The sequence below is a fragment of the Dysidea avara genome, chromosome 3, assembly GCF_963678975.1.
Source record: "Dysidea avara chromosome 3, odDysAvar1.4, whole genome shotgun sequence".
In the NCBI taxonomy this organism is placed as follows: Eukaryota; Metazoa; Porifera; class Demospongiae; order Dictyoceratida; family Dysideidae; genus Dysidea; species Dysidea avara.
In genome coordinates, this window is record NC_089274.1 from 37176230 (window position 1) to 37248318 (window position 72089).

General features: G+C 38.8%; 2 protein-coding genes and 1 long non-coding RNA gene across 3 annotated transcripts in view; 1 reads left to right on the top strand and 2 right to left on the bottom strand.

Moving 5' to 3' along the window:
- The first annotated feature begins 13399 nt into the window (after positions 1-13399).
- On the top strand, positions 13400-14004 carry LOC136251943 (uncharacterized). The gene is made up of 3 exons (XR_010699290.1): positions 13400-13696; positions 13742-13853; positions 13902-14004. It is a non-coding gene; the product is annotated as an uncharacterized lncRNA (long non-coding RNA).
- Positions 14005-17502: 3498 nt separating this feature from the next.
- On the bottom strand, positions 17503-48946 carry LOC136248489 (P-selectin-like). The gene is made up of 6 exons (XM_066040266.1): positions 48796-48946; positions 39851-40039; positions 35543-36040; positions 30715-30918; positions 20145-20333; positions 17503-17696 (listed from the first exon to the last, which is right to left on the bottom strand). The coding sequence occupies exons 1-6, from the start codon at positions 48944-48946 to the stop codon at positions 17503-17505; spliced, it is 1425 nt and encodes a 474-aa protein (XP_065896338.1).
- A 16383-nt stretch (positions 48947-65329) lies between these two features.
- The window catches only part of LOC136248490 (hemicentin-2-like), an 18159-nt gene continuing 11399 nt past the window's right edge, over positions 65330-72089 (bottom strand). The window contains exons 5-8 of the mRNA XM_066040267.1: positions 67524-67910; positions 67177-67470; positions 66031-66381; positions 65330-65400 (exon numbers count right to left, since the gene is read on the bottom strand). Of these exons, the coding sequence (XP_065896339.1) occupies positions 65330-65400; positions 66031-66381; positions 67177-67470; positions 67524-67910 (1103 nt within the window). The remainder of the gene's footprint in view (positions 65401-66030; positions 66382-67176; positions 67471-67523; positions 67911-72089) is intronic.

Genomic DNA, 72089 nt, shown 5'->3' on the forward strand with positions numbered 1-72089 from the left:
AGAGTTCAGCTACAACGAAACCACCATGTAGAGAGTTCAGCTACAAACAAATCACCTGTAGAGAGTTCAGCTAGAAACAAGTCACCCTGTAGAGAGATCAGCTAGAACAAGTCACCTTGTAGAGAGTTAAGCTAGAAGAAGTCACATTGTAGAGAGTTCAGCTACAAAGAAACCACGATTTAGAGAGCTCAGCTGCAAACAAACCACGATTTAGAGAGCTCAGCTGCAAACAAATCACCCAGTAGAAAGTTCAGATATGAACAGATCACCCTGTTGAGAGTTCAGTTAGAAACAAGGAATCCTGTAGAGAGATCACCTAGAAGTATCGCTTTGCAGAGAGTTCAGCTACAAACAAATCACCTGTAGAGAGTTCAGCTAGAAACAAGTCACCCTGTAGAGAGATCAGCTAGAAACAAGTCACCTTGTAGAGAGTTCAGCTAGAAGAAGTCACCTTGTAGAGAGTTCAGCTATAAAGAAACCACCATGTAGAGAATTCAGCTGCAAACAAACACCCTGTAGAGAACTCAGCTACAAACAAATCGCCCTGTAGAAAGATCAGCTAGAAGAAGTTACCTTGTAGGGATTTCAGCTACAAACAAATCACCCTGTAGAGAGATCAGCTAGAAGAAATTACCTTGTAGATAGTTCAGCTACAAACAAATCACCCTGTAGAGAGATCAGCTAGAAGAAATTACCTTGTACAGAATTCAGCTACAAACAAATCACCCTGTAGAGAGATCAGCTAGAAGAAATTACCTTGTACAGAATTCAGCTACAAACAAATCACCCTGTAGAGAGATCAGCTAGAAGAAATTACCTTGTAGATAGTTCAGCTACAAACAAATCACCCTGTAGAAAGATCAGTTAGAAGAAGTTACCTTGGAGAAAGTTCAGCTACAAAGAAACCATTTTGTAAAGAGCTCAGCTGCAAACAAATCACCTGTACAGAATTCAACTACGAACAAATCACCCTGTAGAGAGATCAGCTATAAGAAGTTACCTTGTAGATAGTTCAGCTACAAACAAATCTCCCTGTAGAGAGATCAGCTAGAAGAAATTACCTTGTAGAGAGTTCAGCTACAAAGAAACCACCATGTAGAGAGTTCAGCTGCAAAGAAATCACCCTGTAGAAAATTCTGCCAGAAACAAATTGCCCTGTAGAAAGATCAGTTAGAAGAAGTTACCTTTTAGAGAGTTCAGCTACAAAGAAACCATTCTGTAAAGAGCTCAGCTGCAAACAAATCACCTGTACAGAATTCAGCTACAAACACATCACCCTGTAGAGAGATCAGCTAGAAGAAGTTACCTTGTAGATCGTTCAGCTACAAACAATTCACCCTGTAGAGAGAGCAATTAGAAGAAGTCACCTTGTAGAGTGTTCAGTTACAAAGAAACCACCATGGAGATTTCTGTAATCAATATAATATTATGTGACCGGATTTGCGAAAAGGGGTCCTCCACACACATCCAATTCCGTAACCGTTGGAGACCATAACTCAGTGTTCAAGTAACATATTAACCTGACAATTTCACCACGTATTCAGCTATTGTGGTGCTCACCACTGTCCAAAATTCAAGGCAATATCTCTTTCCAATCTGAAGTTATCAGTTGTCAAAGTTGGCAAATTTGATGTGTGTGGAAGACCCTTTTCGCAAATCCGGTCACATATGTATTATACAGTATATATAATTTGTACATTTACTGATAAAATATTTACAGTACATCTACTTCATCTTTTCTTCTTCCTGTAGTAAAGAAAAAAACATAGGTTAAAAAAGTCCAAAGCTGGCCATAGGCCGGCTTTGGGGTATACAAATACAAAAAGAAATGAAATCTAATCCAAAACAGCCAAGCTGTAAAAAAAGTGTGCGGCCCTCAGAAAGGCTATGGTGAAAAAAGATGTGAAATCCAAGGTGGCGGCCAAGAAATGGCTGTGATGGTAGGTTAATGGTAAAAATTTTAATAATGACAATTTAGGTAAATTTTGTGAAGCGGCACAAAAATTCACCTGAATTGACGTTATTAAAATTTTTACCATTAACCTACCATCACAGCCATTTCTTGGCCGCCACCTTGGATTTCACATCTTTTTTCACCATAGCCTTTCTGAGGGCCGCACACTTTTTTTACAGCTTGGCTGTTTTGGATTAGATAATAGGTATACACTAGTGTTCTGTGATACAGTGAATTTTGTGTATCTCATATCACCATCAATAAACTGTTCGATACGATACTGTATCACGATACTATAATATAGCTAGGCAGGCGTATTAGCTAATAATTGTAATAATATCCAATTTATCTGTACCTTAAGGAACTGACACTGATTCTACATTCACTGTGTATACAAATTTCTTTATTCAGTGAAACTACTGTAGCTATTATCTAATCCAAAACAGCCAAGCTGTAAAAAAAGTGTGCGGCCCTCAGAAAGGCTATGGTGAAAAAAGATGTGAAATCCAAGGTGGCGGCCAAGAAATGGCTGTGATGGTAGGTTAATGGTAAAAATTTTAATAAAGACAATTCAGGTGAATTTTTGTGCCGCTTCACTAAATTTACCTAAATTGTCATTATTAAAATTTTTACCATTAACCTACCATCACAGCCATTTCTTGGCTGCCACCTTGGATTTCACATCTTTTTTTCACCATAGCCTTTCTGAGGGCCGCACACTTTTTTTACAGCTTGGCTGTTTTGGATTAGATTTCATTTCTTTTTGTATTTGTATACCAGCTTTGGGACTTTTTTAACCTACGTTTTTATCTTTACTACAGGAAGAAGAAAAGATGAAGTAGATGTACTTTAAATATTTTATCAGTAAATGTACAAATTATATATACTGTATAATACATATTTGACCGGATTTGCGAAAAGGGGTCTTCCACACACATCCAATTTGCCAACTTTGACAATTGATAACTTCAGATTGGAAAGCGCTATTGCCTTGATATTTGGGCAGTGGTGAGTACCACTATAGCTGAATACATGGTGCAATTTTCAGGTTAATATGTTACTTGAACACTGAGTTATGGTCTCCAACGTTTAAGCAATTGGATGTGTGTGGAAGACCCCTTTTCGCAAATCCGGTCACATACGTATATTGATTACAGAAATCTCCATGGTGGTTTCTTTGTAACTGAACACTCTACAAGGTGACTTCTTCTAATTGCTCTCTCTACAGGGTGAATTGTTTGTAGCTGAACGATCTACAAGGTAACTTCTTCTAGCTGATCTCTCTACAGGGTGATGTGTTTGTAGCTGAATTTTGTATAGGTGATTTGTTTGCAGCTGAGCTCTTTACAGAATGGTTTCTTTGTAGCTGAACTCTCTAAAAGGTAACTTCTTCTAACTGACCTTTCTACAGGGCAATTTGTTTCTGGCAGAATTTTCTACAGGGTGATTTCTTTGCAGCTGAACTCTCTACATGGTGGTTTCTTTGTAGCTGAACTCTCTACAAGGTAATTTCTTCTAGCTGATCTCTCTACAGGGAGATTTGTTCGTAGTTGAATTCTGTACAGGTGATTTGTTTGCAACTGAGCTCTTTACAAAATGGTTTCTTTGTAGCTGAACTTTCTCCAAGGTAACTTCTTCTAACTGATCTTTCTACAGGGTGATTTGTTTGTAACTGAACTATATACAAGGTAATTTCTTCTTGCTGATCTCTCTACAGGGTGATTTGTTTGTAGCTGAATTCTGTACAAGTGATTTGTTTGCAGCTGAGCTCTTTACAGAATGGTTTCTTTGTAGCTGAACTCTCTACAGGGTGATTTGTTTGTAGCTGAAATCCCTACAAGGTAACTTCTTCTAGCTGATCTCTCTACAGGGTGATTTGTTTGTAGCTGAACTCTCTACAGGTGATTTGTTTGTAGCTGAACTCTCTACAAGGCGATACTTCTAGGTGATCTCTCTACAGGATTCCTTGTTTCTAACTGAACTCTCAACAGGGTGATCTGTTCATAGCTGAACTTTCTACTGGGTGATTTGTTTGCAGCTGAACTCTCTAAATGGTGGTTTCTTTGTAGCTGAACTCTCTACAGTGTGACTTCTTCTAGCTGAACTCTCTACAAGGTGACTTGTTTCTAGCTGATCTCTCTACAGGGTGACTTGTTTCTAGCTGAACTCTCTACAGGTGATATGTTTGTAGCTGAACTCTCTACATGGTGGTTTCGTTGTAGCTGAACTCTCTACAAGGTAACTTCTTCTAGCTGATCTTTTTACACTGCATATTTGTTTGCAGCTGAACTCTCTACATGGGAGTTTCATTGTAGCTGAACTCTCTACAATGTGACTTCTTCTAGCTGAACTCTCTACAGGGTGACTTGTTTCTAGCTGAACTCTCTACAGGTGATTTGTTTGCAGCTGAACTCTCTACATGGTGGTTTCTTTGTAGCTGAACTCTCTACAAGGTAACTTCTTCTAGCCGATCTTTCTACAAGGTGATTGAGTTTTTTGCAGCTGAACTCTTTACATGGTGGTTGCTTTGTAGCTGAACTCTCTAAAAGGTGACTTCTTCTAGCTGAACTCTGTACAGGATGATTTGTTTGCAGCTGAACTCTCTACGTGGTAGTTTCTTTGTAGCTGAACTCTCTACAATGTGACTTCTTCTAGCTGAACTCTCTACAGGGTGACTTGTTTTTAGCTGATCTCTCTACAGGGTGACTCGTTTCTAGCTGAACTCTCTACAGGTGATTTGTTTGCAGCTGAACTCTCTACATGGTGGTTTCTTTGTAGCTGAACTCTCTACAAGGTAACTTCTTCTAGCTGATCTTTCTACAGGGTAATTTGTTTGTAGCTGAATTCTCTACAGGGTGATTTATTTGCAGCTTAACTCTCTACAAGGTGACTTCTTCTAGCTGAACTCTCTAAAGAGTGATTGATTTATTTGCAGCTGAACTCTCTACATGGTGGTTTCTTTGTAACTTAACTCTCTACAGGGTGATTTGTTTGTAGCTGAACTCTCTACAGGGTGATCTGTTCATAGCTGAACTCCCTATAAGGTAACTTCTTCTAGCTAATCTTTCTACAGGGCGATTTGTTTGTAGCTGACTTCTCTACAGGGTGATTTGTTTGCAGCTGAACTCTACATGGTAGTATCTTTGTAGCTCTAAAATGTGACTTCTTCTAGCTGAACTCTCTACAAGGTGACTTGTTTCTAGCTGATCTCTCTACAGGGTGACTTGTTTCTAGCTGAACTCTCTACAGGTGATTTGTTTGCAGCTGAACTCTCTACATGGTTTATTTCTTTGTAACTGAACTCCCTGCAAGGTGACTTCTTCTAGCTGATCTCTCTACAGGGAGATTTGTTTGTAGCTTAACTCTCTACAGGTGATTTGTTTGCAGCTGAACTCTCTACATGATGGTTTCTTTGTAGCTGAACTCTCTACAAGGTAATTTCTTCTAGCTGATCTCTCTACAGGCCGATTTGTTTGTAGCTGAACTCTCTACATGATGGTTTCTTTGTAGCTGAACTCTCTACAAGGTGATTTCTTCTATAGCTGATCTTTCTACAGGGTGATTTGTTTGTAGTTGAACTCTCTACATGATAGATTCTTTGTAGCTAAACTCTCTACAAGGTGATTTTTTCTATAGCTGATCTTTCTACAGGGTGATTTGTTTGTAACTGAACTATCTACATGATGGTTTCTTTGTAGCTGAACTCTCTACAAGGTAACTTCTTCTAGCTGATCTCTCTACAGGACAATTTGTTTGTACCTGAACTCTCACATGATTGTTTCTTTGAAGTTGAACTCTCTACAAGGTGATTTCTTCTAGCTGATCTTTCTACAGGGTGATTTGTTTGTAGCAGAACTCTCTACAAGGAAACTTCTTCTAGCTGATCTCTCTACAGGGAGATTTGTTTGTAGCTGAACTCTCTGTACATGATTTGTTTGCAGCTGAATTCTCTACATGATGGTTTCTTTGTAGCTGAGCTCTCTACAAGGTAACTTCTTCTAGCTGATCTCTTTACAGGGTGAATTGTTTGTAGCTGAACGATCTACAAGGTAACTTCTTCTTACTTATCTCTCTACAGGGTGATTTGTTTGTAGCTGAACTTTCTACAAGGAAACCTCTTTTAACTGAGCTCTGTACAGGGTGAATTGTTTGTAGCTGAACTATCTACAAGGTAACTTCTTCTAGCTGATCTCTCTACAGGATGATTTGTTTGTAGGTGAACTATCTACAAGGTAACTTCTTCTAGCTGATCTCTCTACAGTGTGATTTGTTTGTAGCTGAATTCTGTATAGGTGATTTGTTTGCAGCTGAGCTCTTTACAGAATGGTTTCTTTGTAGCTGAACTCTCTACAAGGTAACTTCTTCTAGCTGATGTATCTACAGGGTCACTAGTTTGTAGCTGAATTCTCTACATGGTGGTTTCTTTGTAACTGAACTATCTACAAGGTGACATCTTCTAGCTGATCTTTCAACAGAGTGATTTGTTTGTAACTGAACTCTCTACAAGAAAACTTCTTCTAACTGATGTCTGAACAGGGTGAAATGTTTGTAGCTGAACTCTCTACAGGGTGATTTGTTTGTAGCTGATCTCTATACAGGTTACTTATTTCTAACTGATCTCTTGAATTCTGTTCAGGGTGACTGCTCTATTAGGATGACTGCTCTATTAGAGTATCTCGATCTCGCACTTGCTACACCAAGTTGGATTTCGTGTTATAACTCCGTGGCTTTAAGTCTGATTCTTCTACACCATTGAAGAGCCTTTCTAAGATGATAACTCCATCTGTACAGCGATTTTCAAAGCATTACCCCAAGTGGTTTATCTGGTAGGCATGGAAAGCATAATAATAATAATAATAATAATAAAAAAAATTAGCTAATCTCAATTGCGTAATTGTTACACACTGTTGATTTTTTCGCTGTATCTTCCAGGTTTTTAGCTCGATTTCTTTCAAACCACAAAAGGTTTGAGGTTCAATAGTTAACCTATTCACCCACCGATTTTCAGCTTCTTCCCATACGCGGTTTACCCTGTAGGCGTGACAACATATTGGTGTTATTTTTCGTGCATAATCGCTCATAACTCTTTGCCTGTTTATGGTATTCCAGCCAAAGTTGGTACAGAGATGCGCCTTTATACCCCCCTTCTGTGTGCCAAATTTCAAGGCAATCGGATAACGCGTTCGCATTTTATAGCAGTTTTTGTAAGTGTGCAAAAAGAGGAAGAAAAATAAGAAGAAAAAAAAATGAAGAAACTAAGCCAATTTTTGAAGTCGCATATCTCAGGAATGCCTGAAGCGATTTCGCTCAAATTTGGAATGTGTAGTGCTGAAGGTGGAGGGAATCTACACAGCAAAATTTGTCTTGTTTCATCAAGGCAGCACAGAGCTACGGAGGTGCGAAAATTGCATTTTCTTTCTTCCTGTCAATATACTCACGGGGTTGCGCGCCGCCTTCTTGGGCCACACGACACACTACCGTGTGTCTTGATACTGATGTGACATATAGCTAGTGTATTCTGATATTTGAAAAACAGAGTTGCTGTTAAAAAGTACATCTCTACCCAGATACCTGCCTCTACCAGACAATTAGCTACCACAAATATTTTAATACATGAAGGCTTGTCCAGATTACTCCACATTTTGATGAGTTGTCAAGGTGGCTACAACAGGTTGTTTACCACTTGGTGGTTCAGTTCTTTATACTTATACTCAAAGTGTAACAGCTAATGTTTTTAGAAGACCTGGGTAAGAATATTTTAGCTATAATAGCAGCATTTATACATGCATATTTGTATGGCTTCTCGTAACGTTGCATTTTTTAGCAAATGTGGGTAAATAGAGAGGCTTTTTATTTGAGTAGCTTACAGTAATAAAGCAATCAGTGACTTTTCTACTACAAACTTCGATATATCGATATTTTCTGAGTACAGTATCGTATCGTGATACTTGTTTGCAGTATCAATATATTGCCGTATCAAATTATCAATATGTATTGCAGATCCCTAGTATACTCAGTAGTACAATAATTACAGTTGTCTTTGCTTATGTAGGGCCTAATGTATCTCGCGGACTGGACTCACGAACTGGACTCATGTACTGAACTGGAAACAGTTTTTAAACAATAATCCAGACATTATCCATCTCTTATAACACTGGAGACACCACTATCGGGCCACAACTGCTGATACTGCTCTTCCTTACAAGTCAACAAACTAGCATGTGCACTAATCAGTTAGAATACACGTACGATACACAAGGTACTAGCAGTGATAAAACGTGATAGAGGCCATTGTTGCAGCTTAGATGCCTTTCTTTTGTTGCTCCAGTACTTAGCACTAGTGTTAGGGCTGTAGTGATGAGCCAGTTTATTTGCATATAGCCCCATCACCTCGCCGGGCGGTGCCATCTACAACTACCCTGCTAAGAATTGTTACTGGCTCATCTCTAAAACCCTAGCACTAGTGCGAAAACAATAAAGGAAAACATCTACGCTACAACAATAGCCTCTATCATACTTTATCACTGCCAGTACTCGTGTATCGTAAGTGTATTCTAATTAATTAGTGCATGCACTAGTTTGTTGACTTCTAAGGAAGAGCAGTATCAGCAGTTGTAGCTCAATAGTGGGGTCTCCAGTGTTACAAGAGATGGATAATGTCTGGATTATTGTTTAAAAGCTGTTTACAGCTCAGTGCGTGAGTCCAGTCCGCGAAATACATTAGGCCCTTATGTAGCTACACACAGCTCTGCTGTTTAAAATTATCTGTATCATTCCAGTGTACTTGTACGATAGACTCAAGTTCTTTAAAAGTGACATTCATTATACATGCAACATAATTACATGAATTTTAATGCATGGTTTCCATTACATTATGTGCATGCCCACAATATAATATGTAATATGGCAACTTCTGTATTGTAGGGTGCTTTGTAAGATGTTTGTATTAAAAATGATATCACCATGCAAGCTACAGGGCATGAACGGTACTGACATTTAATGTTTGGTTGTTATAATAATGTGGTCCCTGCACGTAGGGCAGGTACCAATGCTAGTACCTAATAAATGTGACCACTTGTAAACATGAATGATCACAATGTATCATTTATTATGTAAACTTGTAAGTTCTATGGTTTACTTAAAATAGCTATCATGAATAACATAGCTGAAATCCATCCAAAAACAGCTTATAGCTGTAAAAAAGTGCGCATCCAAGTAAAGCAGAGTTAACTACAATAAAAAGTAATGATATCATAATGTGCGAGATGTGCAAGTTGTAAAATTAATATTAGCTAATCAGATAATATAATATTATTGTTAAAGTGTTAATGAGAACTATGTGATGATACTAGTTTTTAAGTGTGTGAGAATCTTCATAAATGCCACACAAATTTGATTTTCAATAAAGCAAAGGAAAGGCGGCCAAACTCAAACTATTTATTGCTATCAGAGAATCTATACACATTGCTTTATTGAGAATCAAATTTGTATAGCATTTATGAAGATGCTCACACACTTAAAAACACAGTTCTCATTAACACTTTAACAATAATATTGTATTATCTGATTAGCTAATATTAAGTTTACAACTTGCACACCTCACACATGGCCACATGATGATATCATCGCAGTTAACTCTGCTTTACTTGGACACGCATTTTTTTTACACTTATAAGCTGTTTTTGGATGGGATTTCAATATTTTTTGTTAGAATAAACATACACTGTTGAAAACACTAGGTGATTTTCCATGGTTTTGACAGAAACCCCACATTACAGAGACAGAATATTGAAATACAACATTAATTTTAGTGGCATGCAACTGCAGTCAACTAACACCCATTTAACTAGTAAACCCTTAGTAACACTTTGCCTTTCATCTATGTACTACATTAAAACGATCAACACACTAATAGAGTAGTCACAAAAAGCTCTAACACAGCAATCAAAGCTACAGCATAGTTACAACTTCTGCCTAGCATTGCATTGTGTAGTTTAAATTATTAGCTACTTACAGACTTTACAATATAAAAATACAGCACTTGTAGAAACGTGACTGTTCTAAATGTGATTGTTCTATTAGAGTGATTGTCTGTTCTATTAGAGTATCTCGATCTACTTCAAGCATTGACTAATTCAAGTTAAGAAGCCATGTCCCTGCCCATATCAGTACGAGCTCTTGTGAAATGAAATGAAAATAGTAGAGAAATGGCAAGTATGTACAGAGATAATATAGGGGTGTGCAATTATGTCCTGTTGTAAATAAACACCTTTAAAACTTATATTACTAATAAATAAGCACACCAGAATAGGCTGTGGTTTTTGCAAGACTCTTAAGGCTGTTGTTTAATCGCCTGAAGGTTGTCTTTTTGTGTTGAAGGGATTTAGTGCTACTGAGACACAATTGGTGAGTTTAACTATACATGTATTTGTGTTGTAAAACTTAATTGTAAAAGGTGATTAGCGCATACCATGATAACATGTATTTGTACAGTAGAGTTTCTATCACGATTATTAGACACTGGACCAGGGTGAAAATTTTACTGCTATATTTGGAGGTTGTAGCATATGTATATCTTAGTATAGAAATCCCCCCGAAATGACATGCGCCACCAAAAATATCACCTTTTAAAAACCAGCTTAGAAACTTTTTATGCGATGAAAATCACCTTTACAGAATAGTATTAATCCACCTAGCATCAAATGTAGCATTAAAAACAGCAAAACACTTACAGATGGCAGGATATAAAATTTTTAAAAATCACCCAAAACTCCAATTTTAGTCTCACTGCCTAACTCACTGCCTGACCACAGTCGCAAGCCTAGAGCCCAAACGAAGCAGCACACAGTCACCATTTATGCCACAACAACAAACTCACTGTTGGGATGTGCCTTTTGGGGTTCCGACGAGTGTACGCCCTGTGCGCCTTGTCTTTTCTTTTATCTTCAATCAGGCTGCTTGTCACATATCGAGGCGTTAATTTTCCATATCAACACTTTCTTTAAGCAGCATATATAATCGGACATAAAAGACGCCACAAAATTATTTAAGACGCTTAGACTATGCTACTGTACAGAGGTACCGGTACTCCACAATAGGTTACAACATCACGCCCATTCTTTATTCTACGTATTATCAATCTATCCATCGAGACCACGATGACCACACCACTTTTACGCTAGCTGTATTTGTGACAACACATCTTCAAGTTGGTAGGCTGATTCAAGATACTCTAGTCTAATACTATGAATCAATCGAAACTACGATAACTACACCCCTTTTGGGGCAAGCACACAACTTCGCAGGCTGACTCGAGAGCAGGCTGACTTGAGATACTCTAATACAGCAGTCACCCTAATAGAACAGTCATATGTTTATAGCTAGCTGTATGCTTTATCAAAAAACTAAAAAAAACTAGTATATTAAAAATTATAAATGTAAAAATGAAGTAGGAATCCCAGCAATAAAAAGTAGTGAAACAAGAGATGAACAATGGTAGCTATTACAGTATAGCTCAGTGGGAAATCCCTACTTTGGCATGGTATAACAATTATTTTGTGTTCAATGCCAAAGTAGGGATTTCCCACTGAGCTATACTGTAATAGCTACCATTGTTCAACTCTTGTTTCACTACTTTTATTGCTTGGATTCCTACTTCATTTTTAAATTTATAATTTTTCATATACTAGTGTTAATAAATAGTCCTTCATGGTCACTAATGTAGGGGCAAAATTTTCTGACCTAGCTTATTAAGGAAGTAGCTGCATTTTGTGGCCTTAAGCAATTGGTAAGAAGCATGCTGTTCTAATCTAAACTTGTAAGTTCTATGGTTTACTTAAAATAGCTTTCATGAATAACATACCTGAAATACGAAGTGTGAATTCATCACTAGTATGTCTCATACCAAGAATGGTTGCAGTACAAGTAATGGTACCAGCATCTTTTGCTAGCAGATCATCTTCACTTACAATTTGTGTAGTCTGACCAGCAGGAAAGCACCTCCTCTCACCACGATTATTAACATAACATCCTTCGGTGTTCCACTGGTAGGTAACAGGGGCTGATGGTGGAGGGTACACTATACATGTCAGAGTGACACTACTTAATATGGGATAGTCATATGTGTTAGTAGATCCACTGACTCTTGTACCAGCTGGATTACTGACTATGGTGACTGTGGTCTCACCATCAACAACTGTAAAAACAATATGATCACTGTTATTAACACAAACACGCACACGTGCACACAAACACATGATAGACACTTTTAAATACCTCTTATACATATGGGTGTACTACCACTCCAGCTCTCATCACTCTGACAGGTCCTAGTGTCACTACCAGTTAGCTTATAACCAGTGTTACATGTGAAACTACAAGTGTCTTCATAGGAAGGAACTCCATCATCTCCCAGTGAACAAGTCATCACTCCATTATTAGGATCAGTTAGTGATGGACAATGAACTGCAAGTTGCAACAAAGGTTGAATATACACACATATAGGAATATCTTCATACGTACATGTAGCTTCAATTTTTATAGCCATGACAACATAGTTAAACTTGGACAATCATATGAATCATGCAGTCAAAAATATACATGCTGTCTCTTTCTACACGGGTGCTATAGTTTGTATATACTAAAGACTATGACTGGATTACTAATATGATTGTCCTTGGTAGTATAGTTTGTTCAATTTTACATATACTTGCAGGTGGATGCCGCACAGCTGATCTTTAGTGAACTGCAGGACTTGTACACACCTAGTTAATGTGATTGCTTTGGGAAAACCATGTGTGTCTGCGTCTGCGTCTTTCTGCCCACATTAGCAAAAAATTTTGTGCTAAAAGCAGCTTGTATGTGAGAAATGAGGGCTGCACAGAACTACCATTAATCTTTCAGGTAGGTAAGCTTTTGTTTTGAGATGGTTTGTTTGTGCCAGCTTGAAATATGGGTGAAGTGGGTTTCTGAATATGTTACAAATGTGAAATAAATGATCAGTAAATAAAGGACAAATAAGTACAAGTTCACCTGCCCATATGTATAATAATATTTGTTTTTAGTTATTAATATTATATGTAACACTTTCACACCTCAGATCAAAGGAGTTGCCCGGTTCGTATGTAGACCGGTCTACAACTGGGCAGTTATTATATAGACGTCAAGGCCAAAATCGATTGTGGAGATTGATTAATACTCTCACATGATTAGAATGCATGACTTGGATTTCGCCATGAAAACCACTCAGATGGAGAGCGTTTTGTTATCCTCACCATCCTACGAGTTGAAAACATTGGGCTAAGGTGAAAACTATAGTACGTTCGCGTTGAGCTGAATCCTGGGTTGTTGGTTAAGAAGCCATGCAAGATCAAAGGTTTTTAACTTAATTTTCATGACGTATTTATTCGTAAGCCCATGTTATGGGCGTGCTCTTAATTGTTGAGAATATGGCATCCAGTGCACCGTCAGCGAGTATGGAGTGAAACCCTCTTGGAAAGAAGTTAAACAGCCAAACGAAGTATCTACTTATGAAACTATGGGAGTACTTAAGCAAGAAGCGAAGAAATGTAAAATTTCTATCAACATCACAGAGAGAATCTCGAAGGCCACCGGTATTGTATGTAATGCCTTCTTTGCTGGGTTTTGGCATACATTACGCCACGCAGGGATTTCAAGGACATCCATTGTAAGAGTTAGAATGGAGCACCGCAAGAAAGGCGGTTTATCTATGCCAAGAAAAAGGTACAAATAGCACTTTGCACAAGCCTGCTCAATTGTAATCGTCAGGTACAAATGTTCACGAGTCCATGTTGATGCAGACAGTTTTGACCGAGATGCCATCAGACAAGATCCATTCATTGTACGGAAGGAAGGAAATCTATCGCTCTCAAAGATTTTGGTAAGTTAAATTTTGAACCCTGGAACTTTGTCACGTACTCCATCTTAGGCCAAACTTAAGAATGATGGTGTTTTCTCTGGGGGTAGAACATAGGTTTAAAGTGTGCTGAGTGATATGGGATTTAAGTACAAGGCGGTTAATGACAAGAGGTTAGCACTGAAACTGTTTGTGCTTTAATGTCACTACACGTATACGCAGGGTATGCTATGAGCAGCCCTGCATAGTTCATCAGCATCATACATATTAAAGACAAACGAGGTACAACAGAACTGAAGGAAGACCAGTTGTATATTTGGATGAGACTTGGGTAATGAAGAACTTCTAGAGCAATTCCTCATGCAGTGATAGTGAAGATGGTGATGGTGGTATTAATGAATCTTCTACTAGCAGCAACGGGTCCAAGTCTTATTCTGGGCTTACTTCATCTGATGTAAGATTGTTTGATATTTGCAGCATTGGTGTTACAACTTGGTTTTTGTTCCCCAGGAGTCATCAGGTAGCTGGGATTAAAGTACATGAAAATACAGATGAAGTGTAAGTGTGTGCACTTTAATACAAAATATCATTGCTTTATTGTGCTAGCAGAAGTTGAACATATCATCCCTTGTATATTTAATCAGTGCAGGAGTGTTCGGAAGTCACTACAGGTACTATCAGCCCAAATTCATACAAACAGTATTATTTCATTTGTTGAAACTTTTAGAGTTTTTTTGGGAATGTAACTTCAAAAACAAAATGCTGGCTGGAAAAACTGTGTACATCTGTGGTGAAGTGATGAGAAAAGGAGTAAAATGACAAATTGACTAAATGGGAATAGAAGACGATGGGCAGCTGTGGTGAATGTGAAGTAAAATACATGTTGTTTGTCTCACTTGCAGGAACACCAATGCTGCATAACAGATTTTGAGCTGTTATAATTTAGTTTTTTCTCTTTTGAGGCTGAAGAAGTTTTTCCCTGAATATAAGCAGGCCACTTATCTTCTAAATACAGTGCAACAGTGGCCCCAGCTCTTCTACTTATGCAACTCTGTTTCACACACACAAAAACTGTTTATTTTTCTTGTAAAAGTGTATTACAGCCTCTTATATAATGGATGGTGAAATCATGCATGTTGAGGGCGGGTGTGTGATGTCTGGCTTTGCCACAAACATGTGTCAACATGAACATCAAAGGACTGCACTTTATAGGCTTCCCCCATTGAAAATGTATAGCGAAACTTGACAGTGTCATAACTGGAGTGCCTTACATTCGAATGAAGCGCTTTTAATATGTTTTTAGCGGGTTGAAAAGCACTACGTATCAATCAATACAGGAGGCCCATGCGATGTAGCAATTGTAAGTTATTAATCATTTTTGAGGATTCAGCTCAACGCGAACCTACTATAGCGATATAGCTTATTCATCGATCATTTCTGCACATTTTCAAATACGGACATGCCCCCATCACAAAGCTACCCCTCTGCATGGAGTAACCACTCTACAAGCAAACTTACCTGTCTAGGCCTTTAGGTCAATTCTGTGACACATGAAACTTCATAGTTAAAAATTAAACCAAAAGATCTTCAAACCATTATGCAACCATAAACACTCATATATGCCTTGTAGTTTCACTTAATACTATTGAACAAAAATTTTTGGCCAAAACAGCTGAGTTATGGCGGCATTATGATGAACCATTGTTAATGCAAAATTTTATCATTTTGACACTTTAAAACTCAAAAGGACAGAAATTCCAAATGATAAGGTCATTTTAGTCAATAATTGTTTAATGGACCAATTTTCACATGCTTTGCAAGAAATTATCACAAAAATCTTGTTTTAATGTTTAGGAGTGCTAAAAGTGGTGAGCAGTTAGAGCAATGCTGTACTGTACATCCGAAACACATATACACACTAAAGTTTTTGCAGCAGTGGATACACTGCTATAAATTTTGTGCCACTTTATATTATAAATAAGCTTCCAATAAGGCACAACTACATACCATAAAAATTGTGATTCTATTTAAAGAACAGTTAGTACTGGTGTTACGGACGTACAACTTGTTTGTACATCCGTAACATACGTCCGTAACATGAATAAGAAACCCACCAGTATACTCCTTCTGAATGTTGTACAGCAGCTTTATGATAAACTTTTTTCTTGTCAGCAATAAAGTACTTTTAATACATGGTCATAGAATTAGTAGGCAATTATACTGGAATGACCATAAAATTCTTCCAGATCTACTACAATCAGTTGGTAGCAGCCTTATTGTCAGTCACCTTACCACACTCTTTTAATGGCAAATAGAAAGTACTAAGCAGCAAATAAATGCAGTATTCAGGTGACCTTGATTGTAGATGTTTCTATGCATTATCTGCTGTTTGGCAGAGACTGGAATCACTGGATGTACAGAGTGTATCTCCAGGTTGTGGTAGTATCTGATCATGATTTGCTTTGGGAATTTAGGCTACCAACAGCTGTACAACATGCACCTAGGACACTGTCATTGGAATCGCTTCAGCTAATGCTCTGATATTTTCAAAGAGAAGATGGGCTCTCTAAAAGGGAATGGACCCCTTACCTAGCTTAACCTGAGTACTCTGCCTCCCAACCCACTTGTGAGATTTCCTATTACACTAAATACAGTAATGATCCTTTCTTGGCCAGTTGAAACGTGTAAAAACAATTACAATATCCTGTTGTAAAATTATATCAGAAATATTTCTTTTACAGTGTAATGATAAAATGATGTGTACAAACTGTGAATGTATGTCCGTAACAATGGAATGGACCATACATATGTGTATATGCACATGCCTCACTATGCTGTAATGTTCCTCAAATGTTACTCACATGTTAAAATAAGTTATTCTGTGGAACATCTAATCAATCCCTTTTCCCCTCCAAAAAATAGTAGGATCAAGGATACAAAAGGGTACTGTTGTTGTTAGTACGTCCATAATGCTCCATAATGCTCCATAACAATTAAAGTAAGCAAAATATTTTTACACTATGCTATGGTAAAGGTATGGCAGGTATATATGTCCTTGTGATATTAGTATAGTGAAACAATACTGTATGCTAATAGAGTAAACAGAGGAAGTGTGTAAATGTACGTCCGTAACAATGGAATTGACCTTTAGTGAACTCCCTTCCATAAGTGATTCAATAGCATTGATCAAAACAATAAACTCGCGTAACCTAAATTCTCCGTGATATCTCTAAGATATGTCTGTTTATCATAACCAAACGTAATCATGCTGCTAGCCCATAATCAAAATTTTTAGGTATGCATATATAGTACATCCAGTGGCTGCACGTATTGGCTTGGATGATTGATCGCCCTGTACAGGCTATCAGCCTAATAAGTGTTACATATTAGCTGTAACACGGGACATTCGAGATTTGCTGATATGTATGCCCTCATGTCCGTGTTACAACTATTACATGTATACTAAATTTGACAAAGAATGCCTTGTTCTTAAAATTCTATCAGTTGAACATTGAATCTGGCTGTGTCCTTCAGGAATCTGCTTTGGGCCGACTACTGTTCTCAATGTTTGATATACTTTTCTCAATGTTTGATAATGATTTACTTTCATGTGCCATGACTCAATTACAATAACTACAGTACACATGCACATATAGGTACAGGTATGTAAATACTACCTACCTCTTCTACACAGGGTCTCAGTACCACTCCAACTCCCATCACTCTGACAGGTCCTAGTGTCACTACCAGTTAGCTCATAACCAGCGTTACATGTGAAACTACAAGTGTCTTCATAGGAAGGAACTCCATCATCTCCCAGTGTACAATTTAATTTTCCATTATTAGGATCAGCAAATGAAGGACAAACTATATATGCAAATAACACAATGCAAAATTAATTTTTATTTAGTTGACCTGGACATACATGCTGTAGGTATCTGCAATAATCATACAGTGAGGTAGTAACCACATATTAGGGATAAAGGAGGTTTGCACTTTATCACAAAAAATACATACTAGCCAGAGACCAGCCTCACAATACCTTTATGGTGCCCTGGCAGCATTGGTTAGGTATAACCAAGCCCAAAAGTGCCTTCAGTATGACCTGAAATGTTTCCAGTAAATTGTTACGGAAATCGTAACTTTTAAATTTAAGGCTGCCTAACTGACTGATTGACTGACTGACTTACTAATTCCTTCAGACAAGTTAAACTTGATAATGGTCGAGGATACAGGCAGAATTTTTGCATTGTTCGATATTGCTTCAGCCTGACATGTGCCTTTTAGCATATAATGCACGCATCATGGACTTACCTTTGTCCCTTTTGTGTCCCATTTCTCTTCACAAGATATCAGTTGGTGGTAGCGTGTGATGGCTTCCCTATACATTTGCAATGGGAATTGTCTGTATTTTCTGAAGTGGCTCAATTGAATGCAGAGACATTTCTCATACTGTTCCTCTGTTGTAATGGTGTGTAACAGCTCAGCATAGCAGAAAACAAAGCATAATGGCCACTTGGAACTTTTTGTAATTGATTGTTACCTTGGGGTGCTTGTTCAGATGAAAGTGGATACAATCTTTTGATGCAATATGCACATGTTTATAACCAATTATAATTATGTTTTAAAAAGTAAACAAACAAATGTTAGGAATTTTAAGTTTGATTTTAAAAGGTAGTGAAACAAGGGAGATTGCCTACACCTAAAGATATACTAGTGGACAATAATCTGACTAAATTTGGGAATAGGACAAACTTAATTTCTTGATCTTGCAATAATACAGTGTACTGAATGTAATGTATATCAATAAAATAGAACTTCCTGATACTATAAAATTTAATGAATACGTTACTACTATTTTAAATGATTGTGCTTTTTACATTGCACTGTAAAAAAGGTTATGTGAGGATACATATGCCAAAACCCATTTTATTACCTTTGGTGCATCCACAGTACAAGTAGCCAGCCAAGTTTCCACTCTTTTCTAAAGGTTGAGTGTAAGGCAAGTTTTCAATAAGGGTGAAGGGGAGTAGGACTGGGAGATTATATCTATTCAGGGATCAATCGCAATTGTTTCACTACATAAAAATGTGTATTAGTTAATTCAAAATGGTGACACTCACTGTTGTAGAAGAATTCAATCTGGAAAACAAGCCGGGCCCTACACTGCTGAGACAGTTTATTGCATCAGCAAATCTCACAAGATAAAAAGCTTACCTTGAAACTGTTAGATTTCTAAGGATACTGTTATTCATTATACTTTGTGTATTGAACTGCAACTTCTATGGCCAACAGTTATATACACTGTCACATTGTTTTGTAATTTATATAAAGTTGATGTAATTTATATAAAGTTGATGTAATTTATACAAAGTTGTGCATATACGATGCTAATGATGCATATAAAATTATTATAACATTGTGATAGTTACCACAGTCATGATATGTTGCATCCTATAATCGTGAAAGTAGCAAAATTTCACCATCGCTCAGCCCTATTGGGGAGGGCAATAGTCTAAAGAGGAATGCTTAACTAGGACAAACCATGAGTTAATTGGGAGTCATAATTGGTTGAGAAGAATTTTATAGTACATTTTTGATACGACACCACAAGGCTGCAAGACACTTCCAGGATGGACAGGGCTCCACCAAGGCCTCAGACTGAAATTTTCCATGTGACCTGATCTCACCATTTGGTAAGACACATCAGTAGCTGGCATTTGCTATACCACAATGTTAGGTAAAGTTCTAAAGCAGCACGGTGTTTATGATAATGTGACAATGTCCAGACACCATCCAAAATCTGGATAAATTGTATGCATGTCTGACTAAATTCAACTTTGTCTGGAAAGTGTCCTGTCAAAGCACAAGGAAGGAGTGGATGAACTGGTATAACTGTTTATTTTATTATTAATAACTGTCACTAGGAGATACGTAGCATACATTCTTGCAACCCAAAAAAGTGACACTAATGTATGATTGAAAACCTTCTGCTGCATTGAAACTTCATACATAACAGCTACAATAGCAGTACAACAGATTATATGGCTCTAATTGCCCAATTATTGTTCTTCTGCTATGTGATAGGACACAGTAGGCTTTAATCATCCACATGTCCAGTCAATTTAGGTAACTTTCCAGCCAGTTCTGGCTTACAAGGACATTGTGACTGCACAACAGAAAAGTTTTATCATAAGCTCTGCAACATCTGATCACTATAACTTGTGTAAAACCACTCAACTTTACTCCACACATGTGAAAATTTGTATGTAAACTTGCACATATGTATTACATGTGCTCACACATGCTACAAACCTCTTTTACACAAGGTTTCAGTGCCACTCCACCTCCCATTACTCTGACAGGTCCTAGTGTCACTACCAGCTACCTCATAATAAATTTTACATGTGAAACTACAAGTGTCTTTGTAGGAAGGAACTCCATCATCTCCCAGTGAACAAGCCATCACTCCATTATTAACATCAGTCAGTGGAGGACAAGCAACTATAATCAGATAAAACAACAACATTAATACAAATACCTATAAGTACTAGGCCAGAAGGGATCATAAAAATAAATAGTAACGAATCAAGAGAGGTCATTGCAGCTATACTAGTGCACATTTAATTCTTACTTCAGTCAAACGCTAGGTGACTCCCTTCTTTCATTACTGTTTAATGGAGTTTAACTAGTTAAAACAGGTTAATGTTGTGAGATAATTACCTGTGTATGGAATAATATCACTTACCAACAGCTAATAGTTGATGATCAGGTGGATGCAATATGGTAAATGGGTTCCACAATGCAAAGAGGTGAAAGAAGGTTGAGCATTAATCAGGGTGACTCAGCAGACTCACAAACGCATATACCAGAAAGAGCACACAGATAGAGTATGTATCAAGGCCACATGCTGTAAAAAGTCTGTCCCAGCCCAAAGCCCACACCTAGATTTAGGAGACCACATTCAAATTGGTGTATGTACCGTGTATATATAAGCAGTGCAAATAAAAGAATAACAGAATCATAAACTATAAAATGATGCATATAGTTATATTGGGGGAGGATATGCACCACACTCCGAGTAGACTCGTGATCCAATATTTCCCCAATCCATGAGTAGCTTCCAACTTTAGCTTGAGGTGTGATAGTGTAGTAGGTTTAATAGGATGGCTTTAGAAACCCCTGTGGCTTCAAAGTCGGGAACCCCCAGGTATTGTCATCCAAGCCTCATACATTCAGGGGGCTATACATTTAAGTGGTCCTGTTTTTTAAATAAAGGTGAACCATGGAACCCTGCACAACTTACCAAAACAACCACCATCATTAAACGGAGGTTGACAAGAGAATCAGTTGTGTCACATGGCGAACTGTTTGTGTTATTGTATTGACCAACATTAATTTCTATACATAACCTTTCCTTTTTTATTTCACTTACATCGTAACTGGTGAACCCATGCATACAGTATCAAAGGAATGAATGGCACCAGACATACCATAAAGTTAATTTCATCATAGTATGTACCTGGGATTGGAATATGTTTGCTGGAAAATTGTTACCGAATTTAAGAAAGGTGGAACACAGAAGCACATGACTCAAAATAATTTCCTGCAGAATTTTAATATGTGAGAATGTTTATCTTAGTTGTGGGTCAGTCTACCTTGTGAAAGTGTCTTACAGTAACAATGATTTGGCATAACTAATACAGATGATTCCAATCCCAGGTATTAGCCTGTATATCTATGACTACTGAAAAGCCAAGTGGCTTCATATTCCAGCTATGTCCAGTGTTTAAAATGAATACTGTACGAAGCACCTCTGCAATCTATTCGGTTACATAATGTTTAAAATACCTTTAAACCTAATTAATGTTGAGAACGACAGCAGCACCAGACAATCCACCATAGAGTGTGACAGCAAATGGGATCGACGGGCACTAATTAGAATAGCTGTGCACTAATAGGAATAGTGACTTTGAGCATGCGCACTAACACGTGATTGAGAAGTAGAAGCTGACGCTAACGCTTGACAACAAAAACATCATGCCGACGAGATCACAGTCAAAAATGATGCCAGCACAGAAGAAGACCCGGAACACGGAGACGACTTCGACGGGATCACAGTCGAAAAAGACGCCACCGCAGAAGACGCCAGTACAGAAGAAGAGCCGGAATACGGAGACCACTTCTGCTGAATACGAAGACAATTCCGCAGAAGATGCCCCCAGCTGGGAACAAGAGTACTGCTACCGGTACGAAGAGGAAGCGTACAAATAGCGGCAGTAACCCGAGTCTGAAGAGAACAAAAACGGGGAGTTCTTCGGAAGCATGCCCTTTGACAACAGCCGACATTCCGAGGATAGCTGCAGCAGTCGCCGACGCCCACTGGCGCGAGGTACCGGATACAAGGAAAGGCAGCCGACGCACACATAGGGATGGTAACAGCTCTAGAAGAGTGTCTTCGACAGCACGCCATCAGAGCCGAGACGAGTCGCCCAGCAGTGAATCCCAGTCCAGTTCAGAGGAGGAAGACGCGGAGCACGAAGACTTTGGTAAGTAGTTGCACAACATACTGTACAGTCCTTTAGTATACAGTGTACCCTATATAATGACAACCTATATAGCGTTCTATATAAAGCACACTAGTAATGTTTTGTGTGGTCTCGTGGTAGCTCTATATAAAGCACACCATATACAGTGGCTAACTATGTAAATGCATTAACAAACTTCACGGCAAGCTGCAGCACCAATACCTATATTACACATTATGCTCCCTCGATAAACTGTCTGCATGCAGCCTGCTTTCTCCTATCTCCTTAGCCTTTGATGAGCTTCCTGATGGCGAGCAGATACCTCATGTTCAGGAGTTAGAGGATACCTTATTAGCATTGACAGCTCCAGCTCAGGGTCTGTCTGCTCATCCAAGAAGCTGCACCCACCAGTACTGATCAGCAACGGCATCCCCCCTGTCCCCCTCAAAGTTGTGAAGCGGGTGGAAGAAGGCCTATTTGTGGAGATAGCAGAACTTCATCCCAATTACCTGGAGTCAGTGGACTTCAACTCAGGTGATCAGCCCACAGGATCACACAGGCAACCCCCGGAAGTCTTCGACATTGTGAATTTTCGGCATATACATGGCCATAATATCTCGCTGTAAACCAAAACGCATCGCTGACTTGATCGGCTATCAAAACATTATAATCGGGGCTTCTCAGCTCTGTCATGAGAGACAATGGATCCTGTATGTCCGCCGCTTTCGCCCCAAAGCATCTGCTTCCCACACCAAACAGTGGTCTGTAATTGACATCACCATCTGGAACACAGCATTCCCAGACAGGGCAATCAGAAGGCACCAGGCTCAGGGCCCCAACATTCACCCACCTCCCCCTCAATTACTCTCAGCGACCACTTCACCAAAAACCAGCCCCCTCCCAAGAAAATGGCAATCTGCTTAGATTGGAATGATAGCCCCAATGGGTGCACTCGGACAGCTTGCCGTTATGAACACGTGTGTTACAGATGTGTTCACAGCCCCAAGGAGCAAGATAGGCAGTATAAGGCATCCCAATGCCCAGCTACCCAACGTGTAAACAAGCAAGCCGAAAGACGACTCCTGATGCCGTAAAGTACTCAATTTACTAACGACTGTGTTTTTTTTTGTTTGTCTGTTATTTCTGGAACTACTCTGCTTACTCGCACAGCACACCACTTTAGGTAGCTATTGTGTTTGTTTCATGGTTTCTTATTAAATTTGAGTATCCACCCAAATATGAAAAAAACATGGGTGTTGCTGCATCGGAATGAGAATGTTAGATATCCAGATTCAATTAGCACAAGCATGGACACATACAATTAGTAGCTACATACACATACACACACACAGACATATATATATACACGTATATATCGCCATCTTCCCCTCTGTAGTGATGACAGAGGAGCACATTATTGGAGTCCACACTGAAGACGTACGTTGCAACTATGAAAAATGGATTTCAGTGTGGTCATTCCACTTGGGCAGAACTCCAGCCACTGTAAGAGTTCCACCAGGGGCTACAGTAATCTCTACACCGCTGAGGGTAGACCATTGGAAAAGGATGTTGACAAACCACCCAAACAGGCCACTAGTGGATTTCTTCATCACTGGACTAACTGAGGGGTCTCGTATCGGTTTTAGAGATCAATCAACACCACTGAAGTCAATTAAATGGAATTTAAGCTGTGCACTCCAGCACCCAGACGTAGTGCAGACTTATCTGACTGAGGAAATGGCACTCGGACGTGTAGCTGGCCCTTTTCCAAAATCCGTAGTCCCACAGGCACACGTCAGTCGGTTTGGGGTCATCCCTAAGAACCACCAGCCTAACAAGTGGAGGCTAATAGTCGACCTCTCTCATCCTATCAAGGGAAGTGTTAATGTAGGAATCCCCAAGACGTTGTGTTCCCTGAAGTACATTACGGTAGACTCGGCAATCGAACATATCAAGCAGATTGGCCAGGGCACACTGCTGGCAAAAGTAGACATCAAGAGTGCCTTTCGCCTTCTACCGGTTCACCCAGCAGACCGCCATCTCTTAGCTATGAGATGGGATCAGCACATATTTATTGACACCTGCCTACCCTTTGGGCTCAGGTCTGCCCCCAAGTTATTCAATGTTCTGGCGGATCTACTGTCATGGATACTTGAACAACAGCAGGTCACACCAGTACTCCACTACTTGGATGATTTCCTGACGATGGGCCCCCCGCAGTCCCCCCACATGCTCTAATCACCTATCTGAGATCAAGGATATATGCTCTACGCTGGGAATTCCCCTGGCTTTAGAGAAGGTTGAGGGACCTTCAGATTGCTTGACCTTCTTAGGGATTACACTCGACTCCCAAAGCATGCAGGCATGCTTGCCCGATGACAAGTTACAACGAATCCGCCTCTAAGTTGCTTCCTGGTTAACTCGAAAGAAAGCAACTAAAAGAGAGATACTTTCATTGGTGGGCCTTCTACAGCATGCTACTAAGGTAGTATCCCCAGGGAGGACATTCTTATCCAGAATGTACAGCACAGCAGCTCGCCTCAAGCGTCTGTCTTATTATACTTGCCTTAACACAGCCTTCCAGTCTGATTTAAGATGGTGGCACCTCTTTGCCTCTTCTTGGAATGGTCGCAGTTTCTTCAATTGTTCTCTCCCTGACCACGAGATACTCACCGATGCATTGGGAACCTGGGGCTGCGGTGCAGTCTTTGGGACTCAGTGGATGTAATTGGCGTGGTGCAACGAGTAGTCACGAAGGGACATCATGACCAAGGAGTTGTCCCAATAGTTTTAAGCTGTGCCGTATGGGGGCCTTTACTATCTGGCTACAGAGTAGAATTCAAGTGCGATAACTGGAGCGTCGTTGATTCTATTTACAAAGGTTCTTCCAAGGAACCAGTTACCATGCATTTGCTGCAATGTTTCAGGTTCTTCTCTGCTCATTTCGACATCAGAGTAGTTGCTTCCCACATCCCTGGAGCAGTAAACATTGCCGCGGACCAGCTCTCAAGAAATAAAGCAATGGAATTTCTTCAGGCAAACCCTCATGTCTCCAGAATCCCTGTGACGATGCCAACACCCCTTTTAATACTGGTATCACCCCAAAAGCAGGACTGGACTTCACCTTCTTTTCTGCGCCACTTCAAGCGAACCATGAACAGACTGCAGATCCACTCCTAGTGATCTGAATGCACCAGACAAACACCTCACACATAACTCAATGTATGTTATAACTGTATACTGCACTTAGCCGCACGGTGTCTTTGTTCCCAAATGTATGATTGCATACTGTTCATTGAGAATGTTAATAATAGAATGTATTAAGTGCACACTGCTTATTCAGAATAATTTTTTTTTAAATGCATAAGGGCACACTGTCATGGGGAATGTTTTAGATCACTGCTGGTCATTCACCTATAGGTGGCCACCAGCAGAATACCCACATCCGTGGGCTCCTCAGCAAAGCCCAAAAGCTCCTGCAAACTGGCTTGTCCAAGTCAAGCAGATCCACCTACATGGCTGGTCAAAGAAGATATCTTCACTTCTGCAAGGCAGTAAGAATTAAGCCACTCCCTGCATCCGAAGGTGCTTTGACGCTGTTTACAACACACCTGACAGTTTCCAATGTTTCCCATGGAACCATTAAAGTGTATTTATCAGCAGTTAGAAACTTGCACATCTGTAAAGGACTGCACGGCCATTTCAGCCAACAACTGACACCCCGGCTTCACCTCATCTTGAGAGGCATTAAAAATCGTCAGGCTGATGTTCACTCAAGGAGGAAGCGTCTCCCAATCATCTTTCAGCTACTCAGAAAAATCAGACATCTCCTGTCTAAACAACCCACCTATGACAACACCACCCTGTGGGCCATGTGCTGTCTTGTGCCTTCTTCGGCTTTCTAAGAGTCAGTGAATTCACGATCCCCTCAAAGGACTCATACAACTCATCCCGCCACCTCTCACTTCAAGATGTCACGGTTGACAACAGAACCAAATCCTACCTACTTCAACTGTTTCTCAAGCAGTCAAAGACGGACCCATTCGAACAAGGTGCACAAGTCTACGTCGGTGCCACCGACACAACTATTTGTCCAGTTAAAGCAGTGCTATCTTACCGGGCAAGACGAAACAGTCGCCCAGGCCCTCTTTTCATCACCAAGGAAGGAAAAGGCTGGACAAACTCTATGTTCCGCTCAGCTCTCCAAAGCCTTATGGGGAAACTGAAGTTAAACAGGCACCACTATAATACCCATAGTTTTCGTATAGGAGCAGCAACCTCGGCATCACTGGCAAACATCTCAGACACCCACATCCAGATGATAGGTCGCTGGAGAAGCAATGCCTTCCAGCGATATATCCGGCCTCCACCCACTGAGGTAGTTAAACTCTCCAAAGTCAATTGCTACTGGGAATCAGTAGTACAACTAAACTACACAAACAGTTTTCTTTCGTTAGTGTATACATACTATGGAGTTACCCAAGTGCAGACTTCAAATTGTATGAATGTACATAATAATCATGTAAATATAATACATGTTATCAGCTGTGGGTGATGCCATACCTCTGCATCTGGATACCAGGCACTCACACAGGAACTTTGATACTTGGGTAAAGGAAACACCTCCTCTCTATGTAGTTATGGAGGGTCTCCTTTTGTGGCTTAAGGGAAGGTACTTGGCACACAGAATGCCTCTGGATGCCAAATCCCTTCCTGGCCCAAGTATCGAGAATTGTTTCAGAAGTATAGGGCCTTAGATATTTGACCCTCAAAAAACTAGAAAGAAATAATTTTAAAGAACCAAACATGGCAATCAGGGCAAAGTACATTTACCAAACCACCACCACAAACATCAGTTCGTGGGAGGTGAAGAACTTCTACTGGACTGGCATCTTAGGAGCAAGGGAACATAAGAAAGGTTAGTCAAGTGACCAACATTAAATAATGTTTAAAATACCTTTAAACCTAATTAATGTTGAGAACGACAGCAGCGCCAGACAATCTACCATAGAGTGTGACAGCAAATGGGATCTACGGGCACTAATTAGAATAGCTGTGCACTAATAGGAATAGTGACTTTGCGCATGCGCACTAACACGTGATCGAGAAGTAGAAGCTGACGCTAACGCTTGACAACAAAAACATCACTCACCTCCCCCTCCCCCTCTTCATACCTACTGCCATACTTCTGGCTCGGTAGTACCAGAACTGCTATAAATCAATCAATCAATAATAGCAAATAAAGCAATTACAATGTGCTTCTGATATCAGGACCTCACACCTACAATCTGTCATGGGGTACACTGTTACAAATTTATGTTTCCATATACCGTTGCTCAATAGGTAATTTTATGCCACCTTACTGCAGATGCATATGTGCATATATGTATGGCTAACTTGTGTTGTACTCATTAGCTACAGATTAGGCCACTCAAACAGGAGCATCGATGTGCGACTCCCCAATGGGTCAATGTCAGCTCCTTCAAAGGTGGTGTTGATGGGGCCGCTCTCAAGGAGCACCATCAATCACCTTGTCTACAGAGAGCTCCAGCCTAGCATTTGTGCTGTCTCTCAGCCGGAGTGTTGGCCTCATGCTCCTTTGCGAGCATGGGTTAGCTCCACTCAAACAGGAGCGTCGATGTGCGACTCCCCAATGGGTCAATGTCAGCTCCTTCAAGGCGGTGTTGATGGGGCCGCTCTCAGGGAGCACCATCAACCACCTTGTGCACAGAGAGCTCCAGCCTAGCATTTGTGTTGTCTCTCAGCTGGAGTGTTGGCTCCATGCTCCTTCATGAGCATGGGTCAGCTCCACACATGTCAGAGGGTGCATCAGCATGCTGTCACATGGTGGCAATGCTGGTCGTGCCGCGCTGACGCAGAGCTTACCCACAGCTCTAGCTGCACTTGCAGCCTGATAGGAGGAATGTGATAGTACTGCGCCCAATTAGGACGGTTGCCATATACTTATAAGTATATTGCCAACGTAGATGTGGCTTAAGGGAAGGTACTTGGCACACAGAATGCCTCTGGATGCCAAATCCCTTCCTGGCCCAAGTATCGAGAATTGTTTCAGAAGTTTAGGGCCTTAGATATTTGATCTCAAAAAACTAGAAAGAAATAATTTTAAAGAACCAAACATGGCAATCAGGGAAAAGTACATTTACCAAACCGCCACCACAAACATCAGTTCATGGGAGGCGAAGAACTTCTACTGGACTGGCATCTTAGGAGCAAGGGCACATAAGAAAGGTTAGTCAAGTGACCAAAATTGATATGTAAAATACAGATAATTCATAAATATGATTGTCAACAAGAAGCCATTGACACACTACCCACAAATCAACACTTACATGTGTGTGTGTATGTGTGTGTGCGTGTGTATGTGTGTGTGTGTGTGTGTGTGTGTGTGTGTGTGTGTGTGTGTGTGTGTGTGTGTGTGTGTGTGTGTGTGTGTGTGTGTGTGTGTGGAGGGGGGAGAGAAATGTGACAAAAAAGTGGACCCAAAGGCAAGTCTATGATGCATGCATAGTAACCACTGCAATAGGTAAAAATGCAAGTACGTATGTAAGTGATTTCAAACAGTAAAGTAATCTAGCTTGTATAATTCATCCTAGCTATGTTTGGCTGAAGACACTAATTAACTAAGATGGACATTAGTAGATCACCTAATAATACTAGTGTTGAGTGATATTATTGATAGTTTGATACTCATAATCAAAAAATCACTATTGCAATATGATAATTAGAGCTAACTATTGTGATATTGCTGTAGGATTACTAAAAAAAAAGTTACACATTGCCACTTTATTTAACCAGTGTGCGAAATAACTTTTTAGACATGTGCTGACACACTGTCAGGACAACATGAAAGTTGCGTGGACAGAAACCAATTTGTCCGGACGTTTAATTTCTTTTGTGCTTCTCCTTTCCTATATGTGTTTTGCCAAATTATTTGTTTTCAAGCACTGCGGTCACCAATGCACTGTACAACTGATTACTACTCGTCCACTAACTAACAGTGACAGATCAGACAACACAGCATTTTAGGGTTATAAGAACTGCTAAAAATTCATTGCTGTTACAGGAGAATTTGTCAAAGGAGTCATTAGGAAATTACCTTAGTAGTACTATATAGCTAATGTAGTCAAACTTTACTATTGAAATAGTGTCTTTATCAATTGTATTAAAATGGACTTCGTTCTAACTCAAAATACAAGTTGAGTGTACAGATGAATACCACAAGTAAAAGCTAGTAATGGCTAAAGGGTTGCCAAGTAACTAAGTCAAATAGGCTAGCACAACATGTGCACTGTAACCTGTTGGTCTCTTGGGCATGGCAACCATAAACACGTAACTCAATTACATGCCAATGCCACTGTGTTTGGCCTCCCTCCTAGCCAAATATCACACTCTAAACTCTGTGCTAAACCTTGAAAGGACTCTATTTCCGGACAAATTCAATTATGGACTGACAACTAGTGTAATTGACCAGAAATTGTCAGTGTCCAGACTTTTATTTCATGCACTGTTGATTGAATAAAGACCTGTGCTGTAAATGTTCTTTCATTTTAGTTAGTTTTGAGACCTGAATGGCTCACAACTTGGCCTAATTCATCCCTGCACTTTCTTCTTTAATTTTTCAAAACAGCCTCTTGCCCTCCTCTACACCTCCCACTCCTTTTGGAGCTTGCCTGGCACAGTCAATATTGTATTAAAAATATCTAAGACCTAGGTGTTCCACTGTGGATGCTCTTGAAGGTAAAGAATACGTGTGAAAATTTGGTACACATAGCTTCAACCATTGGTGAGCTGCAACACACCAAATACTTAAAACTGGAATTTCTCAATACTTTAAATAAGTGACAAGACTGGTTTTCCCAGACTAGGTCACAATTGCAAAATTTTTAGACACCCTCATAATTAATTACCTAATTAATTAAGCTATGATATTTTATAGTAGTAACCCAAATCTGTAAATTTACTTTTCTATGGGTAATTTACACCCCAAGGGAAGGTAAATCTATACAATTTTATAGCTAATGAAAATGATCATAACTTTAAAATAAAATTACCTATTGACTTTAAATAAAATTCAGGTTGTTTCTTTCAACAGGTACCAATTAAATAATACATCAGGAAGAGATAGTAACAAAAGTGGGCATTTAAAAAGGACAAAAATGGCCATAAATTTCACAATGGTCAAATCCACAATGGTACTAAATACATACAATAGGGATACTATTTATGTGGAAAGTTTCATGGTTATATGAAAAGCATACAAAGTTTTGGATATGCCATATTTGAATTGTTAATCTCGGTCCTACTACACACTTACTCAGTACACAATTTGTATTTACCTCTTCTGCACAAGGCCTCACTGCCACTCCAAGTCTCATCACTCTGACAGGTCCTAATGCCATTGCCAGTTAGCTCATAACCAGTGTTACATATGAATTTGCAAATGTCTCCTTCATAACTCCCTCCAGTGGTATACATGGATCCATCAAAGCATGTCATTTCAAGACCATCACTTCTAGGCACTAATGTAACACACTGGGTGTCTAAATAAGGCAAAGTTGGAGACATTAAATGTTTATACAGTTTGTATATATGAAGAGTACACAATAAAAGAGCCCTAACAGTGTCTTCTTGCCTGCAGATATACTAATGGACTTTATTCATAAACAAAAGAATGGAACCTAACATGCCCATAAAATTAATTTTGCACCTGACAATGCATTCCAACAATTCATTACTGAAAAGTTAAATGGCCATTACTCTTTGCTTCAACTATGTTCTGCCTGTTACTACAAATGAATAACAGCATCTCTGCAATCAATCCAGTTGCTACAGAAAATACTAGCCAGAAGTGTGCCAACTGGCCGGCAGAAAATTCCGCTAAATGAAAAAAATTCAAAATTTGTAGCTACTTATTGTGTTTTAGGTAACACTGAAGGCACTTTGGGTAGTTAACCAATACTGCCAAGGAGCTGTGAAGGTATTGTGGGGCTGGTTTTAATTGGTAGTCATAATCATGCATTAAGATTCATGGTAGTGAATCGTGCAGCTAAGAAAAGTAGGGCACATGATTGCCATGAGTTATTTATACAAACGATTAACTGTAATAGAACGAACACCTAAAACATACCTTTAAACTATTCTTTTGTAAAAATAAGAAAACCTCGTGATACAACAAAACCTTTGGTATATTGTTATATAAGCATATTACTAAGTAAATAATCCCTGTTATATTTAGTAACACCGCATGAAATTTTGCTGAAAACACTGTATTCTTTTCCTTCTACTTCTCCTCCTTCACATACCCGTTAGCATGAGCCCCCCATGTTGGACAGTTATATCTTAGACTGTGTTAGGTCCACAGCCTTCAAGTTTGGCTGTAGTATGTTCACGTTGAACTAAATCCTGAAAAACAGCTAAAAATTAAAAGTGGATTTTTTCTCAATAGAGTTAACATTTCAGCCAACCAGATGATTATTGGTAACAGCAAAGGTGTCAACAATAGACATGTACGGTTTGGCTCCATTACAAGTTCGGGAAAGGGCTGTAATGGACACTGTACTTATATGGCTTCCCCATAGGAAATGTATTGTGAAAATTTTGATTGGCCGCAAATATTATGTCAAACATTTGAACAAAAGATTTTGAAATATTTTTAGTGGGTCAAGCAGCACTACAAATGAGCCAAATTTCAAGATCGTGCGTAATTGCATCCATGAGTTATTGAATGTTTTTGAGGATTCAGCTCAACGTGAACATACTATAGTTAAGTTTCTTCAGTACAAATCTTGTAACTCCACCTCTCTTGCAAGAGCCACCAAAAGGGATTTTCTCAAAGTTTGATTCATTCACTCTTGCACTTCATGGGACAATCTTTGATATGTAATTAATCATATGGAGTAGTTTTGCTCGATTATGACCTGCGTGGGAAGTGGTGAGTTAATTTCCATAAGCGTGCTCATCATGATAATGTCATCTGCACCAATTGCTGATTTATTTTGCGGTCTCTTAGAACCTTATCTTAAATTTGAAGACACCTCTGACTACAGTAGTGTTTATTTACAGTTGGTGAGCTCGGTGAATTCGGCCATTTATTTGCAGTCAACACTAGGTGAATCAGTGTGGTGAACTCGGTGAACTCGATGAACTTGCTATCGCGTGCTATTCTAGTAAGTGTTTGTTATTCAGTTGCTATTTAATAATGGGTCTGAAGTAACTAACATAGCCCACAATACAGCTTCATTTCAAGGGACAATCCAGTATGTGACAAAAGAATAAGAAGTTTGGAAATGGCCTTTACTCAATCTGTTCACTGGTGGTTTATATGGTGCCCAGAAGCCATACCCTACTGAGATTGCAACACCGACAAGTACCTGCCTACTTGTACCAAACTACATTATTTGGTTTTGCCACTTCATGTCCCAAGCTATGATGCAATACACACAATAACTGTTGAAGCTGTTGTGATAACCAAAGTGGCTTGTATGAAACTATTAGCTTTATTTTGTCTTGTATTATTACTCAGTGACAAAAATGTGTGATATCCTAAAACAAAAACAGTCTTGGGGCTATAAAAAATGGCGCTGCCAAGCAAAGTAGGGATCAATCAAACAAGCTTATTCAACATGACTGGTAAGAACAACGACTGATATCAAGTTGCGGCCAAGTAGATTGGAATATTACCATGATCAATCTGTAAAACAACTGGTAAGAACAAGGACTGGTATCAAATCGTGCCCAAGTAAATGCAGTATTACTCATACTCTTTGTATCTAGCTATAGTTATTTAATAAAACTACAGTAAATACACATGCAACTGTAATTAAATTGTCATTTGGCCACTTTTTAAAATCTACAAAAAAATAGCAGTCAAATGACAATTTAATAACAGTTATATGTTTATTAATTTTGTTCTGGTTTTATTAAATAGCTATAGCTAGATACAAAGAGAACAGGTATTACTGCATTCACTTGGCCACAACTTGATATCAGTCCTTGCTCTTAGCAGTCATGTTGAATACCGCATTTGACAAGTTAATAGCCATGGTTCGTATAATATCCGCCCCCGGATAGTAGCCGCTCCACAGCCTAGAATTACTGTCATAAGAGCCGCCCTTGGTTAAGAGCCGCAGCTAGTATCTGAACATACTGTTGCAAGTATTGGCTAGACACGTTTGAAGCAGAAACCAGACAAAGGAGTTGTTTTAAGCCAGGAAATAGCAAAGTTAAAATGAATAACAGTATTGGCAAGTGGGTCAGACACTCGTGAATCCATATAAATGCCACGGTCTGCTGCCACACAAGCTCATAGTAGCTGCCCTCGGATAGTAGCCACCTTCGTATAGTATCCACCTTCTCATAGTAGCTGCAGGGTTTTGCTTGCTGAAAGTTATAGTAGCCACGGCTATTAACCAGTCAAATACGGTAAGCTTGATTGATCTACTTTGCTTGGAAGTGCCCTTTTTTACAACCCCGTGCAAGGATGTTTTTATTTTAGGTTACATTTACAATAAGTCTGGGGCCATTCTTTTCTTTGAGGAACCATATGAACTGTCATACAGTAAATAAGGAAAAAAGTAAACAATCAAGTATAAGGAAAATATAATTGGGTAGGAATCATAGAAACAAAAAAGGGATGAAACTGCCTATATGCCTGGAGTTATACTATAGTGGACATTTAATCTCTACTTCAGTCATGGATATACTGTTATGAGACTGAATTAAGAGTTAAATTCCACTATAGTACAGCTGCAAGTGTATAGGCAACCCCTTGCTTAATGGCTTTTATTTCTATGATCCCTACTCAATTGTAAAAATTTTAATCCATAGCCAAACCTTAAAATGGTTGAGGCCTTTAAAACCTTGGGGTACAAAAAAGTTATGAAATCAAGGTAGTGGCCAAGAAATTGCTGCAATGATGATTATGCTAATAAACCTTCATAATGCACACATTCGTTAATAAAGATTAACACCATTGCAGATACGTATATCTCTTGGCTACCACTTTTGGTTTTGATTGTATAACTTTTCACCCAGGCTGTTAAGGCTACCATTTTTACCAGCTTGGTTGATTTTACATGGATTTTGCTTTCCCATAGCCAATCATAAACTAGCTTTGAAACTTGTTTACAACCAATTTCTTCTTACCTACAGATACAATTATGGAAGACAGAAGTTACAATAGTATTGGATTGTAGCTAATATTTGGTTATTTGTACTTGCTTTTATAATACTCTAATAGAGTGCACATTTTGAGGACTTCTAGTAGAACATACATACATAGAACGTTCGAGAACAATGTAGATTTATGAAATTGTAAACTTTGCCATTTATTTTACTTATTGTATAATGTATAAGGTAGAAATAAGGTCAGCTGATCAGCTGACAGAAACGGTTCAGTGGTGAAGGTTTTGGGATATATGGGTATGGAGGTACCTAATTCAAACCTTGGACAGCTTTTTGACATTTTCATGCACTTTTAAACATTCTTGGTGACTTGTTCTATTAAAGTACTTCTACCTTACAACTTTACACCAAGTTGATTTTCTCCTTGCAACTTCATAGCTGTCACTGCAAATTCTTTTAAACCACAAAAGGTTTGAGCTATGTGATCGTTAAACTACAAACAGATTAATTTTCAAATTATTCCCATAACTTAATACATCAGTTAGCTTTAACAAGTCCTTAGAGTACACCAAATTTCAAAAAGGTCTACAGGCATGTGCAATGTGGTTTTGTAAAGTGTGCAAAAAATCTAAGAAGACATTACACTAAGTTTTGAAAGCTTGTATTTCATGAATGCATATGGAAATCTTGCTCACACTTGCTTTGTAATGTACAGAAAATGGAAGACATTAGCAACATAAAAATCATTTGGAAAAGGGAGCACAGATCTACATTTACATTAAATTGCATTTTATTTCTTCTGTGGTACATCATCCCAACCAAAAGGTTTCATGCGTTCATTCAAACAAGGGAAATGTAGTGAGCCAAGTATTATATTATCTGTGTAGCATGCTATGCAATAGTTTAGCTGGTTTAGTTCACATATGCAAAATAGTAATACTTTAATAGTACTGTTGATATGAACACACAATGAGGCACATTTATTTAGGACACTTTTGCCAGACTCAGAAACAACAGCATACAATAACCCAACCCACTTACTAATTCTGAAACTGATTAATGGATGACGTAGACCAGAGCGATGGTCGGCATTATTAAGATCAATTGATGTAGCAATAGAACCATAAACACTATCAAATTGATATTGTGCATATCCAACTGTCTCTATGCTCTTCACTCTATAACGAGCGTTGGGTGGATGATAATATCCTATAATGTCTCCTGACTGAACAAGTATTCTGTTATTACCAGTGAGAGGAATGTTTGCTTCTACATAAGTTAACCGAACAATGTGATTTTCAACAACTTTAACTTGAGCAATTTTAGTATAAATTGTTGAATCCTGTGATGATGGTCTCCATACTTGTATGTAAGGGTAATTATTCCGATCTTTATCAGGTGTTAATCTGACTCTGATTCCAGTTATTCTGACATTACAATGGAAATTGAGATGTGGAACAATTCCTAATCTGTTATGATTCATTTCATACAAACCAATTCGCTGAACATTGACATTTCGTATACAGCTCTGTCCACCAACTGAATATAAAATATACAGCAATTACAACCATAAACAGAAGGTGGTTACAAGCACAACAGATAAAACCCAACTTGTAAGCAGTTTGTGATGCATAGTTAACAAGACATGGACACTATTAAAAGATCAAGACACACTGCCGAGTGTCTTGTGGCCCAGGAATCCAGCTCCACACTGTGAGTATATTAACATGAAAAAAGAAAACACAGTTTTCACACCTATGTAGCTCTGTGATCCCTTATCCAATTGGAACTAAATTTGCTGCAGAAGTGCCGGCCAGGTAGGGAAGTCTACATACCAAATTTGAAGAAGATCACTCCAGACACTTCCGAGATACAAGCGGCCAAAGTTTTATTTTTCCTTCATTTTTTCCTACTTTTTGTATACTTTGCAAAATCCGTCATAAAACACGAATGCATGCTCCAATCAGGCTGACATTTGGCACACCTAAAGGGCTGATTACAGCGGATCTTAGTACCAAGTTTGGTAGGAATCAGGTGAATATTCACAGAATTATGACTGCTTATTCGCATAAAATAAGGTTGAAGGTCTGTCACTCCCACAGGGTAAATCCCTTGAAGGAATGAGCTGAAAATTGCTATGTAGATGGAGTAACTATCATGGGAGTGCCTTTTTGTGGTTTGAAATGAATCCAGATAAAGGCCATCAAGATATGACACAAAATCCAACCTGTGTCACAATTACGTGATCGATTTTTATGAATAAAAAAAGCTATTAGTTTTCACGCCTACCAGGCAAATCGTATAGAGCAATGAGCTGAAAATTGGTATGTAGCTAGAATAATCATCATAAAAGGTTCTTGCAGAAGTACAGAAGAATCGGATTACAAACCACTTAGTTATGATTTGAAAGTAAACTACACGTAGCAAAAGCAAGATCGAAATATTCTACTAGAATAGTCACACTAATAGAGCATTCAGCTGCCGAGATACTATAATAGAACAATCACCACGTAACTACAAATAAATCATTCTAGCAATTCAGACGATTACAAGTCACCTTGTAGGGAGATAAGCTTGAAACCAATTGATCCTATTGAGAGTTTAGCCACAAACAAACCACCCTGTACAGAGTTCAGCTATACAAGCATTTAAATCACCTTGTAGAGAGTTCAGCTACAAACACTGAAGCCACCCAAGAAAGTTCAGTCACAAACAAATCACCCTGAGTTCAGCTACAACAAAATACCCTATAGAAATTTCAACTACAAACACATCACCCTATAGATAGATCACGCAGCTAAACACAAGTCACCCTGTAGAGAGATTAGCTAGAAATGATTTACCCTGCATGCAGAAAGATCGGCTAGAACAAAGTCATCATGTAGAGAGTTCAGCAACAAACAAATACCCTGTTAGATCAGCTAGAAACAAGTCACCCTGTAGAGAGATCAGCTAGAAAAAGTTACCTTGTAGTGTGGAGAGTTCAGCTACAAACAAATCACTCTGTAGAGAGTTCAAGTTACTCTACAGAGAGATTAGCTAGAAACAAGTTACATACCTTGTAGACAGTTCAGCTACAAACAAATCACCCTGTAGAGAGTTCAGCTATAAACTTGAGAGATCAGCTAGAAATAAATCACTCTGTAGACAGATCAGCTATAAACCTATCACCATGTAGAGAGTTCAACTACAAGCAAATTACCCTGTTAGATAAGCTAGAAACAAGTAACCCTGTTGAGGTCAGCTAGAAACAAGTTACCCTGTAGAATTCAGCTTATAGAGATCAGCTACAAACAAGTCACACTGTAGAGAGATCAACTAGAAAAGGTTCACTGTAGAGATATCAGCTAGAAATAAGTCATCCTGTAGAAAGATCAGCTAGAACCAAGTCACCATGAAGAGAGTTCATCCACAAACAAATCACCCTATAGAGAGATAAGCTAGAAACAAGTCACCCTGTAGAGAGATGAGCTACAGGAGTTCACCTTGTAGAGAGTTCAGCTATAAATAAACCATCCTGTAGAGAGATCAGCTAGAAATAAGTTACCCAGTAGAGAGATCAGCTAAAAGAAATCACCTTGCATATAGTTAAACTATACAAAGAAACCACCCTGCAGAGAGTTCAGCTACAAATAAAGTTACCCTATAGAGAGATCAGTTAGAAACATATCACCCTGTACAGAGTTCAGCTACAAACAAATCACCCAGTAGAAAGGTTAGCTACAAACAGATCAGAGTTCTGCTAGAAACAAGTCATGCTGTAGAGAAATCAGCTAGAAGAAGTTACCTTGTAGAGAGTTCAACTACAAAGAAATTACACTGTTGAAGGTTCAGCCACAAACAAGTTACCATATAGAGAAATCAGTTAGAAACAAGTAACCCTGTAGAGTATTCAGCTTCAAGCAAATCACCCTGTAGAGATTTCAGCTACAAACAGATCACCCTGTAGAGAGTTCAGCTAGATACAAGCCTCCCTGTAGAGAGATCAGGTCACCCTGTAAAGAGATCAGCTAGAAGAAGTCACCTTGTAGAAAGTTCAGCTACAAAGAACCCACCGTGTAGAGAGCTCAGCTACAAACAAGTTACCCTATCAGCTAGAAACAAGTCTCCCTGTAGAGAATTCACCTACAAAAAAATCACCCTGTAGATATTTCAGCTATAAACAAATCACCCTGTTGAGAGATCAGCTAGAAACCAGTGACCTGTAGAGATTTCACCCTTTAGAGAGATCAGCCAGACAAAGAATCCCTATAGAGAGATCAGATAGAAACAAATTACACTGTGCAGAGAGTTCAGCTACAAAGAAACCACCCTGTAGAGAGTTCAGCTACTATGTAAACAAGTTACAATTTGGTGCCGAATCCTAGAGAAACTTGGAGGAGGCAATGAAATTCACCTGAATTGTCATAATTAAAATGTTTGCCATTAACCTACCATCACAGCCATTTCTTGCCCACCACCTTGTATTTCACATCTTTTTTCACCCTGGCCTTTTGGGGGACGCACACATTTTTTACAGCTTGGCTGTTTTGGTTAGTATTATATATAACTTGTACATGTACTGCTAAAATCAGAATTAGTTAAACTATTTAAAATCTGCTTCATCTTTTTCTTCTTCCTGTGGTAAAGAAAAAAGATAGGTTAAAAAAGCTCCAAATCCAGCCATTGGCCAGCTTTGAGATATACAAATACAAAAAGAAGCGATAGTTAATCCAAAACAGCCAAGCTGTAAAAAAAGGAGTGCGGCCCTCAGAAAGGCTATGGTGAAAAAAGATGTGAAATCCAAGGTGGCGGCCAAGAAATGGCTGTGATGGTAGGTTAATGGTAAAAATTTAATAACGAAAATTCAGATGAATTTTGTGCCAAGACCAAGTGGTACCAAATTCACCTGAATCGTCGTTATTAAATTTTTTACCATTAACCTGCCATTGCAGCCATTTCTTGGCCGCCACCTTGGGTTTCACATCTTTTTTGAGGGCCGCATTCTTTTTTTATAGCTTGGCTGTTGTGGATTAGATAGCTATATGCATTCGTGTACTTACATTCATGTCCTACTTAATTATATTTTCAGGTTGTATTTATAATGGTATGTATTAAACCATTGATAATGTAATCTACATGGGTATCATATAGATAATGACAGTGGGCTAAATTACATGCATTACAACTTGTGCATACTAATTGTGGGTTACAATATAAGCAGTAAGTGCATGTCATTATGAAATGTAGCTGAGTTTGTAAATAAGTCATAGCTGTGAATATATTGTAAAGAGTAATGGCTCAATCCATTGACAAAAGTATTGTTACACAATTGATCTACATAAATCAACATACACAAACATTTCTTACCTCTTCTACACATGGTCTCACTGCCACTCCACCTTCCATTACTCTGACAGGTCCTAGTGTTACTACCAGTTAGCTGATAACCAGTGTTACATGTAAAACTGCAAGTGTCTTCATAGGAAGGAACTCCATCATCTCCCAGTGAACAAGTGACCACTGCATTATTATGATCAGTGAGTGATGGACAAGCAACTACAAATTACAACAAAAGTAACATATACATTTGTAAACTGCAATTCTTAGTGCGGCCCAAGAAGCCGGCACGCCACACCGTGAGTATATTAACAGGAAAAAAGAAAACGCAATTTTCACACCTATGTAGCTCTGTGATCCCTTATCCGATTGGAACCAAATTTTGCTACAGACGTTCCGGCCAGTTATGGGGGTCTACATACCAAATTTGAAGAAAATCGGTCCAGCCATTTCCGAGATACAAGCGAACAAAATTTCGTTTTAATTTCTTCGTTTTTTTCTTCTTCTACTTCTTCATTTCGCACACTTCGATAAATCTGCCATAAAACACGAATGTGTGCTCCAATCGGGCTTAAATTTGGCACACTTGAAGGGCTCATTAAGGTGGATCTCAGTACCAACTTTGGTAGGAATCCGATAGATATTCACGGAGTTATGATCGATTATTCGCGTAAAATATGGTCGAAGGTCTGTCACGCCCACAGGGTAAACCACTAGAAGGAATGAGTTGAAAATGGCTATGTAGATGGAGTAACCATTGTAGGAGTGCCTTTTTGTGGTTTGAAAAGAATCGAGATAAAGACCATGGAGATATGACACAAAACCCAACAAGTGTCACAATTATGCAATCGATTTTTATGAATAAAAAACTATTAGTTTTCACGCGTACCAGGCAAACCGCCTAGAGCAATGAGCTGAAAATTGGTGTGTAGCTGAAATAATCATCATAGAAAGTCCTTGCAGTAGTACAGAAGAATCGGATTACAAACCACTGAGTCAGGATTCGAAAGCCAACTACGTGTTGCAAATGCGAGATCGAGATACTCTAATAGAACAGTCACCCTAATAGAGCATTCAGCTACGTTTATAACTTCCTCCATTAAAGAATTATATTACATTGCAAGTTATTCTGTAGGGAATTCATCTACAACCAGAAAATCTGATAGACAATTCAGCTACAGGCAAGTCACCCTGTAGAGAGTTCACCTAGATACAAACCACCCTGTAGAGAGATCAGCTAGAAGAAGTCACCTGGTAGAGAGTTCAGTTCCAAAAAAACTATGCACCATGTAGAGAGTTCAGCTGCAAACAAATCACCCTGTAGAGAGATCAGCTAGAAGAAGTCACCTTGTAGAGAGTTCAGCTACAAAGAAACTATCATGTAGAGAGTTCAGCTACAAACAATTCACTCTGTAGAGAGTTCAGCAAGAAGAAGTCACCTTGTAAGTTCAGTTACAAAGAAACCACCATGTAGAGAGTTCAGCTACAAACTAGTGACCCTGTAGAGACATCAGCTAGAAGAAGTTACTTTGTAGAGAGTTCAGCTACAAAGAAACTATCATGTAGAGAGATCAGCTACAAACAATTCACCCTGTGGAGAGTTTCAGCTACGACTCTGTAGAGAGTTCAGCTAGAAGAAGTCACCTTGTAGAGAGCTCAGCTACAAGAAATCACCATGTAGAGAGTTCAGCTGCAACCAAATTTCCTTGTGGAGAATTCAGCTACAAACAAATCGTCCTGTAGAAAGATCAGCTAGAAGAAGTTACCTTTTAGAGAATTCAGCTACAAAGAAACCATCATGTAGAGAGTTCAGCTACAAACAAGTCACTCTGTATAGAGATCAGCTAGAAGAAGTTACCTTGTAGAGAGTTCAGCTACAAAGAAACTATCATGTAGAGAGATCAGCTACAAACAATTCACTCTGTAGAGAGTTCAGCAAGAAGAAGTCACCTTGTAGAGAGTTCAGCTACAAAGAATCCATCATGTAGAGAGTTCAGCTACAAACAATTCACTCTGTAGAGAGTTCAGCAAGAAGAAGTCACCTTGTAAGTTCAGTTACAAAGAAACCACCATGTAGAGAGTTCAGCTACAAACTAGTGACCCTGTAGAGACATCAGCTAGAAGAAGTTACTTTGTAGAGAGTTCAGCTACAAAGAAACCATCATGTAGAGCGTTCAGCTGCAAACAAATCAGCCTTTGGAGAGTTTCAGCTACGAAAAGATCACTCTGTAGAGAGTTCAGCTAGAAGAAGTCACCTTGTAGAGAGCTCAACTACAAGAAATCACCATGTAGAGAGTTCAGCTGCAAACAAATCACCCTGTAGAAAGAACAGCTAGAAGAAGTTACCTTGTAGAGAATTCAGCTACAAAGAAACCATCATGTAGAGAGCATAGGCGGCGGAAAGGGGGGGGGCTAGGGGGCTAAAGCCCCCCTAGGTCTGCTGAGGGGGGGCTTAGCCCCCCCTCAGAATGATATCACACCGAAATTATCTTTCTTGGAGTGGGGCTGAAAACCGTGATAAAGATCGAGATACTCTAATAGAGCAGTCACTCTAATAAAGTAGCCAGTGTGTAGCAAGCTATGTAAGGATTTTTATGTAGTTTATCAGTTAGAAATGGTAGCTGGTGAGGTGGAAAGCTCTTATGAGTTGGTTGTGACCTTTTTTTTTTTTTTTTTTTTTTTTTTGGTCTCACTTTACCAAACTATAGAAATAAGTCTGGGTCAGCTCAGCGGAGCCCCGCCTCATATCAACTACTTCCTCCGCCGCTGGTAGAGAGTTCAGCTACAAACAAATCACCCTGTAGAAAGATCAGCTAGAAGAAGTTACCTTATAGAGAGTTCAGCTGCAAAGAAACCATCATGTAGAGAGTTCAGCTATAGTACAAACAAATCCTGTAGAAATATCAGCTAGAAGAAGCCACCTTGTAGAGAGTTCAGTTGCAAAGAAACCACCATGTAGAGAGTTCAGCTGACCCTGTAGAGACATCAACTAGAAGAAGTTACTTTGTAGAGAGTTAAGCTACAAAGAAACCATAATGTAGAGAGTTCAACTACAAACAAGTGACCCTGTAGAGACATCAGCTAGAAGAAGTTACCTTGTAGAGAGTTCAGCTGCGAAGAAACCATCATGAAGAGAGTTCAGCTACAAACAAATCACCCTGTAGACATATCAGCTAGAAGAAGTCACTTTGTAGAGTGTTCAGTTATAAAGAAACCACCATGGAGAGTTCTGTAATAAATATAATATTATGTATTTTATATATGTCATATATATAATTTGTATACATTTACTGATAAAATATTTAAAGTACATCTGCTTCATCTTTTTTTCTTCCTGTGGTAAAGAAAAAAAGATAGTTTAAAAAAGTCCCAAAACTGGCCTTAGGCTGGCTTTGGGGTATACAAATACAAAAAGAAGTGAAATCTAATCAAAAACAGCTAAGCTGTAAAAAAAGGTGCGGCCCCAAAAAGGCCATGGTGAAAAAAGATGTGAAATCCAAGGTGGCGGCCAAGAAATGGCTGTGATGGTAGGTTAATGGTAAAAATTTTAATAACGACAATTCAGGTGAATTTGGTGCCGCTTGGTCTTGGCACAAAATTCACCTGAATTGTCGTTATTAAAATTTTTACCATTAACCTACCATCACAGCCATTTCTTGGCCGCCACCTTGGATTTCACATCTTTTTTCAACATGGCCTTTTTAGGGCCGCACCTTTTTTTACAGCTTAGCTGTTTTTGATTAGATATATTTATATGTAACACTTTCACATCTCAGATTAAAGGAACCGCCCGGGCTACATTTCATATATAGCCCAGCTAGCCTGACTACATACGAAATGTAGCCGGACTACTACTGGGCAGTGATTATATAGACGGTGAGGCCGAAATCAATTGTGGGGATTGATCAATACTCACGTGATTAGGATGCATGACTTGGATTTCGCTATGAAAACTACTCAGATGAGCATTTTGTTATCCTCACCATCCTACGAGTTAAAAAATGTCGGACTAAGGTGAGAACTAGTACTATAGCTTATTCACCAATTGTTTCCGCACACTTTCAAATACGGACATGCCCCCATCACAAATCTACCACTCTGCATGGAGTAACCAAAGCTTACCTATCTAGGTCTTTAGAGAACTCTGTAGTTTTTCCATAAATGATTCAATAGCACTGATTAAAACATTAAACTCACGTAACCGAAATTCCCAGTGATATTTCTACGATATATCCGTTCATCGTAACTGATCGTAACTGAATGTAACCAGAACGCACTAGTTATTGACCCATAATCAAAAATTTTAGGCTTGCATATATACTAGCTGCACTTGTATTGGCTTGGGTAATCGATTACCTTGTACAGGCTATCAGCCTGTTAAGTGTTACATATTAGTTGTAACACGGGGCATTCGGGCTTTGTCTGATATGCATGCCCTCATGCCCATGTTACAACTATTACATATGTATCTAACTGAAATCTAGACAATATGATGCATATTCTGATGTATTACATTTCCTATAGAATTGCACTGCTATATGCAAAGCTAGACTTTTAAATTATTGTGTTGGTATGTGTGAAACATGTTATAAATGTTGGGTATATATGGCTGTCATGTTCACCCATGTTGGTAGGTATTACCACTATACATGTAGACAAATGCTTACGGAGATAAAACTAGTGAATGCTAAGCTGTCCTTTATAGATAAAGGGAGTGGGCAAACCAAGCACTTTTCCATTAAGTGTGACATGAACTGTTGGTATTTTTATACCTGCTATGTGTTGAGGTACTCTATAGAGCAGCCAACTTCAAAAGTTACTCTATCAGAACAATGTATTTCATTTACAAAACATTTCCTAAAGCATGCTGTTGCATACACATACAGTAATAATATACCGTAGAGTTGGGTTGTTAAGCGCATATATCTATTAAGTGCATCAAGACACACGGTAGTGTGTCGTGCGGCCCAAGAAGCCGGCGCGTAACACCCGTGAGTATATTGACAGGAAGAAAGAAAACGCAATTTTCGCACCTCCGTAGCTCTGTGCTTCCTTGATGAAACAAGACGATTTTTGCTGTGGACATGCCCCCCAACTGCAGCACGCTACATTCCAAATTTGAGCGAAATCGCTTCGCGCGTTCCCGAGATATGCGACTTCAAAAATTGGCTGAGTTTCTTCGTTTTTTTTCTTCTTCTTCTTCTTCTTCTTCTTATTTTTCTTTTTCTTGTCGCACACTTACAAAAACTGCTATAAAACTCGAACGCGTTATCCGATTGCCTTGAAATTTGGCACACAGAAGGGGGGTATAAAGGCGCATCTCGGTACCAACTTTGGCTGGAATACCATAAACAGACAAAGAGTTATGAGCGATTATGCACGAAAAATAACACCAATATGTTGTCACGCCTACAGGGTAAACCGCGTATGGGAAGAAGCTGAAAATCGGTGGGTGAATAGGTTAACTATTGAACCTCAAACCTTTTGTGGTTTGAAAGAAATCGAGCTAAAAACCAGGAAGATACAGCGAAAAAATCAACAGTGTGTAACAATTATGCAATCGAGATTAGCTAATTTTTAATATTTTTATTTTATTATTATTATTATTATTATGCTTGCCACGCCTACCAGGTAAACCGCTTGGGGTAATGCTTTCAAAATCGCTGTACAGATGGAGTTATCATCTTAGAAAGGCTCTTCAATGGTGTAGAAGAATCAGACTTAAATCCACGGAGTTATAACACGAAATCCAACTTGGTGTAGCAAGTGCGAGATCGAGATACTCTAATAGAGCAGTCATCCTAATAGAGCAGTCACCCTGAACAGAATTAAAGAGATCAGTTAGAAATAAGTAACCTGTATAGAGATCAGCTACAAACAAATCACCCTGTAGAGAGTTCAGCTACAAACAATTCACCCTGTTAAAACATCAGTTAGAAGAAGATTTCTTGTAGAGAGTTCAAATACAAACAAATCACCCTGTTGAAAGATCAGCTAGAAGATGTCACCTTGTAGATAGTTCAGTTACAAAGAAACCACCATGTAGAGAATTCAGCTACAAACTAGTGACCCTGTAGATACATCAGCTAGAAGAAGTTACCTTGTAGAGAGTTCAGCTACAAAGAAACCATTCTGTAAAGAGCTCAGCTGCAAACAAATCACCTATACAGAATTCAGCTACAAACAAATCACCCTGTAGAGAGATCAGCTAGAAGAAGTTACCTTGTAGATAGTTCAGCTACAAACAAATCATCCTGTAGAGAGATCAGCTAGAAGAAGTTACCTTGTAGATAGTTCAGCTACAAACAATTCACCCTGTACAGAGCTCAGTTAAAAGAGGTTTCCTTGTAAAAAGTTCAGCTACAAACAAATCACCCTGTAGAGAGATAAGTAAGAAGAAGTTACCTTGTAGATCGTTCTGCTACAAACAATTCACCCTGTAAAGAGATCAGCTAGAAGAAGTTACCTTGTAGAGAGTTCAGCTACAAAGAAACCATCATGTAGAGAATTCAGCCGCAAACAAATCATGTATAGAGAGTTCAGCTACAAACAAATCTCCCTGTAGAAAGTTCAGCTATGAACAGATCACCCTGTTGAGAGTTCAGTTAGAAACAAGGAATCCTGTAGAGAAATCACCTAGAAGTATCGCCTTGTAGAGTTCAGCTACAAACAAATCACCTGTAGAGAGTTCAGCTACAAACAAATCACCCTGTAGAGAGATCAGCTAGAAGAAGTTACCTTGTAGGGATTTCAGCTACAAACAAATCACCCTGTAGAGAGTTCAGCTACAAAGAAACTATTCTGTAAAGAGCTCAGCTGCAAACAAATCACTTGTACAGAATTCAGCTACAAACAAATCGCCCTGTAGAGAGATCAGCTAGAAGAAATTACCTTGTAGATAGTTCAGCTACAAACAAATCACCCTGTAGAAAGATCAGTTAGAAGAACTTACCTTGGAGAAAGTTCAGCTACAAAGAAACCATTTTGTAAAGAGCTCAGCTGCAAACAAATCACCTGTACAGAATTCAGCTACGAACAAATCACCCTGTAGAGATCAGCTATAAGAAGTTACCTTGTAGATAGTTCAGCTACAAACAAATCTCCCTGTAGAGAGATCAGCTAGAAGAAATTACCTTGTAGAGAGTTCAGCTACAAAGAAACCACCATGTAGAGAGTTCAGCTGCAAAGAAATCACCCTGTAGAAAATTCTGCCAGAAACAAATTGCCCTGTAGAAAGATCAGTTAGAAGAAGTTACCTTTTAGAGAGTTCAGCTACAAAGAAACCATTCTGTAAAGAGCTCAGCTGCAAACAAATCACCTATACAAAATTCAGCTACAAACACATCACCTGTAGAGAGATCAGCTAGAAGAAGTTACCTTGTAGATCGTTCAGCTACAAACAATTCACCCTGTAGAGAGAGCAATTAGAAGAAGTCACCTTGTAGAGTGTTCAGTTACAAAGAAACCACCATGGAGATTTCTGTAATCAATATATGTGACCGGATTTGCGAAAAGGGGTCTTCCACACACATCCAATTCCGTAAATGTTGGAGACCATAACTCAGTGTTCAAGTAACATAATTATTAACCTGAACATTTCACCATGTATTCAGCTATAGTGGTGCTCACCACTGCCCAAATATCAAGGCAATAGCTCTTTCCAATCTGAAGTTATCAATTGTCAAAGTTGGCAAATTGGACCCCTTTTCGCAAATCCGGTCACATATGTATTATACAGTATATATAATTTGTACATTTACTGATAAAATATTTAAAGTACATCTACTTCATCTTTTCTTCTTCCTGTAGTAAAGAAAAAAACATAGGTTAAAAAAGTCCCAAAGCTGGCCATAGGCCGGCTTTGGGGTATACAAATACAAAAAGAAATGAAATCTAATCCAAAACAGCCAAGCTGTAAAAAAAGTGTGCGGCCCTCAGAAAGGCTATGGTGAAAAAAGATGTGAAATCCAAGGTGGCGGCCAAGAAATGGCTGTGATGGTAGGTTAGTGGTAAAAATTTTAATAATGACAATTCAGGTGAATTTTTGTGCCGCTTCACAAAAATTCACCTGAATTGTCGTTATTAAAATTTTTACCACTAACCTACCATCACAGCCATTTCTTGGCCGCCACCTTGGATTTCACATCTTTTTTCACCATAGCCTTTCTGAGGGCCGCACACTTTTTTTACAGCTTGGCTGTTTTGGATTAGATATTACTTGTTAAGCACATATACATTTCCTGTGAATAACCTGGCTGATAAGTGTACATGGTCAAATGCAAGGCTGAACATGTGACAAAGCTAGAAAAGCTGGAAAATTAATGTCTCCTTGAGCACTTACGTTTCCCATATGGTCTTCCTTCATTGTGTATACAGCAAATCAGCCTTCTCGATTGCAATGTTCTTGCTCATCACGAAGAATTTCACCCAGAAATGGAGTCAAATGTCCTAATACATTGGCATGGTTACCTACTAGCTACTCTATTACAATGCAGGGGTTAATCTAGGGGGGGGAGGGCACAGGCCCCTCTGGGTTAGCTATTGCCCCCCCTAGGTTTATACCTAAAGCCTTGAGAAATGGAAAGGTTTAATTGATCCCAAAGTTGTATAATCCAATGGTCAATATTCAATGGCATCACAGTAAAATTTCACCAAAATTGAGTATATTTACACCTAAATTTTCAAAATTTTCCTGGGGGAGCATGCCCCCAGACCCCCCTAGAATCCGAAGCGACTTACTTCACCCCCTCTAGGTTTATATTGTGGGTTGAGCCCTGCAACGTAGTAATTCCTTGTTAAGCACACCATAATTATTTATTAGGGATATGCACCTAACAGATAGTATGATTTTTACAAAAGTTTTTCTCCGAAAATTATAAGTATATGTACATAACAACCCGACTCTACAATATGTACATTAGGGTCAAAAACTGTATATGAATTCAGCACAGCTCTACTCTACATGGAAAGCACACCTCTTCTACACATAGTTTCAGTCCCACTCCAGCTTCCATCACTCTGACAGATCCTAGTGTCAATATCAGTTAGTACATAACCAGTGTTACATGTAAAACTACAAGTGTCTTCAAAGGTAGGAACTCCATCATCTCGCAGTGAACAAGTCATCACTCCATTATTAGGATCAGTAAGTGATAGACAAGTAGCTACTACAAGTTACAATAAAATTTAATATTGTACATACATACATACATACATACATACATACATACATACATACATACATACATACATACATACATACATACATACATACATACATACATACATACATACATACATACATACATACATACATACATACATACATACATACATACATACATACATACATACATACATACATACATACATACATACATACATACATACATACATGCATACATACATACATATATATGAAACAGTAATGTAAACTGGCACATTATTACAGTAACAAGAACTGTGGGATACCAGCAGGCATTATGAGGCATGCATGTGAATCTTAAAGGGAGTAGGGTAACAACATCAAAATTCTTTTTAATTGTTGATTTGCATGCTAGACTCAGGGGCATAGGGAGGGGGGGATTCCAAGGGGTTGAGGAACCCCCCTGTAAAATGTAGACATCTGCAAGCAGGATCCTAACACACCATTTAGTGTGGCAGGACAAAATAAGTGAGTAATGTAGCAGCACAACAATCGATAAAGCTTGCATTCATCTCTCAGGGAAGGATTTACAGAAGTAACATCAACTCTCTTCAAAACTTGTTAAGATCAATATACTCTAATAGAGCAGTCAGGTATACTCTAATAGAACATGCCTGTAAATATCCCTATCCATATTCAGACATTCTAACATTAAATCTAAAACTGAGCATGATCTTATACTGCTGTAGCTTTGGTGTGCAGTGTTTTAAGATATAGAACTCCAGTAATTTATGTAATATGAATTCATATTATGCATATTTGTATAGTTATAATATTTTTATTGTAAGTCATGACATTTTGTATCAGTGGATAGTATGGGTCCTATACCAGTGAGATAACTATCACTTACAGATTACTATAAGTGTCTCTATGTGTTATGCTGTCTGTTTCTACTAGGTAATTTTATCTAGTACAACATCATCTCAGAGGCACCTATATGCATTATAATTAATTCACTTTTTGCATAAAATATAGCAATTTGCTGAGTTTTGATTCATCAAAATACTGAAAGTCTCAGCAGCTGGCGACTGTTCCTCCAGTTATGGAATTGGCACAGTGTTGGCTTACAAACTTTCAGTTAGGTCAGAGATGCCTATTGGCTTTGGATTATGTACATTAAGAAAGGAATCTAAACCAAAACAGCCAAGCTGTAAAAAAAGAGTGCAGCCCCCAAAAAGGCCAAGGTGAAAAAAGATGTGAAATCCAAGGTGGCGGCCAAGAAATGGCTGTGATGGTAGGTTAATGGCAAATATTTTAATTTCAACAAATCAGGTGAATTTGCGTTGTCTCCTCCACTAGGATTTGACACCAAATTCACCTGAATTGTCGTAATTAAATTTTTTGCCATTAACCTACATCACAGCCATTTCTTGGCCGCCACCTTGGATTTCACATCTTTTTCACCTTGGTCTTTTTGGGGACCGCACTCTGTTTTTACAGCTTGGCTGTTTTGGTTTAGATATCACTTCTTTTTGTATTGCAAGCCACAAAGCTGGCGCTTTGGTGCTTCCTTTTAACTTGTTTTTTTTTTTCTTTGCTGCAGAAATTGTGGAACAAAGGAAGCAATTGTGCGTATAGCTTTTGTCTGATTAAATATTTGCATATTCAACATTGAATGATGATTATCACATATAAGGTGACTTCAAACATATCTGAATTGTAGCTGAACTCTTTTCAGGCTAGCTGAACTCTCTACAGGATGATTTGTTTCTAGCTGAACTCTCTACAGGGTGATTTGTTTGCAGCTGAACTCTCTTCATGGTGGTTTCTTTGTAGCTGAACTCTCTACAAAGTGACTTGTTCTAGCTGAACTCTCTACAGGGTGATTTGTTTGCAACTGAACTCTCTACAATATGATTTGTTTCTAGCTGATCTCTCTATAGTGTAACTTGATTGTAGCTGAACTCTCTACAGGATGGTTTCTTTGTAGCTGATCTCTCTACAGGGTGACTTGTTTCTAGCTGATCTCTCTACAGGGTGACTTGTTTCTAGCTGATCTCTCTATATGGTGACTTGTTTCTAGCTGAACTCTCTATAGGTTATCTATTTGTAATTGAACTCTCTACAGGATGGTTTCTTTGTAGCTGATCTCTCTACAGGGCAATTAGTTTCTAGCTGATCTCTCTACAGGGTGACATGTTTGTAGCTGCATGAACTATCTGCAGGGTGATTTGTTTGTAGCTGAACTCTCTACAAGGTGATCCTTCTAGCTGATCTCTCTACGGATGACTTTTTCTAGCTGCTCTCTCTACAGGGTGAATTGTTTCTAGCTGAACTCTCTACAGGGTGATTTGTTCATAGCTGAACTCTCTACAGGGTGATTTGTTTGCAGCTGAACTCTCTACATGGTGGTTTCTTTGTAACTGAACTCTCTATAAGGTGACGTCTTCTAGCTGATCTCTCTACTAGATGACTTGTTTCTAGCTCATCTATCTATAGAGTTATAACTTGCTTGTATAGCTGAACTCTTTACAGGGTGGTTTTTTTGATTGGTTGCTGAACTCTCCAGCTATATACACGGTGACTTGTTTGTACTATAGAGTGACTTGTTTGTAGCTGAACTCTCTACAGAGTGACTTACTTGTAGCTGAAGATTGTATAAAGTAACTTGTTTGTAGCTGATCTAGATGAACTCTCTACTGGGTAACTTTTTTTGTAGCTGAACTCTCTACACAGTGACTTGTTTGTAGCTGAATTCTCTACAGAGTGACTTGTTGTGGCTGAACTCTCTACAGGGTGACTTGTTTATAGCTGAACTCTCTTCAGTATGAATAACATTCTGAATCTCTACAGTGACATATTTGTAGCTGAACTCGCTACAGGGTGACATGCTTGTAGCTGAATTGTCTATAAGATTAACTGTTTGTAGCTGAACTCCCTACAGAATAACTTGCAATGTAATATAATTCTATAATGGAGTAAGTTATAAACGTAGCTGAATGCTCTATTAGGGTGACTGTTCTATTAGAGTATCTTGATCACGCATTTGCTACATGTAGTTGGCTTTCGAATCATAACTCGGTGGTTTGTAATCTAATTCTTCTGTACTACTGCAAGGACTTTCTATGATAATTATTCCAGCTACACACCAATTTTCAGCTCATTGCTCTATGTGGTTTGCCTGGTAGGTGTGAAAACTAATAGTTTTTTTTATTCATGCAAATCGATCGCGTAATTGTGACACAGGTTGGGTTTCGTGTCGATGGCCTTTAACTGGATTTCTTTCAAATCACAAAAAGGCACTCCTACGATAGTTACTCCATCTACATAGCAATTTTCAGCTTATTCCTTCAAGGGGTTTACCCTGTGGGCGTGACAGACCTTTGACATTATTTTACACAAATAATCGGTCATAACTCCGTGAATATTCATCGGATTCCTACCAAACTTGGTACTGCGATTCGCCTGAATGAGCCCTTTAAGTGCAACAAATTTCAGCCCGATTGGAGCAAACACTTGTGTTTTATGGCAGATTTTGCGAAGTGTGCGAAAAGAAGAAGAAAACCCAAACTTTGGCTGCTTGTATCTCGGAAATGGCTAGAGCGATTTTCTTCAAATTTGGAATGTGGACTCCCCTAGCTAGCCAGCACTTCTGTAGCAAATTTGGTTTCAATCGAATAAGGGATCACGGAGCTACAAGGGTGTGAAAATCAAGTTTTCTTTCTTCCTGTTAATATACTCATGGTGTGGCATGCTGGCTTCTTGGGCCGCACAACACACTACCATGTGTCTTGATAGTCACACATAGAAACAGAAGGCTTAGTGTGCATTTTTGGAGTGATTAGATTTAATGCTTATTGATGGTTTGCTGCTTCACCTCGATCACTGAAACAACAGCCACTATTAGCATTGTTCAAGGAATACAAAGATATTCCTAGTCATGTATAAGGATGAATTCAGAGATGAGCATCAAGACACACGGTAGTCTGTCGTGCGGCCCAAGAAGCTGGCGCGCAACACCCGTGAGTATATTGACAGGAAGGAAGAAAACGCAATTTTCGCACCTCCGTAGCTCTGTGCTACCTTGATGAAACAAGACGATTTTTGCTGTGGACATTCCCTCCACCTTCAGCACTCCACATTCCAAATTTGAGCGAAATCGCTTTGCGCGTTCCCGAGATATGCGACTTCAAAAATTGGCATAGTTTCTTCGTTTTTTTTTTCTTCTTCTTCTTATTTTTCTTCCTCTTTTAGCACACTTACAAAAACTGCTATAAAACGCGAACGCCATATCCGATTGCCTTGAAATTTGGCACACAGAAGGGGGGTATAAAGGCGCATCTCTGTACCAACTTTGGTTGGAATACGATACACAGGCAAAGAGTTATGAGCGATTATTCACGAAAAATAACACCAATATGTTGTCACGCCTACAGGGTAAACCGCGTATGGGAAGAAGCTGAAAATCGGTGGGTGAATAGGTTAACTATTGAACCTCAAACCTTTTGTGGTTTGAAAGAAATCGAGCTAAAAACCAGGAAGATACAACGAAAAAACCAACAGTGTGTAACAATTATGCAATCGAGATTAGCTAATAAAAAACTATTACTTGCCACGCCTACCAGATAAACCGCTTGGGGTAATGCTTTGAAAATCGCTGTATAGATGGAGTAATCATCTTAGAAAGGCTCTTCAATGGTGTAGAAGAATCAGACTTAAAGTCACGGAGTTATAACACGAAATCCAACTTGGTGCAGCAAGTGCAAGATCGAGATACTCTAATAGAGCAGTCATCCTAATAGAGCAGTCACCCTGAAGAGAATTCAAGAGATCAGCTAGAAACAGGTAACCTGTATAGAGATCAGCTACAAACAATTCACCCTGTAGAGTGATCAGCTACAAACTATTCACCCTGTAGAGAGATCAGCTAGAAGAAGTTACCTTGTAGGGAGTTCATGCAACTATGGAAAGAGATAGTTCAACTAGAAGAAATCACCTTGTAGAGTTCAGCTGCAAAGAAACTACCATGTAGAGAGTTCAACTACAAACAAATCACCCTGTAGAGAGATCAATAGAAGAAGCTACCTTGTTATTACTTTTTATTATTATTATTATTATTATTAATACTTTACAGAACTGTACAGATCAACAAACAAAATTAAACAATATTTAAGAGCTTATAACAATTAAATTACAGAACTGAAGGTCTACCAGTGTATTGCACTGGTAGCCATGATTAATTACTTACAAATTACAATAAGCTATATAACTACAAATAATAATTACAAGGGGTAGCTATAAAGAGTACAAGTTAAAGAATAAAATAGTTTGTAGGAGCTGGAATGTTTAAACATTTGGAACAGGGGCAACGGAAATAAAAAGTACATAGGTTATTACTGTCAAAACTGTTAACAAAATGATTCCTTTTAGATAGTTCAGCTACAAGGAAACCCTCATGTAGAGAAATCAGCTACAAAAAAAATCACCTGTAGAGAGTTCAATTACAAACAAATCTCCCTGTAGAGAGATCAGCTAGAAGAAATTATCTTGTAGAGAGTTCATCTACAAACAAATCACCCTGTAGAAAGATCAGCTAGAAGGAGTCACCTAGTTCAGTTATAAAGAAACCATCATGTAGAGAGTTCAGCTGCAAACAAATCTCCCTGTAGAGAGATCAGCTACAAACAAATCACCCTGTAGAAAGATCAGCTAGAAGAAGTCACCTTGTAGAGAGTTCAGCTACAAAGAACCATCATGTAGAGAGTTCAGCTGCAAAGAAATCACCTGTAGAGAGTTCAGCTACAAACAAATCTCCCTGTAGAAAGATCAGCTAGAAAAAGTTTCCTTGTATAGAGTTCAGCTACAAACAAATCAGCCTGTAGAGAGTTCAGTTAGAAACAAGTCACCCTGTAGTGAGTTCAGCTACAAAGAAACCATCATGTAGAGAGTTCAGCTGCAAACAAATCACCTGTAGAGAGTTCAGCTACAAACAAATCTCCCTGTAGAGAGATCAGCTAGAAGAAGTCACCTTGTAGAGAGTTCAGCTACAAAGAACCATCATGTAGAGAGTTCAGCTGTAAACAAATCACCTGTATAGAGTTCAGCTACAAACAAATCTCCCTGTAGAGAGATCAGCTAGAAAAAGTTTCCTTGTATAGAGTTCAGCTACAAACAAATCACCCTGTAGAAAGATCAGCTAGAAGAAGTTACCTTGTGGAGAGTTCAGCTACAAAGAAACCATCATGTAGAGAGTTCAGCTGCAAACAAATCACCTGTAGAGAGTTCAGCTACAAACAAATCTCCCTGTAGAGAGATCAGCTAGAAGAAATTACCTTGTAGAGAGTTTAGTTACAAAGAAACCATCATGTAGAGAGTTCAGCTACAAACAAATCACCCTGTAGAAAGATCAGCTAGAAGAAGTCACCTTGTAGAGAGTTCAGCTACAAAGAACCATCATGTAGAGAGTTCAGCTGCAAAGAAATCACCTGTAGAGAGTTCAGCTACAAATAAATCTCCCTGTAGAGAGATCAGCTAGAAGAAGTTTCCTTGTATAGAGTTCAGCTCAAACAAATTACCCTGTAGAAAGATCAGCTAGAAGAAGTTACCTTGTGGAGAGTTCAGCTACAAAGAAACCATCATGTAGAGAGTTCAGCTGCAAACAAATCACCTGTAGAGAGTTCAGCTACAAACAAATCTCCTTGTAGAGAGATCAGCTAGAAGAAATTACCTTGTAGAGAGTTCAGTTACAAAGAAACCATCATGTAGAGAGTTCAGCTACAAACAAATCTCCCTGTAGAAAGATCAGCTAGAAGAAGTCACCTTGTAGAGAGTTCAGCTACAAAGAAAGCATCATGTAGAGAGTTCAGCTGCAAAGAAATCACCTGTAGAGAGTTCAGCTACAAACAAATCTCCCTGTAGAGAGATCAGCCAGAATAAGTTTCCTTGTAGAGAGTTCAGCTACAAACAAATCACCCTTTAGAAAGATCAGCTAGAAGAAGTTACCTTGTGGAGAGTTCAGCTATAAAGAAACCATCATGTAGAGAGTTCAGCTGCAAACAAATTACCTGTAGAGAGTTCAGCTACAAACAAATCTCCCTGTAGAGAGATCAGCTAGAAGAAATTATCTTGTAGAGAGTTCAGTTACAAAGAAACCACCATGTAGAGAGTTCGGCTGCAAAGAAATCACCCTGTAGAAAATTCAGCCACAAACAAATTGCCCTGTAGAAAGATCAGTTATAAGAAGTTACCTTGTAGAGAGTTCAGATACAAAGAAACCATTCTGTAAAGAACTCAGCTGCAAACAAATCTCCTGCACAGAATTCAGCTACAAACAAATCACCCTGTAGAGAGATCAGCTAAAAGAAGTTACCTTGTAGATAGTTCAGCTACAAATAAATCACCCTGTAGATAGATCAGCTAGAAGAAGTTACCTTGTAGATTGTTCAGCTACAAACATTCACCCTGCAGAGAGAGCAGCAAGAAGAAGTCACCTTGTTGAGTGTTCAGTTACAAAGAAACCACCATGGAGAGTTCTATTATAAATATATGTATTATATATATAATTTGTACATTTACTGATAAAATCAGAAATATTTAAAGTACATCTGCTTCACATTTTCTTCTTCCTTTAGTAAAAGTCCCAAAGCTGGCCATAGGCCGGCTTTGGGGTATACAAATACAAAAAGAAATGAAATCTAATCCAAAACAGCCAAGCTGTAAAAAAAGTGTGCGGCCCTCAAAAAGGCTATGGTGAAAAAAGATGTGAAATCCAAGGTGGCGGCCAAGAAATGGCTGTGATGGTAGGTTAATGGTAAAAATTTTAATAACGGCAATTTAGGTGAATTTTTTTGCCAAGACCAAGTGGCACAAAAATTCACTTGAATTGTCGTTATTAAAATTTTTACCATTAACCTACCATCACAGCCATTTCTTGGCCGCCACCTTGGATTTCACATCTTTTTTCACCATAGCCTTTTTGAGGGCCGCACACTTTTTTTACAGCTTGGCTGTTTTGGATTAGATTAGATCTAGCTGGTTATGAATATAATTTATGTTTACTGCCTGTAGTGTTACTGCTCATGGCAATGCATAAGCATTTAACAAGCTGCCACTTCCAGTAACACCACAAGTTCTATCAGTTAACATTAGAACAAATATCTGAATCTCTTATCACTAATGATCAAATACGTTCATGGACTACCATAGATTGAGTGTTACACCGCTTGGTTTATTCATCAGGGTTGGCAAATCCATTGCTCCCACCCAGAATTGAGATTATATTTCAGAAAGCTCAGTCTCACATATCAATGGTGTTAGGCGTGGCTTCCTAGAATCAGAGCTAGTTAGTCGTCTACGAAGCACGTGCGCAACTGATAAAAACTGAAAAATTTTCATACCTTTGGCCATTTATTCTAGTTCACTAGTGTTCGCCATTTGTGAACTCACTACACTGATTTACCATTGTGATATCAGGAGACACCTCAGAAATGTTTGCTACCATGCAGTAAACACTTCAACAGAAGAATGATCGCCTGACAACTGTTTACATGGATGTGGAAAACTTGAAGCTTACTAAGTCAAAAGGAGGGCAGGGAGCACAGTTTCTTGACAGTCATCAGCCTGGCACATCACCAAGCAATGCCAGACAATGCATTCGGCGGTGATGATGATGACAATGTTGTCACACCTCTGACCTGGGAAGAGCAAATGGAGCTTGAAGACGACCCAGCAGACATCAACAAAGTCGACAAGTCAGGTAAGTGTCTAAAAGGCAAGAAACTTTGCTTGACTAAGGTGGAGGAGAATACAGAGGAATATCTACAACAGGCATTTAAATCCATGTCCAATGAGGACCGGGAGGACCTCCGAGGCAAGTTCATTGTTCCAGACATGCCCTTTACCACTCCACCTCGCCTAGATAAACTGATGGCTATGGAATGCTCGATTAGTGTTAAATCCGCAGAACAATCCCACTCCCACATCCAGGCACTATTCCTGGATGCAGCTGGTCCTCTCATAGGTCAGCTAGACAACATAAATAAGAACAATCCTATTGTTGTGGAGGCTGCAGTAAAAGCTGCTCTAACCTTCATGGGAAACTCTTCCCAATGTAATGTTGAGAGGAGGACACTCATTTTGTAGGAATATAACAAGGACCTTGTGGCATTTGGCCAAGAATCCAACCTACTCTCCTCAGCTACAACAACACTTTTTGGACTGTCCTTACTGGGAGAAAGTAGTGGAACACCTGATACAGCTCGAGACCCTCCACCAAGCTAGAGGTGCTGGATCCAAGACAAGCCAGGGTTTTTCCAAGGCCCCCTCACAATACACTCAGTGAGGAAGCAGACCCAAGACAAGCTTGAGACTGCAAAACAGCCTACCATAATCCAGAGGAGGGACCAGCTCAAGAGGAAAGGGTTCAACATATTTCAGTCAGTGGGCCAAGCCCAAATGACTAGAACCCAATGCACACATATCGTGATGTCAAGTTCAAAAGAATGTGTAAATCATATAATTGTGAACCTTACAGAACAGGCTTTCATGAAGCCACAAGCAGCACTGCTGTCGCTCAATGTGGCTGGCAGGCTCAGCCACTTCGAAAAGAATTAGCAAGCACTGAGATCAGACAAATGGTTAATCAAAACCACACAAGATCCATTCCTCAACCCACCAGTGCAGGTACAACAGCCAAACCCTCCTACATCCTCAGAAGAGCAAAGTCTCTTGATACAGGAGGAAATAAGTACCCTTCAAGAGAAGGGAGCTGTAATCAACATACCTAACCCTCAGCCTCAGGAAAGTTTTACTCAACTCTCTTCCTAATACCCAAGAAAGGGAGTCAGATGAGACTAATAATAAACCTTATGAGGTTGAACGAATGGGTGAAGCCCCAGCACTCTAAGATGGAGAGTATAGGAATATCTAATCAAAAACAGCCAAGCTGTAAAAAAAGGTGCGGCCCCCAAAAAGGCCATGGTGAAAAAAGATGTGAAATCCAAGGTGGCGGCCAAGAAATGGCTGTGATGGTAGGTTAATGGTAAAAATTTTAATAACGACAATTCAGGTGAATTTGGTGCCAAGACCAAGTGGCACAAAATTCACCTGAATTGTCATTATTAAAATGTAACCATTAACCTACCATCACAGCCATTTCTTGGCCGCCACCTTGGATTTCACATCTTTTTTCACCATGGCCTTTTTGGGGGCTGCACCTTTTTTTACAGCTTGGCTGTTTTTGATTAGATATCACTTCTTTTTGTATTTGTATACTGCAAAGCCAGCCAATGGCTGGTTTTGGGTTTTTTTAACCCATGTGCTTTTACTTTACCACAGGAAGAAGAAAAGAACTTAAAGAAGATTTGTAATACTTCAATTATTTTTGATTTTATTAGTAATTATACAAATTATATACATATATTTATTACATGCCCATTATTCCCCACAGGATACTTTTTTGCAGCTGATCTCTCTACTGGGTGGCTTGAAATGTAACTGAACTATATACAGGATGGTTTCTTTGTAGCTGAACTCTCTACAAGGTGACCTCTTCTAGCTGGTCTCTCTACAGAGTGATTTGTTTGCAGTTAAACTCTCTACATGGTGGTTTCTTTGTAGCTGAACTCTCTACATGATGGTTTCTTTGTAGCTGAACTCTTTATAAGGTGACTTCGTCTAGCTGAACTCTCTACAGGGTGATTTTTTTGTAGCTGAACTCTCTGCAGGGTGATTTGTTTACAGCTGAACTCTCTACATGATGGTTTCTTTGTAGCTAAACTCTCTACAAGGTGACTTCGTCCAGCTGATCTCTCTACGGGGTGATTTGTTTCTAGCTGAACTCTCTACAGGTGATTTGTTTGCAGCTAAACTCTTTACATGGTGGTTTCTTTGTAGCTGAACTCCCTACATGATAGTTTCTTTGTAGCTGAACTCTCTACAAGGTAACTTCTTCTCTACAGGGTGATTTGTTGTAGTTGAATTCTCTACAAGGTGGTTTGTTTGAGGCTGAACTCTCTACATGGCGGTTTCTTTGTAGCTGAACTCTCTACAGAGTAATTTGTTTGCAGCTGAACTCCCTACATGATGGTTTCTTTGTAACTGAACACTCTACAAGGTGACTTCTTCTAGTTGATCTTTCTACAGGGTGAATTGTTTGTAGCTGAACTACCTACAAGGTAACGTCTTCTAGCTGATCTCTCTACAGAGTAATTTGTTTGTAACTGAACTCTCTACATAATGGTTTCTTTGTAGCTGAACTCTCTACAAGGTGACTTCTTCTGCTGATCCCTCTACAGGGGGATTTATTTGTAGCTGAACTCTCTACAAGGTGACCTTTTCTAGCTGATCTCTCTACAGGGTGATTTGTATCTAGCTGAACTCTCTACAGGTGATGTTTTGCAGCTAAACACTCTACATGGTGGTTTCTTTGTAGCTGAACTCTGTACATGATGGTTTCTTTGTAGCTGAACTCTTTACAAGGTGACTTCTTCTAGCTGATCTTTCTACTGGGTGATTTGTTTGCAGCTGAATTCTCTACAGGGTGATTTATTTGCAGCTGAACTCTCTACAAGGTGAATTCTTTTATCTGATCTCTCTACAGGGTAATTTGTTTGTAACTGAACTCTGTACAAGGTGCGTTTTTGTTGGTGATCTCACTGCAGGTTGATTTGTTTGTAGCTGAACTCACTAAAGGGTGATTTGCTCGTAGCTGAACTCCTTGCATTGTGTCTAGTTTCTAGCTGATCTCTCTACAGGGTGATTTGTTTGTAGCTGATCTCTCTACAAGTTGATTTGTGTGTAGCTGATCTTTCTACAGGTTGATTTGTTTGTAGCCGATCTCTCTACAGGGTAATTTGTTTGTAGCTGAACTCTGTAAAAGGTGCTTTTTTGTAGGTGATCTCACTGCAGGTTGATTTGTTTGTAGCTGAACTCACTAAAGGGTGATTTGCTTGTAGCTGAACCCCTTGCATTGTGTCTAGTTTCTAGCTGATCTCTCTACAGGGTGATTTGTTTGTAGCTGATCTCTCTACAAGTTGATTTGTGTGTAGCTGATCTTTCTACAGGTTGATTTGTTTGTAGCCGATCTCTCTACAGGGTAATTTGTTCGTAGCTGAACTCTGTACAAGGTGCTTTTTTGTAGGTGATCTTACTGCAGGTTGATTTGTTTGTAGCTGAACTCACTAAAGGGTGATTTGCTTGTAGCTGAACTCCTTACATTGTGTCTAGTTTCTAGCTGATCTCTCTACAGGGTGATTTGTTTGTAGCTAATCTCTCTACAAGTTGATTTGAGTGTAGCTAATCTCTCTGCAGGTTGATTTGTTTTAGCTGAACTCTCTACAGGGTGATTGCTTGTAGCTGAACTCCTTGTATTGTGTCTAGTTTCTAGCTGATCTCTCTACAGGTTGATTTGTTTGTAGCTGATCTCTCTACAAGTTGATTTGTGTGTAGCTGATCTCTCTGCAGGTTGATTTGTTTTAGCTGAACTCTCTACAGGCTGATTTACTTGTAGCTGAACTCCTTACATTGTGTCTAGTTTCTAGCTGATCTCTCTACAGGTTGATTTGTTTGCAGCCGATCTCTCTACAGGGTAATTTGTTTGTAGCTGAACTCTCTATAAGGTGATTTGTTTGCAGCTGAACTCTCTACGTGGTGGTTTCTTTGTTGCTGATCTCTCTACAGGGTGTTTTGCTTGTAACTGAACTCTCTGCAGGGTGATTTGTTTCTGGCTTATCTCTCTACAGGTTGATTTGTGTGTAACTGGTCTCTCTACAAGCTGATTTGTTTGTAGCTGATCTCTCTGCAGGTTGATTTGTTTGTAGCTGATCTCTCTACAAGTTGATTTGTGTGTAGCTGATCTTTCTACAGGTTGATTTGTTTGTAGCCGATCTCTCTACAGGGTAATTTGTTTGTAGCTGAACTCTGTACAAGGTGCTTTTTTGTAGGTGATCTCACTGCAGGTTGGTTTGTTTGTAGCTGAACACACTAACGGGTGATTTGCTTGACGTGGTGGTTTCTTTGTTGCTGATCTCTCTACAGGGTGTTTTGCTTGTAACTGAACTCTCTGCAGGGTGATTTGTTTCTGGCTTATCTCTCTACAGGTTGATTTGTGTGTAACTAGTCTCTCTACAAGCTGATTTGTTTGTAGCTGATCTCTCTGCAGGTTGATTTGTTTGTAGCTGATCTCTCTACAAGTTGATTTGTTTGTTGCTGATCACTCTAAAAGTTGATTTGTTTGTAGCTGAACTCTCTGCAAGGTGTTTTGTTTGTAGCTGACCTCTCTTCGGGGTGATTTGTTTCTCTCTACAGGGTGATTTTTTGTAGCTGACCTCTCTTCAGGGTGATTTGTTTCTAGCTGATTGCTCTACAGGTTGATTTGTTTGTAGCTGATCTCTCTACAGGGTGATTTGTTTGTAGCTGATCTCTATACAAGTTGATTTGTGTGTAGCTGATCTCTCTGCAGGGTGATTTGTTTGTAGCCGATCTCTCTACAAGGTAATTTGTTTGTAGCTGAACTATCTATAAGGAGATTTGTTTGTAGCTGATCTCTCTGCAGATTGATTTGTTTTAGCTGCACTCTCTACAGGGTGATTTGTTTCTAGCTTATCTCTCTACAGGTTGATTTGTGTGTAACTGATCTCTCTACAAGCTGATTTGTTTGTAGCTGATCTCCCTGCAGGTTGATTTGCTTCTAGATGATCTCTCTACAGGTTGATTTGTTTGTTGCTGATCACTCTAAAGGTTGATTTGTTTGTAGCTGATATCTCTACAGGGTGATTTTTTGTAGCTGACCTCTCTTCAGGGTGATTTGTTTCTAGCTGATATTTCTACAGGGTGATTTTTTGTAGCTGACCTCTCTTCAGGGTGATTTGTTTCTAGCTGATCGCTCTACAGGTTGGTTTGTTTGTAGCTGAACTCTCTTCAGGGTGATTTGCTTGTAGCTGAACTCGTTACATTGTGTCTAGTTTCTAGCTGATCTCTCTACAGGGTGATTTGTTTGTAGCTGATCTCTCTACAAGTTGATTTGTGTGTAGCTGATCTCTCTGCAGGTTGATTTGCTTTAGCTGAACTCTCTACAGGGTGATTAGCTTGTTTTGTGGCTTTTTTCAGCGATCCCTATTCCTATTTGAAAATTTCCAATTTTTTGTTCATCTAGTCAAATAACAACTGAATAACAAACACTTACGAGAATAGCACACGATAGCAAGTTCATTGAGTTTACTACAGTGATCATGTTCACCTAGCATTGAAGCTTACAGCCGAATTTACACTGAGTTCACCAACTGTAAATAAACAATATTATAGTTAGAGGTGTCTTAAATTTAAGATAGAGTTCTAAAAGACCTCAAAATAAATCAGCAATTAGCGTAAGCGACGTTATTATCCTATGAGCGCATGTATGGAAATTAACCCATCAATTCCCAGAAAAACGGCAGGTCATAATCGAGCGAAACTACTCCATATGTTTCATTACATATCAAAGATTGTACCATGAAGTGCAAGAGTGAATGAATCAAACATTTAGAAAATTCTTATGGTGGCTCTCGCAAGAGAGGTGGAGTTTCAAGATTTGTACTGAAGAAACTTAACTAGCCAAAGAACTTGTGATAGCAAATCCAAGGCTGAAGAACTATCACAGTCTAAGACATAAGAGTAAAAAAATGGGCTGCTCGCACTAATGAGTATGCAAACAAAAAGGAGAATATGGCATTTTCAGCAAAATTTCATGCGGTCTTATTAAAATATAACAGGGATTACTTACTTAGTAATACGCTTATATAACAATATACCAAAGATTTTGTTGTATCACAAGGTTTTTTTACAAAAGAATAGTTTTAAAGGTAGGTTTTAGGTGTGCATTCTATTAGAGTTAGTCGTTCGTGTAAATAACTCACGGTAGTCGCGTGCCCTACTTTCCTTGGCCGTGTGACTCACTACCATGAGTCTTGATATATTAAGTGCTATCCACTAGGGACCTGTGAGAAGGCTAAAGCCTGTGAATACAGGGAGTCAGAAACATGTAACTAAAACGTTGAAGAATGCAGAAAAAAATCCCAGACCCAGTGGTGACTTGATCCACCACAACATGCAATCTAGGCATGCTTGAATTGTCATTACTGAAATTTTTGCCATTAACCTACCATACAACTATTTCTTGGTAAACATCTTTGATTTTGCAATTTGCTCATTTCACCCTAACTATTTTTTTTGGGGGGGGTGGGGGTTCCCTTTTTACATCATTGCTGTTTTGGCATAGATATCACTTATTTTATTAATTGCAAGCCTCAAAGCCAGCCTATGGCTGGTTTATGAGGCTTCTCCTTTACTTGCTCTTTTCATTTACTACAGAAAGAAGAGAAAGACCTTTTAATTTGTACAGTCTATTTGAAATAAAAATTTGTTGTTAATTATAAATTTACAACTGTGTAATATAGCTAAATGTGACTTTGTTATGTAGCTGTTACAAGTGAAATAATACATAGCTAAACTCTCTACAGGTGACTTGTTCAGTTGCTGTACATGCTACAGTGTAACTTGTTACATAGCCGAAAATTCTACAAGATGACTTGTAATGTAGCTGAACTCTCTACAGTCTTACTTGTTGCATACGTACAGGGTGTCATGAAATGTAGCTCCACGCTTTACAGGGTGACTTGTTATTTAGCAGAACTCTCTACAACGTGTGTGTACTGTATGTATTAATTATGTGCGTGTTATGACATGTATGTGTACTTGTTGTAATATGTACGCTATTTGATTGTTGTACCTGATTGTTGTCAAAATATTACATTTGGCAATGATACAAGCCAGATGAAATGTTGTACGTATGTGGACATTTTCAGAAAAAAATGTCAGAACACTCTAGTCCAAGATTGTACAGAGGTTACGTTTCTACAGTCGTATCAAAAAACGAGATGATGACGAGATGATCTTTACATTCCTACACATGTGTTGGCTGAACATTATGATATACTCTAATAGAGCAGTCAAGATCGAGATACTTTAACAGAGCAGTCACAGTATTCAGAGAAGCAGTGTAGCAAGCTACGTATGTGTAGTTATAAATAAGGATATATAGCTAGCTGGTTGGTGGGAGGGCTTGTCAGCAGGTAGTTGCCTTTTTATTTGGTCTTTAGCTTACAGCTAGGCGCTGGCATCACCAAAAGTCTGGCTATGCCCCTGACTACTTCACCTTGATCACTGAACCACCAACCACTATTAGCATTGTTAAAAGGTACACAAAGATACTCCTAGTCATGTAGAAGGATGAATTCAGAGATGAGCATTAGGTCTAGCTGGTTATGAGTACGTGTTTACTGCTTGTAGTACTACATGCAGATGCATTGAGTAAGCTGTCGCTTCCAGAGTCAATTGAAATTTGAAACACCACAAGTTCTATCAGAATTGATCTCAACTTTAGAACAAATATCTGAATCCCCTATGACCAATGATTAAATACGTTCATGGATTACTAAAGATCCAGTGTTACACATCTAATTGTTCAGTTTATTAACCAGGATTGGCAAATCCATTCCTCCCAACCAGAATTGAGATCATCTTGGTAATGCAGAGCAGAACTACATTGTTTGAGGGTTGTATTATGTGGGGTTTCTGTATCTTAGTACTGGTAAATGTCTTTAGAAATTCAGTCGGGAAAAGCATCCAGAGCAAATCAGTGGCATGGCTGTGGTACAAATGTGTAGAGTATTGCTGTGGCTATCTATTCTGTAATGGTGAATACTGAACTTCACTGCTGTGTGAGTAGATTGATGATTACCAAAATTTAGTCACATTTTAATAATCCTAACCACACTCTGGTAGTGGTATATTTCTCAATTAAAATACTGTTTACCAAAATAAATATGTAATTGTGTTGAAAGAGACCACTGTGGTCAAGGATGACTTAAAATTATGTGATATATCCAGTAAAATTTGTTAAGTTTTTGGTCACCTGTGATCCAATGTATTTTGTTCATGTTAAAATTATTGAACACAAAATCACACATATCACACACAAACTATGCCACTTGCTCTACATTAATCCACAAACATCACTACACATGCTCACCTGATATTCGAAGTGTTAATGGATCACTAGTAAAGTCCACACCATTAACAGTTACAGTACAAGTGATGGTACCAGCATCATCTGCCAGTAGATTATTATCAGTTACATTTTGTGTTGTCTGACCAGTAGGAAAACATGTTGGATTACCACTATTATGAGCAGTGTTAGTATAACATCCTGTAGTGTTCCACTGATATGTTGCAGTTCCAGTAAATGCTTCTCCATTAGACAATGTTACCATACATGTCAGAGTGACACTGCTCAATATGGGATAGTTAAATGTGTTAGTAGATCCACTAACTGGTGTACCAGCTGGACTACTGACTATGGTGACTGTGACATCTGAAACATCTGAAACAATTAGGAACATTAACATTTAATTATGGTCACATTGGCATGTTCTTGCTGGTTTGAAATATGGAAGTAACAACTTTGTTATGGTACATTTATTCTCTTCTCTAACTGTCCTACCAAAAAGCAATGTTGTGAGCCTTGTAGGCTACTAGAAATTATACAATACAGTTAAGAACACACTACTGTATATTATTTGTGGTAGCAATTGTTGGGATTAGGCTTCCTTAGCAGTACTCAGCAATGTGATCAATAATAATAATAACAAATTATAAAATACATAACATATCTAAATATTAATATAAACTTCAGCATACTATGCATGAAGTTGTCTACAGTAATTAGCTGGAGATATTGGCTTTACATTGGAATTTAATCTACTACTGTAAATAGGCCTGAGTCAAATATGTTCAAAGTTTTGCCTAAGATTTTCTCAAAACTTTCACATATTATGCTCTTCACTGTTTCCATTATGCTTGCATTATGCTCCTAGTTTAGCAACATTTCTTACAACTATCTTGGAACATTTTATTAAATGAATGTTCTATTAGAGTATTTTACAACAAAGTGACTGTTGTAATAGAGACTATCGATCTAAGGAGCTATGCCCAATCTCTATTGCAGTTTTTATTACTCTATTAGGGTGTATGGATCCATTTTCATGGAATTTGAAATGTCCACCTAATATGCTAGCCTTATGCTGACATAGCACTCCAGCCTCTATTATGTTGGCATATTTGACACAGGCCTAACTACAAATATCAGTGTATAATGATATAGGATACAAGTACTTACCATAGATAGTAACAGTAATATTAAGACTATCATTTCCAATAGGATTAGCTATACTACATGTATATGTTCCACCATCAGTTATAGTAACATTATTAATAACATAGTCACTGCGAAAATCTGCAGTAGTACTGTCATGAGTGAGTGTAGTCAAATTAGGGGTCAGTGGTGCTGGAGTACCATCCTTCATCCAGGTGAATGTGTCTGGAGGAGAACCTTGTGAGGTACAGGACAATGTCAGAGGAGAACCGAACTCAACATACACAGTTGATGATGTAGTGGTGATGACTGGAGCAGCTGTGTGTATGAAGTTAGTTAACAACAATTAATCACACTATAAAGTGACTTACTTCTCACAGGTAAGTACACACCCACCCTCACAGTCTCGTCCGCCATACTACTGTTCCTCATGGTACAAGTGTAAACACCTTCTTTGCCAGCAGTAAATGTAGAACACAATTCTAGATTAATAACTCCAATATAATGAAAAAGCTTAGTTCCACGTGGTTGTACAATAGGTCCATCACATAAACCATGAGATATCTGAACACCATTAAAGGAAATGTGACCCAACTCTTCATTACTATTACCACCAGGTCCTAATCCAGTCACACAACGAAACAGTACACCATTTGGTCGATTATTAATACATCTAATAGCAGAATAGTCATCAACAATGTTACTGGAGCCAACAGTATTAGATGAAGTAGTTCTCACCCCACCAACAACTTCAACTCCTAATAGGTATTACATATTATGTATTAAAACATATGATAGTGTTTCCTGCAACCTATGAAGCCATAGAAAGAAGTGTTTGTGTCATGATTAAATTTGTCCCAGTTGGGGAAAACTGGTCTTATTGCCTACTTAAAAGTATGGGGAAATGCAGAATTTAAGTATTCAGTGTGTTGTAGCTCGCCAATGGTAGAAGCTACGTGTACTAATTTTCACACGTTTTACTTAACTTCAAAAACATTCACTGTAGAAGTTGTTAACTTTCCCGCCATTTTAGATAGTTTAACAGTTTTTAGCCTGATGTTGACTCTACCAGGCTAGTTCCAAAAAGGGTGGATGGCAGGGGCAGAGGTGGGCAAAAGAATGCTTAAAAATTAAAGAGGAAGGCATATAGGCAAAGTCATGAGCCATTCAGATCTTAAAACTGGCTAAAATGAAAGGACATTTACAGCACAGGTCTTTATTCAATACCACAGAGTTGCACAGCCGCACACAGCAATCCCCAGTCTGGCCAGAGCTCCATTAGGGTTCCATACCACTCATACGGATCACCACTGTGCTTGGGAAAAGCAGCCAGCAAAAGCAAGTCTAGCTGATGTTCTGACTATGAAATTTGATAGTTTATTAATGTACGTAGCTTTGTGCTCTTGGTTAAAAATCAGATTTGTAGTCATGGACGATAAGACTGGTTTTCCCAGACCCAGTCACAAATCAAATTTTCCTATTGGATCATTCAGTGTCAATTCAACAAGGAATTTAGGATCACCTCTCAGATTTTGACGAAACTTGGTGTGTTTGTAGTACTTATGGTGCTCACCACCCATACAAATTTTTAGTTCCATACACAACACATGATTTCTAATGTATGACCACAAATATTTTGAATATTTCATGAAAAATTAGTCCATCTGAAGTAACAAAGTTGCTTTGCAGTGCAATAATATTTTAAAATAAGTTGAAGACTGCTGGTTGACCTTTCAAGTGATGCATATATTACCTTAATTAAGGTTAATAGGTACTTAGTTGAAAACTTCAATTCTTAATATTTATGAAACCGCTGTTTAAAACTCTTTGAATTTTTTAGTGAATAATTATTGGTCATGGTCTGTGTTTGATAAAAATTTTGATGGTGGTACGACAATGGGTTCAAGAGATATAATTAAATATGCTGTTGTATGCAGTGGAATTTTGTACTCTATTATTACTGTATGGACCATATACCTCCAATAACCACTCCCAGCTAGGTAATGCCAAGTTTTGTCTTACACAATGGAGGTATACAAGTACAGTACAACCTGTATTAGTGACCACCTGTATTGAAAGACCACCTTGTACTACTGTTGATTCTTATTTCTTTAAGGTGGCACTGAAGTAATCAATTGAAGCCTTACAAGGCTAATGGGACATGATGTTTGTGGCCATGAGCGAAAAAAACACAGAAAGCTATAAAACAAAGTGAAGTGCTTCGAAATATTCAAAGAACCAGCTCTATCAGACTGTCAGGCTACTATTGTTGCTACAAGTAATGATATCTAATCCAAAACAGCCAAGCTGTAAAAAAAGTGTGCGGCCCTCAGAAAGGCTATGGTGAAAAAAGATGTGAAATTCAAGGTGGCGGCCAAGAAATGGCTGTGATGGTAGGTTAATGGTAAAAATTTAATAACAACAATTCAGGTGAATTTTTGTGCCGTTTCACAAAATTTACCTGAATTGTCATTATTAAAATTTTTACCATTAACCTACCATCACAGCCATTTCTTGGCCGCCACCTTGGATTTCACATCTTTTTTCACCATAGCCTTTCTGAGGGCCGCACACTTTTTTTACAGCTTGGCTGTTTTTTCATTTCTTTTTGTATTTGTATACCCCAAAGCCGGCCTATGGCCAGCTTTGGGACTTTTTTAACCTATGTTTTTTTTTTTTACTACAGGAAGAAAAAAAGATGAAGTAGATGTACTTTAAATATTTTATCAGTAAATGTACAAATTATATATATGTGACCGGATTTGCGAAAAGGGGTCTTCCACACACATCCAATTTATGAACTTTGGCAGTTCATAATGTCAGATAGGAAAATAGTATTGCCTTGAAATTTGGACAGTGATGAGTAACAACATAGGTTAATACATGAACAAAATTTCAGGTTAGTATCTTCTTTGAGCACAAAGGTATGGTCATTCAAGTTCATAGAATTGGATGTGTGTGGAAGACCCTTTTTCGTAAATCCGGTCACATATAATATATATGTGACCGGATTTGCGAAAAGGGGCCTTCCACACATCCAATTTGCCAACTTTGACAATTGATAACTTCAGATTGGAAAGAGCTATTGCCTTGAAATTTGGGCAGTGGTGATTTCTTTGCAGCTGAACTCTCTACATGATGGTTTCTTTGTAGCTGAACTCTCTACAAGATAATTTCTTCTAGCTGATCTCTCTACAGGAAGATTTGTTTGTAGCTGAACTATCTGCAAGGTAACTTCTTCTAGCTGATCTCTCTACAGGGTGATTTGTTTGTAGCTGAATTTGGTACAGGTGATTTGTTTGCAGCTGAGCTCTTTACGGTTTCTTTGTAGCTGAACTCTCTACAAAGTAACTTCTTCTAACTGATCTTTCTACAGGGTGATTTGTTTGTAGCTGAACTATCTACAAGGTAATTTCTTCTAGCTGATCTCTCTACAGGGTGATTTGTTTGTAGCTGAATTCTGTACAGGTGATTTGTTTGCAGCTGAGCTCTTTACAGAATGGTTTCTTTGTAGCTGAACTCTCTACAAGGTAAGTTTTCTAGCTGATGTCTCTACAAGGTGACTAGTTTGTACCTGAACTCTCTACACGGTGGTTTCTTTTTGTAACTGAACTTTCTACAAGGTGACTTCTTCTAGCTGATCTTTTAATAGGGTGATTTGTTTGTAGCTTCACTCTCTACAAGGTAACTTCTTCTAGCTGATCTCTCTACAGGGAGATTTGTTTGTAGCTGAACTCTCTACAGGTGATTTGTTTGTAGCTGAATTCTGTACAGGTGATTTGTTTGCAGCTGAGTTCTTTACAGAATGGTTTCTTTGTAGCTGAACTCTCTAAAAGGTAACTTCTTCTAACTGATATTTCTACAGGGTGATTTGTTTGTAGCTGAACTATCTACAAGGTAATTTCTTCTAGCTGATCTCTCTACAGGGTGATTTGTTTGAAGCTGAATTCTGTACAGGTGATTTGTTTGCAGCTGAGCTCTTTACAGAATGGTTTCTTTGTAGCTGAACTCTCTACAAGGTAATTTCTTCTAGCTGATCTCTCTACAGGGAGATTTGTTTGTAGCTGAACTCTCTACAAGGTAACTTTTCTAGCTGATGTCTCTACAAGGTGGCTAGTTTGTAGCTGAACTCTCTACATGGTGGTTTCTTTGTAACTGAACTTTCTACAAGGTGACTTCTTCTAGCTGATCTTTCAATAGGATGATTTGTTTGTAGCTTCACTCTCTACAAGGTAACTTCTTCTAGCTGATCTCTCTACAGGGAGATTTGTTTGAAGCTGAACTTTCTAAATGATGGTTTCTTTGTAGCTGAACTCTCTACAAGGTAATTTCTTCTAGCTGATCTCTCTACAGGGAGATTTGTTTGTAGCTAAACTATCTACAAGGTAACTTCTTCTAGCTGATCTCTCTACAGGGAGATTTGTTTGTAGCTGAACTCTCTACAAGTGATTTGTTTGAAGCTGAACTTTCTAAATGATGGTTTCTTTGTAGCTGAACTCTCTACAAGGTAATTTCTTCTAGCTGATCTCGCTACAGGGAGATTTGTTTGTAGCTGAACTATCTACAAGGTGACTTCTTCTAGCTGATCTCTCTACAGGATGATTTGTTCGTAGCTGAATTCTGTACAGGTGATTTGTTTGCAGCTGAGCTCTTTACAGAATGGTTTCTTTGTAGCTGAACTCTCTAAAAGGTAACTTCTTACAACTGATCTTTCTACAGGGCAATTTGTTTCTGGCAGAATTTTCTACAGGGTGATTTCTTTGCAGCTGAACTCTCTACATGGTGGTTTCTTTGTAGCTGAACTCTCTACAAGGTAATTTCTTCTAGCTGATCTCTCTACAGGGAGATTTGATTGTAGCTGAACTATCTACAAGGTAACTTCTTCTAGCTGATCACTCTACAGGGTGATTTGATCGTAGCTGAATTCTGTACAGGTG

Coding starts and splice junctions, on each gene's coding strand:
- LOC136248489 (XM_066040266.1), bottom strand. CDS start 48,946: ATGACTTGTTCACTGCGAGATGATGGAGTTCCTACCTTTGAAGACACT. Junction 30,919..35,542: donor ATTAATCAGTTTCAGAATTA/GTAAGTGGGTTG, acceptor TGCCTTATTTAG/ACACCCAGTGTGTTACATTA. Junction 20,334..30,714: donor TGAGGCCTTGTGCAGAAGAG/GTAAATACAAAT, acceptor ATCTGATTATAG/TTGCTTGTCCTCCACTGACT.